At 42.5% G+C, this 72089-nt stretch overlaps 1 protein-coding gene across 1 annotated transcript; it reads left to right on the forward strand.

The window, feature by feature from the left end:
• Positions 1-10894: 10894 nt before the first annotated feature.
• LOC148453332 (cell adhesion molecule CEACAM7-like) lies at positions 10895-39307 on the forward strand (the record flags this gene model as incomplete). Its single annotated transcript, XM_088462272.1, has 3 exons — positions 10895-10976; positions 15675-16031; positions 39190-39307. Coding segments are annotated over exons 1-3 (557 nt in total), but the record flags the coding sequence as incomplete, so codon positions are not given.
• Positions 39308-72089: the final 32782 nt, after the last annotated feature.

Below are 72089 nucleotides of genomic sequence, written 5' to 3' on the forward strand. Positions count from 1 at the left end.
TTTTTCAATCTTTTATGACAACTTTGAGATCACTGAGATGTGTGTTTATTTGTTTCAATGATTATAGTAGCTCCATGTATTACTATGAATCTGAGAAAGTGTAACATATTTTTGAAACTAAGATAAAAATACAGCAAGTTTTATTACCATCTGTATCAAAACAAAGACAGAATAATCTGACAAAAATACTTAAATGTTATTTTTTTGGATTGCAAACTGAAGGTTATTGAATGTCATTTAATACTTATATATGTTAACATCTTAAAACCTTCTCCTTCTATCTCTCTATTAACAGCTGATTATCTCAGGTTTAGTAATTCTCTCATTGTGGATCCAATGCTAAATTAGTAAGACCTTCAACAGCAGAAATGAACAGCTGAGCAACATCACTGTTACACTGTTGTTTCTAGGGGCAACCTGCTCTTTAGTGATCACTCCCTCCTCATAGATGAGCTTATGCCCAGGTGAGGAGTAGCAGCATCAGTAATAGCAGATTCTTTATCCTGACCATCCTTATACTTTCTTTTCTTAAAAAGGATAATATCATGGAGACAAATTGAAGTCTAGGGATACTAGCAATTTTATTATGATATTCATTTACTATACAACATTTGTGATTTTTCGCCATTAATATATAGGCCAGGGGAATTTATATCTCCTTTATGCACTTTTACAGTTTTTCTATATTATTTAAAATAACCTTTATTTGTGTGTGCAAAATTTTCATTGTGAACAACATCAGAGATTTAAATATTAGCTTGGTAGCATTATGTATACTATCTCTACCTAGTGTCAGGTGTATGATCACTGACATATAGAGTGTATGTATCTACAAGGAATAGTATGTTAACATTTGCATATTAAAAGTTCATTCTTAATATTATCCAATCACATTTTTTCAGAGTGCTCACCAGAGTTCTTTTCTTTCTGTCCTTTTACTGATATCTCTGTACCCCAACTCTAGTGAGCACCACCGTGACCTCGATAACTTACTATTGGTAGTGTGACAATAAAGGAACCACAGTTCTTCCATCCATATATATCTTATTATTATTATTAAATGTTCTGTATTGCTATTCAGCCAGTGTGACGATCTCTCCCTTTTCCCTCACTACATGCAATTTGCATTGAATTATGTCATTCTAGCCCCACTGACTGTAAAATGCAGGGAGCAGGGCCACAATTACAGGAATGTGGTGCCACATCCCCAACCATCAAAGAGGTCACCAATTCTAGGGTTGGGGCTATAACAGACAGTCATACACGTATACAGATATAGATATATAGCGGGAGAGAGAGAGAGGTGCGTAGACTTACCTACAGTATACATAGATACACACACACACAAATACACTCATATATATATATATATATATATATATATATATACACTGCATTTTGTTTATTTATGCTGTACATGCATTATTACATAGGTACACATATACTCATATAAACTCATATACATGAATAAACACACACATACAGACCCTAACATGCAAAGGGATGAAAGTATACACAGATACATGGGGGCCTATTTATCATCACTTATTTTTCACAAAAGCATGTGAAAATTAACATTTTCACATACTTTTGTGAAAAGTAAGTGTCGGGGCTATTCATCAAGTTCCGAAAAAGCATTGTTTTCGGAACATGATGATATTACTGAACGCCACTTTCAGGTGGAGTTCAGCTCAACCCGATAACCTCCACAGGCTGCTGTTTACACGGTATACAATTGGGAAGCCAGCTGCCGATATTAATAATATCGGCAGCCGGCTTCCCGACTGTCATATCCCGGCGAGGGTGAAATGCCGGGCGTCTGGATGTAGACGCCTGACATTTCCCCAATGCTGGGAGACAGGTGCCTGGTATCCCGATTGAAGGGATGCGGGCGCTGCGAGCGGACAGCTGGGGGGGGGAGGGTTAGGTTTAGTGCACCTGGGGGGGACTTAGGGTTAGGCACCCCCCGGGAGGGTTAGGGGTAGGCTAGGGGGAGGGAGGGTTAGGCACCCCGGGGGGGACTTAAGGTTAGGCACCCCCCTGAGGGACTTAGGTTTAGGCATCGGGAAAGGGGGGGTTAGGGTTAGGCACTTAGAGGGGGGTTTAGGGTTAGGCACTTGGGGGGGAGGTTAGGGTTAGGCACCCCTAAGGAGGGTTAGGGGGTTAGGTTAGGTTAGTCAGTACTTACCTATCGACGATCGTGATTTCCAGCGCTGTCGGGCTTCCGCTGCCGGGAACTCTGCTGTCGAAGCTGGATAATTGGCTGAGACAAGATCAGTTTAAAATTGAAGCATGCGTGATGCCATCTTGCGAATGGCAGCTAGACTCCATTTTAGAAATAAGAATCTGCAAGACGCCATTTTGCGACCAGCGCCATTTTCAGTTACAACTCACGAGCTAAGTACATATGGCAATGTTTTTGATAATCTACCAAGGGCAACTGGAAGAACTGCCTCCTGAGAAGAAAATAGAATAGACAATGCACCAGAATACTGTGAGTGTTTTACATACAAATTGGGAATCCCTGTATGTAGACAAGTATAGTTGTGGCAATTGCAATATAACCCAGGCATTGATCTACACAATTGAATTTGTCTGAATCCTAAACAGGTTTTAGTCCCGCGCCCAGACAGAATGGCCCCGGCTTCACAGCTGGGGGTAACACATTTGCATTGCAGTCTGAAACTGTGAGTGAGGAATGTATGTATGTATGTGTGTATATATATATATATATGTGTGTATGTACATGTATATATGTATATATATGTATATGTTAAGTCCATCATAGATGGAATCTCATGCATAAGCACCACACATTATGCACAGCTGAGCTGCTAACATGACGCTCAGTAGCGAATGCACAATATCCTGCATGCAAATGCTGTTTATTAGCCTCATGTGCATGCATCTGCCCCAAGTTAACTAGCGTCTTTTCCCATATCCCTAATACTTACATAATGCACACTTACACAAAAGGTTCCATAGCTATAAAGTAAAAGATTCAAGTTTTATTCATTTATTACAAATGCTGTGAAATAAAGACTATTTTGGTATCTAAGGTTTAATACATGATAAGTAAGCCATTTTTGATATTATACTGATCCGCACTTTATCCACAGCTTCCCGGTATCAACGGTGTGAAGATCAGAACATGCATTCGCAACTTATGGACCGTAAAGACATAAAGAACCAAAATGTATTTTTGTGCATGCAGGGGAAATAGAGGAGGCAACAAGCTGTTAGAGGCTGTTCTGTGTCCATTTGAACCAACCTGTTAAATGCTTTGTAACAGATGCGCCCCCCTTGGGAACCAATGGCATCAGCAACAAGCCTTTCTATTGTGTTGTCTATTTCTGGGGGGTATAAATATGTGTGCTCTAACCCTGGGTTGTTAGTCTTCTTGCTGAATGCTGGTTGACGGGGGTTTCTTGCTGATGCCTACATCTGGTCCAGAAGCGCTGCGTATGTATACTGTACTTGGGTCTGTATAATTCCTTTGCGCTAAATTGTACACAGATCATAGCGTGTAACTGACTGTACTTTTTCTTGAATAATACTTTGTGCTTTGGAACCACATGTTCTAGGTCTGGAGTCTTTATTTACTGTATGATTGTGTACGCAAAATAGTGTCATCCTTAGAAGGTATAGGCAGGACATTAGAAGGTATAGGCAGGAGTGTATAGAGGTTCAAATATAGATTCCTTAGTTGGGGGCTCATAGTGAAGTCACTTACCTACTCACACGGCACATACAGTTATCGATATCTCACCAAAGGGTGGAGTGGCCACATGCAGGGTTTGCCTGCAACCGCTCGGTGCTGAGAAATTGCTACCCGTTTTCGTATGAGCCGAGGACGCTGACTAGAATCCAGGGACAAGAGAGGAAAAAGTTTGTTTTCGTTTGTTGATAGAACAATAATGTTTAAAGGGGTGCCGAAGTATTGAACACGCAGCTGAGTCACAGTTTTGCGCACCGTAAAGACACACTTTTGTGCACGCAGCTAAAGGTTGTTATATGGTTGTGTGGTAGTCGCATTATTGTGTATGCGACTGGTTGCACAATAACGTATATGTACTTCCGGTTGTGCTGCCACGTGTTTAAACAAAGCCATTGAGGTTTACAATAATTGGGTTAACATGTAGTTTTCTGCGCAGGAAAAGAGTGTGTGATTGTGAGTATTTGTTTAGGGTGTAACACGGGACCTAAAGGTTAAGGTTATTGTATGACCCTTAAGTACTAGGCGCAGGGGTTGGCCTAGTAGCTCGGTAAGTAGCTTACCATTCTATACACATTGGCAGGTGTACATGTTGTCTTTGTTGTAGGGACCAACTCTCAGTGTGATTGCAGTGTTCAGTAATTAGGTTGGGTTACTAGAGCATTGTAATTAAGCCGCATTGGAAACTTGTGATTGTAAACTGAGAGATAATAGGTGAGCTGGGGCATCTAGAAATTTCTTCTGTAGGTGAGCGGGGGCATCTAGTAATTTCTTCCATAGGTGAGCGGGGGCATCTAGAAATTTCTTCCGTAGGTGAGCGGGGGCATCAAGAAATTTCTTCCGTAGGTAAGTGAGAGTATCTAGACTGTCTTTCACCAAATTAAATCTTTATTGAAAAACTTAGGGTTCTCCCAGGATGAGGACCAAGCGATTGGTAGAGATGTTAAATGATTTGCTGCTGTTGGAAGTGCCTCTTGGGTCGGCGCGGCATATTATGCATATCAAGTACGGTGCCAATGAAACTAGGTATTGTGATTTATGGTTTAATATGACTAGGAAGAGTGTTAAACTGTTTCCTAGAATTGGTAGTTTTGATAAGGATGTATTAGATAATGTCCGGGTACACATCAATCTGATACACTCCCGAGAGAAAAAGGTAAAATATTATGAATGTTTAAAGTTGTGGCAGCATGAAGGGTATGCATGGCTTAAAAATGCGCAAGCGACGCAAACTAGCGTTGCAAGTGCATTGCCAGAAAATACATCCGCGACGCTAAATTGCAATACGGGCGAGCCTCAAAATGGCGCGCACGTGCGGCAAGGTAGCGTTGTGGAAGGTATTGCCAGCAGTTCACACACACCACCTCCACCTTATGTGGATGGAGGTGCAAGTGCAGTTATCAAAAATACCCATAAAAATGTAACAAGCAATTTTTACCCTCTCTTAAGCAACCATAAAGAAAATGTTCATGATGTGGATGATGAGCCTATTGTAATGTCTGCCATTTCCCATGCTGTACAGACGATAGATGCTGCATCACCACAATCATGAGTGGTGCCGTCATCTCCATCAGTAACAGTAAGGGAAGTGTTAACACCCTCTGCACCCGTAGTGGAAGTTGTTCATACCATACGTAGCAGCAGCAGATTAAACCCCACAGCCAGGTAACAAGGTCAAAGGTAGCAGCGCTGCTGGTCTGCATCCCATTCGGACAATAACTGTTCCAAACGGAAATGCAGATGCGAACGGTGTAGTGCCCATGAGGGAAGTGGTGATGCATTGTCCTTGGACAAGAGCAGAACTAAATTCCATCATAAATGATTTCCCCAATCCCAAAAAGGAACTAGCCAAATGTCAAAGATTTTTGAGGAATTTGGGTAGTTCTCATGAGCCAACTAATAAAGATTGGCGTGTGGTGTTAAGGGCCTGTCTACCACGTAATACCGACGTGACAAAATTTGTCACGGATTGTGTATTGGATGGTGACGTTCCCTTAACAGACCAAGTAAACCAAGATAATATTTCCCGCATCATAACTCAATTGGGTACATATTTTCCAGTAGTAGTTAACTGGAACTAAATTTTCATTATAAAGCAAAAGGAGAGTGAATCTGCAGAAGATTATTGCGACCGGGCTCTGCAGGCTATCACCCAGTACACTGGGTTAGAGGATATTAAAGATAGCACTCACCATAGGGGAATGATTGTCACTATACTCATGGATGGTCTTAAAGAAAATCTAAAGACCCGGGTTCAGACCTCACAACCTGGGTGGAGGGGAGTCACAATAGATACCCTCATAGAATCTGCCATAGAACATGATAAAAACATCCCAAAGAAGAGAGAGACCCAGAGCGAAAAACTAATGGCTGTCAGTATCCAAGCTCTGGAAGGAATGAAGGTAACATCACAGCCAGCAGACACACCTGCACCCACACACACCTACACCTGAACAGTTACACGTCCTCACCAATCCCACACCACTGCACGCACAGCCTTATCCCACTTATCACGCACTACCACAAGTCCCATACTACCCACAAACTCCATACCCCCCACAAAATCCTTTCCCTCAATATCCTTACCCATACCCACCACCTTTCCCTCTTGCTCAAATCCCACAACAATATTTTCATCCACCCCACTCAAAAACATGTTTTAACTGCAACCAAGTGGGACACATAAGTAAGTACTGCAAAGTAAAGAACACCACACATGAACACAGGTTTCCCATGGGTTCATAGGCAACCCCAGTATCTTCTCCCAGGCCTTATATGACTGTTTTCAATCTTTTCAATCTGCCAATGGATCTGTTCTAATGTAAAATGTGGATGATTTATTGTTGTATTTAGGTCATGTTTAAATGATATTAAACTGTTGTGCTTTATCTCCCACCCACAGGACACAAGGTTGCTAAGGATAAACGGCAGCCATGCCAGGCTAAGGTCAAATACTCGGAATACTGTCCAACCCAGGGGTCCAGGCATTATTTAGAGCAGTAGCTATTAATAACAAGATTTAATTGCAGGAACCTGTATGCAGATACTATATCCCTACAATTATTAAAAGTGATAGGGGGACTCATTTTACAGGTGACGTTTCCCAGAACACGTGTAAGGTGATGGTAATAACACCAAGATCATTCCAGATTGTCATTTCTTTTATCTGTCCCCCCTTTGAGATACTGTTTAAACAGGCAGCCTCATGTGAAAAAAAAATGATAATGATAATGAGGTTATTGTACAGGGTCTGACTAAGATGACACAGTACAGATTCCAGTGCATGCACAGGGAAGTGTATGGGCAGTATGGGGCATTCCTGGACAGAGATCGGGAGGTAACAGAGGGGTGCCAAATCCGGCGCATGCAGAGGTAGCATGCTATGCGAGTGTTGCAGGTGAAAGCGGCTATACTCAGACATACAGCTGCTTAAATGGGAGGCCGTACACCAATGGAAAAATTACCCTGACAAAGGGCTGGTGCAAGTTTCAAGGTGAGACCGATGATGTGTCTAAAGATGCACCAGCCGGTAATGCAGCATTGTACGATACTGCGAGTGGGCGTCTCAGTCCTTACGTCTGCATCAGTGTCCACCTCTGAATCAGGCCATAATCTTATCATCACTGAAATAAAGTGCTAGTTTTTCTGGCACTAATTAAGAAATTATTAGCACATAAGCCCTTGGAGTAATTCAAAATTAACTCCTTGTGTTAAGTGACACTTTCAAACTGGTGGTGAAATGACAGATGTTGTCAATGGTCCTAGTCATTACTCACATTGGGGCATATCCAATTGCAACCGTAATTTTGAAAAACACAGCAGCGATGGGTTTTACCTGCAGCCATAAGGTTTTCGCTATCCAATAGGGTGCGTGATTTTTATCAAATTCTATTTGAACACCTCCAAACCAAATCTTATTTCTAAAATCTTTATTTTTAGGAAATATTGTCAGGACGTGCCTCTAAGACACTCCCCCATGACTAATTGTGGAAAGTTTCCAATTAGCTTAATTAGTCCAACAATTCCATGTAATTACTGTTTGTCAAAACTAAAAATGGCTTAAAAATAAATTACCCAAAAATCATCATTTTTTATATATATATATATATATATATATATATATATATACATACATACATATATACAATCGAATCCTGCACTCACATCAAGAATAATTCGTCGGTGGGTTGCTATCCAAGATCAAATTTTAAACTGATCCAATTAATATCCACACAATATCCAGTCTCCAAGAAGTCATTCAATATGTAATCCAAAAATGACACAATTTATTCAGCATAATTTGTCCAAACGATTGCCATATAAATAATTTGTCGACGTTTCGGTTCGAATATGAACCTTTTTCAAGACCGGCAACAAATTGCAAAAATGCACCATGTGTGCATATTTCATATTACATCTAAAAATGAAACAACAAAGATATAATCAATATAAATTGAAAACTCAAATTACCAATAGAAAAATAGAAAATACAAGACACAGTGACACAGTCTATCAGGCTCCATACAAAATCTGCACAAAAGACCAACCACATTACACATACACGACTGGACAAGAAGATTATGTGTATATATATATGTACACATATTAGCATTCCAAAAGAAAAAGCTAGGAGTATCACAGAACTCCAAATGCTGCAACCCAAAACCCAATCAGGGCTATGTTACACAATTGTCCCAGCGAGTGTGCATCATGGATACCTATACAGTTGAATATCAATGAAGTGTGCACAATCACATAAAGAAATATATCACAAACATAAGTGCTAACGATGACATTGCCACACAATCATTGATAGCCTAGAAATATTAAATAGTCAACCTTAGATACAACATCCAACTAAACACAGAGCATATGACAAAAAGACGTGCGCTTACCAGGTTCAAATGAACACCACACTCCGCTATCTCCACTCACGGGCAATGTGGGACTCCGGTACACTAACACACACACACGTGTGTGTCCCCAACTGCTTGCAATCCCCCAGGTTGCTCAACTATGCATCCCGGCAGAAGTGGTCACAGACCAACCCCTGGTCACATGTTCCCTGTCAGGCCTGAAGTTCCCTACGCTAGAGTCTGTCACCATCAGTCTGGTTGCGTTCCATAGGTTGCCATGTATACATGGTAAACGATCGGGGCATAGCGCACTCTATACTGACTAAAGTAACTCAAAGTTAATCTGCATATCTACTCACAGGGAGGGACATGGTTAACCATTCATTCTTTGGATAAAAACGAACATTTAATAGACTTAATCGCTATAGTACATTAATGTAGAGGAAGACAGATTATTGGAGCCTGAATAGACACAGTGTTAGATTCCATCCATGCTGTCAATACCAAGAAGAAGAGATAAATGGAAACTCTACACATACGTCTACAATGGAAAAATATTAAAGCCTGAGTAAACACATTGGTATATTCCATCCTATAGTAACAATATCACAAAAACAGAGAGAAAAAAATATAAACACCACACACATCTCCTATGTGCAAAAAGAAAAAATAAAAAAAAAATGAAAAAAAAAACAAGATCAACAATAAGAAAATCAACAATAAAAAAATATATAAAAATATATACAAAAATTAAAAATACACACTAATAGAACTTAAACAATAAACAGATACAAATAAATTAAATATATACATGTGGGTACATGCATGCCTTGATGTACACATGCATCCTCACATGTACAAATAAATATTTAAACATAAATCAAGTATAGATGTGCACAGATGTAACCGTGGTAGTAAGATAATATATTAATTCAACGTAAAATATAGAGTATATTTTAAACCAATGCAATCTACCACTGTATCAAGACAAAAGTCCAAGGGAGGACTGAAACGTTGACTACTTATGATGGCTTTCTGATAATAAAATCCTTTTTCTACAACTACAAGTCTGGTGAGTGCGCTCAATATGTTTCTATGCTTTTGGAGCTACTATGCCCGTTCGAGTCTGCGACCCCAGCAATGGTGATACAAAAACGTGAAAGTGGACCTTTTTGCTTATATATATACATATATATATATATATATATATATATATACACACACACAAGAAATAACTGTCACTCCCAGCCCAAATACTCAGAGCAAAAACAGTACAGTGAAGCACTGTTTTTTCTCTGAGTATTTGGACTGGGAATGCCACTTATCTCTTATATATATATGTGGAGGGGTACCACACCCCAAGGTGAGCACCCCAGCAAGCATTTGGAAGGCACTGCAACAAAGTGAGTGCCGGTATTTTTATGTTTTATATAAATTTGTGTTTTCATTTGAATCTAACCTAAATTGTTTTTTTAGATTTTTTTTACATATTAATTTTTTATTGACCTAAAATTACCCCGAAATCACTTTTTTTTATAATTTTTATTTGTTTTATGCGTACAAAATTAAACAAGAAAATGTTTGACAAGAAAAAGTTTGTTTTTTATATTTTTTTTTGTTTTTGGGGGTGACAGACTGATTTTTTCTAATTTTTGCATGGGTATATTTTCATAAAAATATTTGCACCCGATTTTTTAAAATTGAATACCGCAGGAATTGGGAGTGCACATACCCTAGGTGAAAAAATGGGCACGACATTAGATTTTTCTGTCTCAAAAATTGCACTCTCAAATCGATATTACCAATTCAGTGATCAAGTATGAAAATTTTAAGGCACTTACAAACCTGACAACATTCCAGGGCTGTAGCTGTGTTACAATGTTGGAGTAGCTATCTCCACTCTTCTGAAATCAGCATTTCTTTGCCATTTTTAATTTAAAACCCCCATCCACCTCTGATTACTCACTGTAGTGATCTGTACCTTCCATTTCTTCACATAAACTTTTACAGAAAAAAGTGGAGAAGGGTGGCTTCTGGAGAGTGAATACTGAAGACTCAGGAAACATCTCCAGTGTTAAACTGTATGAGGGAACTCAACCTTCTCCATCTAATGAGATTGAAATTATATTTGCACTGCCCTGTATATACTATTCATTGATCTGGAAAGCTATCTCAGCAGGGTAGGAGTGGAGGAAGAGTAGAACTATAGATCACAGTACACAATGGGATCAGAGATCTTGGGCCAGAGTGCATGGGAAAGTTGGAATTGGAATAGTAAAATAAAATATAAAGCCTCTCTCTTAGGAGAGGCAGGAAATTCAGCATGAAAGTTCACACAGCAGTGGTTCAAGTAAAGATTGAACTTAAATTAAGTGTCATTACCAGAATTAAGATATTAGATGGAGGCAAGTGAGATTAGAGTGGTGATGGGACAGTTGACAGTTGGTGAATGATTATTGGACGTATCGGGGGTTGGCTAGTGAAACCCATGCTCTCGCAAGCACTTTGTGGGCCTCTTTTGGTCAGGGACTGTTTGTGGGCATCTCTGTACAAATCCCAGGCACATCTGCATGGTGGATTGGTGGTCCATAAGTACAATTAGTTCTCCATCTTTGGTATTAATATAGTTGTCATAACCCCTATTCCAGTTATTGTGATACATCACTGAAATGGTTTCCCAGCGCATATACAGTCAGGTGCATAAATATTGGGACATTGACAGAATTTTCATATTTTGGCCTCTATTCACCACCACAATGGCTTTGAAATGAAACAAACAAGATGTGCTTTAACTGCAGACTTTCAGATTTAATTTGAGGGTAATTACATCCAAATCAGGTGAACGGTGTAGGAATGACAACGGTTTCTATATGTGCCTCCCACTTTTTAAGGGGCCAAAAGTAATGGGACTATCAACTCAAAAGCTATTTCATGGACAGGTGTGGGCTATTCCCTCGTTATTTCATTATCAATTAAGCAGGTAAAAGGTCTGGAGTTGATTCTAGGTGTGACATTTGCATTTGGAATCAGTTGCGGTCGACTCTCAATATGAGATCCAAAGAGCTGTCATCATCAGTGAAGCAAGCCATCATTAGGCTGAAAAATCAAAACAAACCCATCAGAGAGATAGCAAAAACATTAGGTGTGGCCAAATCAACTGTTTGGAACATTCTTAAAAAGAAAGAACGCACCGGGAAATAATTCTTCTGTCATCCACCACAGTTGTTTTCCATGGTCTTCCGGGTCTTTTGGTGTTGCTGAGCTCTCCGGTGCTAAGGGGTATGCAGGTGCACAACCTATATGCATGCCAACAGTTAAAGACACATATGTACACAGTTACACAAAAAGTTTCACAAACACACACACATATATATATATATATTTTTTTTTTACACCGACACTATTGTACAGACACATATATACAGCTGCACAGACATATCTGCACACACACACATTTATATATATCAGCCATAACCTTACAGGTGAATAACATTAAATATCTTGTTACAATGGCACCTGTCAATGGGTGGAGTATATTATGCAACAAGTGAGCCGTCAGTTCTTGAAGTTGATGGGGTTTATTTACAAAGTGTCTGGTTGTAAATCCGGGTGTTTCTGATCATATTTATGACTATGCCCAATATTTAAAAGGACAGTGCTTTTACTAGCCGTGTCTTGCTAGGAAAAGCATCACCCTTTTACATATCGGGCATAAAAATGATCAGAATAGACCCCGAACTTTGAAGTAGGAGAAATGGACAAGCGTTAGAATCTGAGTAACTTTGACAAGCGTCAAATTGTGATGTTTAGACGACTAGGTCAGAGCATTTCTAAAACGGCAGCTCTTCCAGTATGCAGTGCTTAGAACTTACCAGAAGTGGTCCAAGGAAGGACAGACAGTAAACCAGCAACATGGTCATATGCGCCAAGGCTTATTAATGTGCATGTGGGATGAAGGCTAGCCTGTCTGGTCCTATCACACAGAAAAGCTACTGTAGCACAAATTGAGCAGGGGACCAGAATCAGAAGTTGTGCTGGCTTTTTCACAGAACACATGAAATTGCCATTGAGGCCAAAAGCAAGGAAGAAATGAGGAGATAGTGTCGGTCCCAGCTAATAAGACCTGTGGCAGTCGTAGGCATCATCGAAAAAAGGAGTCTGTTTCAGAGAAATCCCTCATTTGCTTGATAGGCGGCCTCAACAGTGGCCTCCTTAGGTGACGACACCTGTGGTAGCTCTCTACAGTTGCCTAGTGGTAGCGCCGCTGCTGCATCCAAGGATGCTAACAGCATCCATCTCTGAATCAGGACCAGAGTACACCCCTGCAACATGCCCGCAAAACTCCCATACAGGGGCCTGTGTGCAGCTGTATGGGCCCTCTCCTCTTCAGCAGAGCAGTAGACTGTGGCTTTGTGCCTGAGTCTACGGCACATGCGCAGGTCTCCGGGAACATGGCGTCCGTGACTTATGTCTGGGGACATCTTTACTGAATATGTGCAAATCACTGGGAAAATGTCCACAGCGTCATTTTCCTGGTGATTAAATTCTATAGAACTGGTCAACGTGGTACTCCTCTGGAGAGGTAAATATAATTTTTATATGAGTGCAAGATGTTCAGTGTGGGCCCCCCTGCACCCAGGGGCCTGTGTGCTGCGCACACCCTGCATCCATTATAAATACGCCAATGCTCCCATAACATGCCTATCAGATGGAAGATCTTTGTGCATCTGCATAGCCACCTCCCAGTCACTGCCCAGGAACACCCAGCATATTGCAGAGTCTATGCATCTCAATTTATCCTCCATCTCTGTGCACACTACACAGAGGGCCTGATTCAGACCCGCTTACGAGCGCAGGACGCTCGCAAGCGGGTCGATTGTGCCCTACTGCGCATGCACGCGACGGAGGGAGCTCCATCGTGTGCATGCGCGAGACCCGTCGAGAGATGGGCTTCCCATGGGAACGCCTACCGTCATTAGTGATGTCAGTGGGAGTGATTTTGGCTCTGATAGAACCAAAATCACCCCAGGGCTTGCGGCAGCGAGACCCTACCGCAGGGTCTCCGTCGCAAGCCCGATGGTCGCGATGGTCAAGACCATCGCGACCATCATCATGGACGCTTGCATATGCTGTGGGTGGTCACCCACAGCTACGCGAGCGGCCTGGAGGCCGCTCCAAGTTGAGGGAGGAGGGCCCTGATTGAGAGCGAGCGCTCTGGTCAGAGCATTCAGCTCTGAATCAGGCCCAGAGACCAAGTGACGCATACGCGGTGCAACTTTAGAGATTTAGACGGATGCACAGTCGCAAAAAAACATCAGCATTGTACCCAACTCAGCCCCTACATGTGGTTATATAGCATCAAAAATATATCACTAAAAGCAGTAGACAGTCAATTACTTCTAGCCAGTCACTAGGAATTCCCTTCCCTGTATTAAACCTTTGGCATTATACAATGACACAAGGCTAATAACAACATAACTGTATAAATCACTCTGAAATGTCCTTATTTATCAATAAATGTAATCATGCAGTATTATATTATATTGTATTTGTACAAGCCTTGGTAACATCTGTCTTTGTCCTATTACCCATATTTGCCTACTTTTGAAAAGTAGTTTCAGGGAGATTACACACTATAGTAAAAAGTGCGGCGCTAGATGTCTGACACCACCCAAAAGGCGTGTCTAGATCCACCTATGGGCGTATCTGTTGCCAATTGGGTGTGTTCTGGACCAAATTAAATTACAATTACTTTAAGTAAATACTTGGCATGTGATACCAAAATATTCTGTATTGCTGACATGGAGGCAAATTATGTCAGTACATTCCCATAGACACGGGCATAAGAGGGCCTTGCAAAAGGAAATGTGGACAAAATAAGAATCTGCTCCCCCACAATGATTCTAATTAAAATTCTTCAATAGATGACCACACAAATATAATAACACATCTTACTATATGCTGACACCCTAGCCCCCCCACTGACATTAATATGTCTCTTCTCTGCCACACTGACATTACTAGATCTCCCCCTACCACATTAACATTACCAGATCCCCCACACACACATAAACATTCACATTAATAGATTCCACCACCCACAAACACGCACACACACACACATTCCCCTCACCTCACCTCTCCTGCAGCACTGACACTGACCACAACAGATATAAAGGAGATTTTTTTGGCTCAGCCTCTGAATTGTGAAACACTCACACACAACTCCTCGGGCTCAGACAGCTCAGCATCAGCTCCTCCTCCATGTGTCCTCCTCGGGCTCAGACAGCTCAGCATCAGCTCCTCCTCCATGTGTTCTCCTCAGGCTCAGACAGCTCAGCATCAGCTCCTCCTCCATGTGTTCTCCTCGGGCTCAGACAGCTCAGCATCAGCTCCTCCTCCATGTGTCCTCCTCGGGCTCAGACAGCTCAGCATCAGCTCCTCCTCCATGTGTTCTCCTCGGGCTCAGACAGCTCAGTATCAGCTCCTCCTCCATGTGTCCTCCTCGGGCTCAGACAGCTCAGCATCAGCTCCTCCTCCATGTGTCCTCCTCGGGCTCAGACAGCTCAGCATCAGCTCCTCCTCCATGTGTACTCCTCGGGCTCAGACAGCTCAGCATCAGCTCCTCCTCCATGTGTCCTCCTCGGGCTCAGACAGCTCAGCATCAGCTCCTCCTCCATGTGTCCTCCTCGGGCTCAGACAGCTCAGCATCAGCTCCTCCTCCATGTGTCCTCCTCGGGCTCAGACAGCTCAGCATCAGCTCCTCCTCCATGTGTCCTCCTCGGGAATGGCTGGGCAGAGAATGCTGGGAGCATCAGTCTCTCCAAGCAGTCTGTGTGAACTTTGGCTGGTTAGTCAGCTGCTCTGTGCAGGGGTGGACCCAGGAGGGATCTCTCTGTAATAAACGGACTCCCTGACCCTGCGTCTACATCTGGACTTGCGCATGCGCAGTCCGGACTTTCTGCAGCGCTGTGAGGAATGCGGGGGATTACATCTAGTTTGCGGGGTAGCGGGAGCTCCCACCTCAATTCGGGAAGCTCCCGCGGAATTTGGGAGGGTAGGCAAGCATTCTATTACCTGATATATGTTTGTTTCTCTTTTAGCTCTCCTCAGTCTGTGGATGGATTTGACTAGTGGGATGATTAATATTCAGCTGATCCCTCAGTATCCAGTGATCCAGGAATCTGTCACCCTGAGTGTTACTGAGATCACTGGGAGTATTGTGTCTGTCACTTGGTATAAAGGACTAAACACCAGTGCTGGGGATCAAATCCTCACATATATTCCTGGTGTTACTCCCTCACTAATTCCTTGGCCTCAGTACTTCCCTCGGGCCAGGCCTTTACCTAATGGCTCATTACTGATCTCAGATCTCCATATAACAGACAGCGGTGATTACACAGTGCAGATACAGACAGAGAAACCACAAGAACAAGCCTCTGTGACCCTGACTGTCTATGGTGAGTAACGTGTAGTCACTGTGCCAGGCAGATGTGTGATGAATAATCAGAGCCGTAACTAGACTTTTTGGTGCCCTGTGCCAGAAAGAGCATTGGTGCCCCCCTCATTTTTCAAAGGGACATAATGCACCCAAAAAAGGGCCATGGCTTCATGGGGAAGGGCAAGGGAAGAGATAGGAAAGGCCAGGAGATGCTGGGGATGAAATAAGAGGAAGCTACAAGGAAGAATGATAATAAACAGAAATTTGACAGGCCCAAACAGCGCCCCTTGACCTGTGGTGCCCTGTGCGATGGCACCGGCCACACTACCCTAGCTACGGCCCTGTGAATAATGATTGGTACCTTCTATGTGTGCGGCTGCTGGGTACAGTGGTAGCTCCAGCTCTGGATATGTTTATATTACATCAGCCCTTACTACTAGGCTGGAAATCATAGAGTGGGACAAGCAGGCCCAGATTAACAATTCGGCAGATGGGGCTACAGCCCCAGGCTTCCACATAAAACTAGGCCAATCATAATGACAGCATGATGATCAGTCACCCAGCTGGCCACATGGTCATCCATAAATCAGAAGTAATAAAATTGTGTTTGTATTTTCCTCACAAAATTATGCAATTTTTCTGCTTACATGTATTTAGGGAGAAATTGGGGCTGATAGTGAAGGAATGTACACTCCTACATGTTACTGGCCACACCCACAAAGCACTGGCCACACCTCCTCCACTTTATGGGGTCTATTTACTAAGCTTTGGAGAGAGATAAAGTGGATGGAGATAAAGTACCAGCCAATCAGCTCCTAACTGCCATTTTTCAAACACAGCCTGTGACATGGCAATTAGGAGCTGATTGCCTGGTACTTTATCTCCATCCAAGGCTTAGTAAATAGACCCCCTAAGACTCAACTGCCACTCTTTGACCATCTGAAAGGTTGGGATGCAATCTCGGTCTGACAATGATGGGTCTTTCTCCTCATTGGTGAGAGACACTCTCGGCCTCATACAAAATTTTACTTACATCTGTTCTGTTAGTGTAAAATATGCTTTCTGTATTGTAAATGCACTCCAAAAAATACATACATATACAACTATATCACCTCTAAAGTCCGTATGACTGGAGAGGTGAAACAGGTTCAGGGGTAAATGCAGAAATATGATAGTGGGGATATTTATATTTATATATATATATATATATATATATAAACACACAAAGAAATGCCCTTAACCTGCGCTCAGCTTTATTAGTATATAATAAATGGCTACAAAACGTCTAAAACAATCCCCCTGTTAGTAGGGGCTAGAACACAATATTTTATAGAGTAGTATAGAAGATGTGCCCCAAAGAAAACAAATAACGAATTGTTCACTTCAATTAAATATATAAAAAAAGTCCAATATAAAATAAGCTCGTAATCCAATTTGCAGTATTATAAATTCTAAGAAGAGATGGATCCTACGGCCGACTTGTGCACTTTATGTATACTAAAAACTTCAGTGTGGCTTTTCTCCCATACAATTGGATTTTCTTAATATGAAGAAAAACTCCTTATCTTCTTAAGGAGATAAATATCTAAAAATAAACCCTTGCACCAAGAATACACCCAAAGAAGGCCCAAAGGCCACCATTAATATAAAAATATTTATTATACATAAAATCTTTTTCAATCAACAGTATACAGCCAGATAGAATTCAGAGTTGTATTGATATAAAATAATATCACACCTCAATATGTATAACGCCCTTATATAGGGTAGATAGCACACACCCTTATATATACATAAATATATATATGGAGATGGAAAATTGCAGCACCAAAAGAGGTAGAAACTCTTACACTGATTTATAAAAAAAAAGGTTTTTTTCCATAATTGTATAATTGTATACACAAATTAATGTATAGAGGCCCTGATTCAGAGCCGGACGCTCTGAAAGAGCACTCGCTCTAAATCAGGGCGTTTTTTTTTGTGTGACCACCCACAGCTATAGCGAGCGGCCAGGATGATGGTCACGATGGTCAAGACCATCGTGACCATCGGGCTTGCGATGAGACCCTTGTGGTAGGGTGTCGTGGCCGCAAGCCCCAGAGAGATTTCGGCTCTAACAGAGCCGGAATCTATCCACTAACATCACTCGTGATGTCAGTGGGGCCGCCCCCAAATGGCAGGCGTTCACATGGGAACGCCTCCGTTTGGGCAGCCACCCCCCCGGTCCGCCCACCAAAGGGGGCGAGCTGTCACTTAACATCGACAGCTCGCCCCCTTTGTTGCGAGACCCTGATTGACGGATTTCCCGTCGCTAGCCGGGTCTCGCACATGCGGACAACGGAGCCGGCCACCATCGACCCGGTTGCGAGTGCTCAGTGCTTGCGACCGGATCTGAATCAGGCCCAGAGACCAATGGGAAAGAAAACCTGTATAGATGGTGAGCTACCTGTATACAGCACTCCCCAGCAATATAGGTGTCGGCTCAATCAGAAGTGCAACACTGGAGATCTGTTGCTGACGGAAACATACAATAATTAAATCTGCATTTGAGCACCCAATGTCTTGTATATCTTATGTGTATACAAAAAGGAATATTCAATTCCATGTAATAAGGTAATTATTTCAAAGTGCAATATGTGCTAATGTGCAAAAAATTTGATAAAACTCTAATAATCTTTGGTATTTTGTGTATTCGAAAATTATAGTACATTCATACCATAGAGTGCATCATGCAAAAAAAGTAGTACATAATAGACTTTTCTTAATGCTTTTAAAGTGCACCATGTTTATGTATACATCAGTAAATGCAACAATATACCCTTAAACAATGATCTAAAACAATATCTAAACAATAAACAATATCTAAAACTGATAAAAATAATTGTTTATATCAGTGCATTGTGCAAAAAAGGTGCATACTAGAATTCCACAGCACCTATCATTTTGTGCAGCAATACTATCACCTATTAATATATATAAATATGCAAAAAATGGATACACAATTACTTTGAGCTAAAAGAGCAATTTAATAAGACAATATCTAGACATAAGAGGTGGAGTAGACAATAAGTCAACATGCATTGCACATTTTTTTTAACCACTTGCCTGGCACGGTCGTATCAGATACGACCATACCAGACTGGGCTTTCCCTGACTTGGTCGTATCTGATCTGATACAACCAGTCAGAAATGCCCTGTGGGTGGGTGGCTGTTGGAGGAGAATGTTCCTGCAGCCACCAGCCCCAGAGGGACCTCCACGGTCCCTCTGCAACTACATTTTCTAATCGTTTCTGCTGATCACTGCTGGGCACAGTGATCAGCCAGCCCGGCGCCTGCCCCCCTCTATGCACACACCCGGTGCTGCTCCTGGCAGATGCCGGGTTAGTGAACTAAATGGAGCCTCTGCTCCTATGTAAGCCCCGTGCAGCCTCTGCCTGCTCCCTCCCAGCCACTCGCTCCCCTCTTCACTGATCAGCTCGGCGCTGCTCCTTGCAGATGCTGGGCGGTTGCTATGAAAGGAGCCTGTGCTCCTGTGGTAATGAATATATAGCCGCTGGCCCCCTGATTAGACCTGGCGCTGCTCCACGCAGACGCCGGGTTATAAGACTGAATGGAGCCTGTGCTCCTGTGTAACCCCAGCGTGGCTACTCGCAGATGCTGGGGTAATGAACACATACACAGCTGCTGCCCCCCCTGGTTTAGACCTGGCGCTGCTCCTCACAGATGCCAGGTTATTACAATGAATGAAGCCTGTGCTCCTGTGTAACCATGATGCTGCACTGCCGGGGAAATTCAGTGACTGGAAACTCTGGGCCTGATTCAGACCCGCTCGCGAGTGCTGAGCGCTCGCAAGCGGGTCAATGTTGGCCCAGTGCGCAGGCGCACGAGGGAGCCGGGTCAGTCGTGCGCATGCGCGAGACCCGGATAGCGACGGCCAAGCCATCGCTCTGGGTCTCGCTACAAAGGGGGCGTGCTGTCGATGGTGAGAGACAGCACGCCCCCTTTGGTGGGCGTGGCTGCCCAGACGGAGGCGTTCCCATGGGAACGCCTACCATCTGGGGCCGGCCTCACTGACATCACAAGTGATGTCAGTGGGAGTGCTCTCGGCTCTGATAGAGCCAAAAGCACTCCAGGGCTTACGGCAATGAGACCCTACCACAAGGGTCTCATCGCAAGCCCGATGGTCGCAATGGTCTTGACCATCGCGACCATCCTTTTGGCCACTCGCATAAGCTGTGGGTGGTCACCCACAGCTATGCGAGCAGCCAGGAGGCCACTCTAAAAAAGAGAAGGACGGCCATTGGCAGGTTACAGTGATTTGGAACTCATACTTTATCCCCGATCCATCCCTTCTGCCCTGCTTACAGAATATTTGGTGCTCTTGAAGTGTGCTGCTCATTCCTGACCGACACAGATCATATGCTGGCCCCTGAAGTGTGTACTGCTCATCCTTGACCCACACAGATCATACTGTATGATGGCCCCTGAAGTATGCCCAATTCATACCTACACACACTTCTCCTCCTTCTTCTCTTCCAAACAACAGGGGTAGGCAATCCTAAGGATTGTTCACTCCTACCTCTCCATCTCTTCCCAGCAAAAGGGGTGGACAAACCTATGAGGATCATTCACCTCATGATATTGGAGACATATTGTTGTGAGTCCTGTGATAGTGTAGCTGAGGAGAGAGAGAGATAGACATCAGTGATTGAGATAAGGATACAATTGTTAGATATTACAGTGACTGACACAATTATAAAAAAGTTATAAAAACTGTGATCATCAAAGTACGGTGAAAACCATTATCCATGTATCATCTACAATAAGAGTGCAGCGATGTCCACCAGTGATATAGATTCTGATTCTGGAAGTGACATGTATTCCAGTGATGAAGAATAACTACTTTTTGATGCCACTCATGAAGAGCAAGATCAAGAGGAGGGGCGCCAATTTTGCGCTCTATACGCGCAAAACTGTGGTCCAGCGCCACCACAATTTCCCTTCATGGGTGAACACCAAGTGACAATAGAAAGTGGAATTCTGGGATATTTCAAATTGTTTTTTGACCTACACTTGGTCGAATTGATTACTGTGGAAACAAATCGGTATGCTGAACGGTGCAACACCACGCCAGTTTTCAAGAAGCAATGATTGGGTCCCAACAAGGGCTGCAGAAATACTGGTATTCTTATCTCTGCTAGTGCTGCAAGGCTTGATACAAAAACCTCTGCTGGAGTGGTACTGGTCTAAAAGGAATGCCCTGGCGACACCATTTTTTGCATCAATAATGTCCCACAGATGGTTTATCTTACTGAAAAAATTCCTACATTTTGTAGATAATCAGGCTGAAGAAAAAGCCCATCCCAACCCCAAACACCAGAAAATATGGCTTGTTTAGTCCTACTTGTCCAAGAGGTTTTCTGAACTACTGACCCCAGAACGAGACTGTCAGGACTTTAACTATTTCAGTACATAAAGACAAACTACACTTGCCGAAAGTTCCACTGTGGTCGTTGGAGGATCTATCCTTGTTACTGGCATTCATCACATCCAGTGCACAGAGTGTTAAAGTGATCATCTGTTTCTTAGGTGTGGTCAGGTTGTTGGATTCCTTGATTGCTTATTATTCCAAACCTGATTCTATTTGGGTCACATGTTCTGAACTTCCTATGGATCACAGACCTCTAGTATAAACCCCTGTTACTAACTATGCCTCATATGCCTCAACTATGTCTGTGCAACGTTACTTTCAGGTCTTCATTGGACTCTGCCAGATCCCCGCTGTGCCTGGTGTATGCTGTGGACCTCGCTACATTCCTGCTTGTGTTCCGGTTCAAGTTCTGATACATGTTATCAGCTGCACTACAGAGCTCAGCATTGCCATTGTTTTTCCGTTGTTATCCTGCTCTATTACTGCTATTCCATTCTACGCTACACTATTTGGTTTACTTGTTATTATTGACTCATACGGACACTGGGGTTACTTCTTCTACAGTTGTCAACTGCACTGTTACAGTCTATCCTACCAGGACTGCATTATGCCTCAGGGCTCAACCCCACTCCGGACCTTCATTACGCCGCAGGGCTCAACCCTGCTCCGGACCTTCATCCTACCGCAGGGCTCAACCCTGCTCCAGGCCTTCATCACATCGCAGGACTCAACCATGTTCCGGACCCTCATCACATCTCAGGGCTCAACCCTGTTCCGGACCCTCATCACATCTCAGCGCTCAACCAAGTTCCGGACCCTCATCACGTCTCAGGGCTCAACCGCATTCCGGACCCTCATCACATCTCAGGGCTCAACCCTGTTCCGGATCCTCATTACGTCTCAGGGCTTAACCTCATTCCGGATCTATTTACATCTCAGGGATCAACATTGTTCCGGACCTCCGTCACGCTACAGGGCTCAACCCTGTTATTGACCTCCATTCTATCCTGAGGCCCTAGCCTTGTGTTGAACTCGGGGTTCCACCCCACACCAGTTCAATGTGTACTTTGAACTTTGTTTCTCACAGGGGCATTCCCCTGCACCTGTTAGTGCATGTCATGAACTTTGTGTTATTTAGATTTAATGTGGAACTTTGCCATACAGTTTTTGTTCTTGAATTCTTGTTCTTCTATTTACTTTTATTTCGTGTCAGTGATATTTCATGAAAAAGTCATTCCTAAAACCACCTCAGTTTATATTTCCTAGTAAGCCTGACTCTTCCCAGGAGCCTCAAGTGTCTGTAGCTGTGACAGAGACATCTCCATTGATGAAAGTCTACTGCTGTACAAAGGCAGACTGGGGTGGAAGCAGTATATTCCAAGTTAAATATCCAGATTTGGAATAAAAATGTACATGCTGTGTGAAGCAAAATCAGGATACATTTGGCACCAGCATTATATATACAGGCAAAGGGACTATAGTGGACACATAATACCAAGGTTTACCATTATCTGTGCAAATAGTAATGAGTCTATTGAAACCCTTACTCAATAAGGGATATTGCTTCACAACAGACAATTTTTATACATCCCCTCTATTGTCCGATATATTGCTGACCTATCGGACTGACACCTATGGGACCCTGAGAATGACCTGAAAAGATGCCCCTGAAGCACTGAAGAAAAAACTGCAAAAAGGAGATATTGTAGGCATTCAACGGGGAAAAGTGTGTGTGATGAGGTGGAGAGATAAAAAAAAGATGTCTGTATCTTATCTACAGTCCACAACATAGAACTTGTAGAAACTGAAAAATCCTACACAACCAAAATCAAACCACAGGCTGTTATTGATTATAATTTGACAATGGGTGGGGTAGACCGTGCAGACCAGCACATTACTAATTATCCCATAAGCCGTAAAAGGGGTAAGACATTTTATATCAAAATATTTACCCACCTATTAGACCAAGCAATTTGGAATGCTTACATCCTGTTTAAAAAAAATGGAGGTGGTAAAACCCACCTACAATTTAGACTGGAGCTAATAGAGAATCACCACACAGCAGAGACCTGCACAACAAAACGTGGCCGGCCACCACCTAGCCCAAACCGCTTACAGCTAACAGAGAGGCACTTCCCAGAGTATGTCCCTACTACAGAAAAAGACAATGCAGCCAGAAAATGTGCTGTTTGCTGCTCTAAGAGAGATGAAAGTGGCAAAGAAAATATGCAAAGAGACACGGTTCTACTGCATAGAGTGCGACGTTGGACTTTGTGCTGTGCCTTGTTTCAAAGACTTTCATACTGAAAAAAATGTCTAAATGTTCCATTACACTGAAAATTACTGTTAAATGAGTTTTATATAAGTCTTAAATAGTTTAAAAGTGTTTAAAGTTCAAGTTCATGAATTTAAAAAAAATAGCTATTTTATGGTATACTATGTTTCAAAATAGAAAAAAAAACAGAAAAAAAAAAGATTTTCTTTAATAAAATTGTGTTGAATAAGTTTTAACTAGATGTTCTTGACCTAATTCAATCATAAAAAACCCGACAATTTCGGAGCTGTTTTTGGGAAAAGAATTTGCCCGTTAAGTGGTTAAAAAAATAAATTAATTAATAATATACTGTACATAACACATCACATGAAGTATATAAAAATGAGTTATCAGGTAAAACAATGGTAAGTTCATGAAAGGTGAGAGAAGTCTCCAACGCGTTTTATCCGGGTAACAGACTTCTTGAAGAAGGAAGCACAGGTACATACAGAAAATAATCAAATGAACATAAAAGATCCCAGCACTCCTCTTGCTTGTCAGTCCACTGCAGTGGCTTGCAGCAACAATCAGCCATGCTCTCGCAGCATAGCTCTTTGTCCCTGGCACTACAGCCACTTAGGCCTACTAATTGGCTGCTTGCCGGCATCAGTGCAAGGAAGACTAGGTGAATGGGGGGTTTAGACTCCTCCTCTGCTGCTGATTTCATGCTGACTCGGTGACATAGAAAACCCGGAATTCCATATTTCCACTTTGAGCTGTGCAGCCCAGAAAACCCGAAGTTCCAAACTGCTGCTGTAGCTGCAGAATATGCTGGTCTTGTTTTCTTCTCCCTTAGGGGTATATTTACTAAAGTGCGGGTTTTTAGAAGTGGAGATATTGCCCATATCAACCAGTCAGATTCTAGCTATTATCTTCTAGAAGCTGCTAGATAAATAGTAAGTAGAATCTGATTGGTTGCTATGGGCAACATCTCCAATTCAAAAAACCCGCACTTTAGTATATATTTCCCTGCTGATCCCACCAGAATGTGGGCAACTCAGGTGAGAGACCACCCCTCTCACCACAATGTAATATAAAAAAAAAATATATACACTGTATATATATATATATATATATATATATATATATATATATATATTAGGGATGTGCAGGCTCGGATAGGTTCGAGTTTGCACGCCGAGTTCGGATTTTTCCCTCCAAAAAAACGGAACTCAGAACGAGGCAAAACGTCATCTTGCATGCACAAACATCATCATTCCCAGACAAAGTCCAGGAATGATGATGTTTGTCAAAACTTCTCACCCTTTTCAACCAGACACACCAGGGTTATTGCATAGGGCGCATTAGTAGTTGGCGCAAATTGGGACCACGGCGGTATGCCATCAAGGCTGGTTGTTTGTTAATACTTTTAAGAGCTGGATCAGTGGTGATAATGGACCAATGACGTCTGATGGCCTTATTTGTAGTCTTATCAGCCAAATCGTAGGTAGCAGGGTATATCATTCTTGACAGGTTAATATTTGACAAACATCTATTTACTACTGTCGGTGAGTACCCTCGTGCGAGGAATCTGTCACGCATCTCCAACAATTGTATTTCAGACACATCCTGAGATGTATTATTTCTTAGAACACGTAGAAATTGTGATATGGGGAGTGACTCCTACAGGTTGCTTATGTGATGGCAAGATGCATGCAGCAATGTATTACGGTCTGTAGATTTGCGATATAGGGTTGAGCTCACACCTGTACCATGATGTGAAATGGTCACGTCAAGGAAATTTATAGTATATTTATCTAAATTAGTGGTGAAGCGTATGGGGCCATCGATTGCATTGAGGGCAGAAACCATGTTGAAAAATTCAACATCGGTACCCCTCCAAATCAAAAACAGATTGTCAATATACCTTTCATAACAAACAATCTTTGGGCCAAAATGGCCCAAAATATATTTCTTTTCATACTGCTGCATGTACAGATTGGCATACGATGGGGCCAGATTCTACCCCATCGCCATGCCCAACAATTGAATATAATAATCACCACAGTAGAAAAAATTATTAGAACCAAGTACAAGATCACTTAGCTCACATAGGAACTCAATTGGAGGTCCCACATGCGTACCACTACCAAGACTGGTTCTGACCGCCTCAATACCATCCTGGTGTGGTATCACGATATAAAGGGATGATACATCCAAGGTGGCCAACCACATCACATCAGTAAGATAATTCAGTAACAAAATTTTGTCAAGGAAATCAGTTGTATCACGTAAATAACTCTCCTTTGCAACTACACGCGGTTGGAGAAACCCATCAACAAAAATCACTAGGGGCTGAAGCGCAGAGCCCCTAGCAGATATAATTGGACGCCCTGGTGGGTCGACCAATGTCTTGTGTATTTTGGGTAGTAGGTAGATAATCGGGCATATAGGATGTGGAACTGTTAAATAGGCTGCCACACTTTCATCAATCCACCCATTTTGCACTGCCCTACTAACTACCTGATCAACCCTACCTTTGATCTTATACATTGGATTGGTAGCCACCTTGGTCTAAGTATGTGTATCACTCAACTGGCGAAGCACTTCCCGGTCATAGTCGTACCAGTCTTGTTCCACAACGGCCCCACCCTTATCTGCCTGACGTATCACCAGTGACTCATCATGTATCAATCTATGTAATGCTTGTCTCTGTACATAAGTCAAGTTGTCATATCTTTTGGAAACATCGGAGACGGACATATCATGTTCCACTAGTCGTAAAAAAGTCTTGATACTGGCGTTACTTGACTGAGGATCAAACGAGCTGGGATTTTTAAATTTGCTAACGGTGTTCATTTCACTAGAGTTTGAGAAATATTCACGAAGATGTAATTTACGTCCAAATTTATAATGTTCTACAGACCAATTAAATTTATCGTGTTGTACCGTAGGTACAAAAGAAAGACCAAGTGAGAGGACCTCTGTTTCAGCCTGAGTAAGTGATCTACTAGAGAGATTATAAATAGGCTCTAGTTCTTCTGTCGCCCCCTTCCCCATTTTCTTGTATTTACCCCTGAGCCTGCTTGGGTATCGGGGGCCCGTCTGGAACCTAGGCCTTGGCCTCTGCCTAAAAAAACTCCACTAGGAGGACGTTGGTTACTTGATTCACTTTCAGAATTTGATTGGGAAGATGACATATCAAATCTAGCAGGAACCGTATATTTTGGGGTACCACCTGGGCATCTAGAAAAATTATCGCCCCTAAGCCACCGAAAGACTTGGTGGTTAGTATAGTCAGAATTAACAGTAGCTATTTTTTTATGTTTAAACATAATAAGGTCCCTCTGATAACTGTTAGTCTGTTCTTGCAATTTCACCAACCAACTCTCAGTATTATCAGTGGTCAAGGTATCAAGATGGCTGCTATTTAACAGTCTTATTTCATCTCTGACTTTGGGCAATTCATTCCCCACCTCCTCAATTACATATTCACACACACATGCTTATATATATATATATACAGATAAATATAGCACACATATATACACATACATACATATTTGCACATACACACACACACACACAAAGGTCACTTGTTGAGCATGCAATTACAACAATGGGTACAGATGCAGAACAAGCAGGCCTTTGTGTAGAGTAGTAAAGAAATGTCTGTGCTGCACTGGCTGTAACACTGAAGAAATATCTTTACACTCTGCCCCGATTACTGGACCACAAATGTATATGGAGAACATACCCACTTCTCCCCCTTTTCAACCAGACACACCAGGGTAAGGGAGAGGAATATTTAAATCTCACTGAGGATCTATATAGAAGGAGTGGGATAGCACTGCAATGGGGGTGGTGATAGGCCTTTTTTTTATATATTTTTCTCTCTCTACACACATTAAACACCACCAGTATTTCAATCAACCCCCCTCCCCCCCCCCCCCCGCATTACAGTGCTGATTCACTCCTTCTATCTATGACAATTAGAGAGGCTGGACACCTCCAAACACAGCTGCACACAACTCCCTCCCCGTGTGTCCCAAACCCACCCCCATGTTTCACTTTGAGCGCACTGTCACAGAACTTCACTTAGGATCTAGTTGGCATTTATTTTCTTATCCTACTGACTCCTGCTTTTAACACCTACACAGCTCCAGTTCTGCGCTCCTCACTGGTCTGTGCGTGAGGCTGCGATGGTACTCGATGTTATAAATGGTTTTGCGGTCTTGCTAAGGATTACGAATGTGTGTAAGGTAAAGTGGCTGTACTTATCACAGCCGTAGGGAGGGTGGTGCGGCTGGTACCTCCGCACAGGGCGGTAGCATCCAAGGTCACAGGCCCGCAACCTGTCCGGCTCCGGAGGTCTGTAGAGAGACCTCCTGCAGTGCTACTTGGCACCCGCAGAGCGACGCCGAAGAAGTTACCCGCCCTCCACCCACCCCCAGGTGGAAATAGGTAAGCACTCAGAAGGAGGAGGGGGTGGAGGGGAATACGAGGGGTGGCAGTGCATCACAGGGCACACTGCCACCCAGATACGGCACTGGTACTTATGTTGTGCTGCGTCGGCATAGCGATCGCAGTGGATTAGCATACTATCGCGTAATCGCTATTGCAATCCGTAATGAAGCAGGCCATTTATCCCTTGCTTTGGAAGGTCCTCTTATAGCAGCATCTGACTCAGACTGCAAAATCCACTCAGATCTTATACTAAGGGGGAAATATACTAAGATTCATATTGGTGTGTGATCTCTAATCACAGCTCTTCATCTGAACATTTTCCACTGTAAATCACAAATTTACTAAAGAGTGTATTTGGCTGGCATTTGATGGTGATACTCACCATGTTCTGGTGTGTGCGACTTCACTTGTATTGACCCATAATCACACATGAATTCACAAATTCCAGTAGCGTGTTTATCAGAAGCAAATATAGATTAGTGAGATCCGTGCATGCTTCTCTGTGTAAAAAAAGCCTTTAAAGTGTTAATTAAAAAAATAATGATGTTGGGTCCCCTCTCCCAAGCATAACAAGTCTAAGGCTCTTTTAAGCCAGCCTTGGTTAAAAAAAAAACAGGGAAAAAAATGTGCAGGGGTCCCCCGTATTTATTGACCCAGCACCGGGCTCTTGGATCTGCCCTCGTCCTAAAAATATGCAGAAAACTTTGAGTAGGGGTCCCGTATTTTTAGAACCAACACCAGGCTCCACTAGTGGGTGGGTAATGCCACAGCCTCCCCTGCATGCCGGTACTTCATAGAACCACAAGTGCACAACATGAGGGGCATTAAGGGCCCGCTGGTACCTGTAGTCTCCATGTAAAAGAAATATAAAAATATTGACAGTATACTGTACACACACTAAATGTTTTATTCTTTTATTATACATGCAGTCACTCATTCACTCACTCGCACTCACACTACATACTGAACTTGTCTCTTGTGTTGGTTCGTCCCCTTGTCCAGTAGCATCCTAGGTGAAGATTAGTCCTCTTAAGTAGCATCCTTAGGTAAGAAAATAACAAACCTAACAGACGGACATAGCAGAGCTATAAATGTACATACTATACATACAGTACTGATGCCGAATGTCACACGAGTGTGTTCCTGCACTTGGAGCCCCGCCAGCCAATGAACGGCTGCTGCTGAAGGAAACAGACCTTTGATTGGCTTTGAATTACTATCTCTGAGCCAATCAGCAGGCTGGCCATTGATAGACGTAGACAGTCACTCACAGTGGGTTGGGTACGGGATCCCGACGGACAGAATGCCAAAGTTCAGAATACTCACAGTGGCACCCCGATAGTCAGAATGCCAACAGACTTTGATAAGTATTCTAACCCTAACCTTCCCCCTAACCCACCTTTCCCGCAGCCTAACCCTAACCCTCCCCCTCTCGCAGCTTAACCTTAACCCTTCCCTCCCACAGCCTAACCCTAACGATGCCCTAAATGCCTAACTTTAAACCTAACTCTAATCCTAACCCTAACCTTAATACTCACTGTTGGGATGTCATCGGTCAAGATCTTGGAGCCGGGATTCAGACTGCTGTCGTGATTTCAGTGCCGGGATTCTGATCACCAGTATCCTGAATGCCTGGATGCTGACTACATCCCCTCACAGCCATTCAGCTGCTTACCAGTAAGGAAATGGTTATGGTAACTGAAGCACATTCAAGTGACTGACTGTAAGTGCCAGATCATGGCCAGATTTAGGGTATGCTAATAGGCTGCAGTCTCGGGGCACCACCACCAGGAAAAAGGATCATATTTTGTTATTACATTACTCCTCGCCGACACCTGGCGGCATCGAATGAAAAATCTCTCTTTGCAATATCCAGTGGCAACTCAGGGCCAGATTCAGACCCGGACGCTAAGCCGCGAGCAAATGCAGCCAAAAGGGACCGGGTATGCAAATGCCGCGATCACACTGTCTGTTGGAAGGACGCCCTCTATGCCTTAGAGAGCGACGGCAGAGTGAACGCAAGCCAGTATAAAGATGCCCACCTTTCTCTCTTAGCACACGTCATCTACAGGAAGTGTGTGACTAATCGGGGACATTGAGAGCCATCGGAGCTGCACGCAGCGCTTGAGGTAGACCCTACCCCACCGCAAGCACAGCGATCAGTGCTGTCTAAAATACAACCAAGTGACTTGTACAATGACGCATCTTTGATAATTATGCACAACCCTAAAACACCGTTTAGACGCCCAGACACGCCGGCGTTCGCAGCACCACTCCCCCGTTCACAAGAACCTTCCCCTGTTACCACCCACAAACGGCGCTGTCACTCAAAGTAGCATCCCGTCTGTGTAATAAGAGTGCACAATTCCTGAGCGCAGTGAGTGACTTGCGCATGCGCATATTGATGCATACGCATGCGCGAACATGCAATTATTGGCCATAGCGTGCGTTCACGGCTTAGCGTCCGGGTCTGAATCAGATCCTCAGTCCCACATGAATCCGGTGCTGCTGCCTCACATTGACACTGAATGGTGCTCAGCTCTCTGCTTTTATCCCTGATGAACATCATCACGCAGCAACACAGCAATACTGCCAGAAAGGAGCCGTGTAATAGCACCGCAGTTCATGCAAAAAATAAAGAGGAGAGAGAAAAAGGAAGGAAAAGAGAAATAGAGAACCAGAGATAAAATAGTTATTGCAAGAGAGAAGGAGTCACTTAATGGCATATGACAGTCGTTACCAAAATGAGTGCTGTGGCACTCTAATGTTGCCATGGGGCACTTGCAGGAGTGCTATGGGTATGATAGGCAAAACCAATATAGGTGGCTGCCAATCATAAAATATGTGTACAAACAGGAACGCAATCCTGTCTACCATCACATAACTGAACCTCAGGATGACATATAAGTACAATTTACTTCATATAATAATATTTGTTGAATTTCTCATTAAAAATTTTGGCCTAGGGATACCATGAAAACAATGCTGATACTGTACTCTAGGGCACCAAGTTTGGGAACCAATGGCATAAGGTAAGAAAATGGTGGGGTAGAGGAGGCTTAATGATGTGTATGACATTTGTAAAAAGGCCCACATGAACAACTATATACGGGATGGTGTCAGATAGGACCAGGCATGAATAAATAAAAAAATATAGTATGGGGCAAAGAGAATCAGACCCTCTAAAAATAGAAGGAATGTGCAGAAAGAAACAAGCCCAAATGATAAATATAAAGGGGGGGCAGATATATGTAATGGCACTTCACTAACCATTAATATGTGTATTGGCACTAACAAAGCAGCATACTGCATACTAAGCACATGAGAAGAAATGGTCACTGCACTATTATAAAATCCTTCCAGCCCTCATTCTAACCAGCTGCTCCATTCTCCATTCTCTCTGTCTATCTACTCCATCTGTGTCACCCGTCTGTATGCCCAGAGCCGTAACTAAACTTTTTGGTGCCCTGTGCCAGAGAGAGCACCCCATTTTTTAAATATGGACATAAGATAGTGCACTTGAAAAAGGGCCATAGCCTCCTGGGGAAGGGCCAGAGAAGAGATAGGAGAGGCCAGGAGATGCTGGGGATAAAAGAAGAGGAAGCTACAAGTGAGAATGATAATAAACAGGAAAATTGACAGGCCCAAACATCGCACCCTGCCCTGCGGTGCCCTGTGCCATGGCACTGGTCAGACTTCCCTAGCTATGGCCCTTTGTATGCCTCTCCCCATTAGAATGTAAGCTCTTACAAGCAGGGCCCTCTTCCCTTATGTGCCTCTCCTTTCCTTACTTATACTATCATCTACTCCAAACTCCCCACAAGGGCACCTAACACTTGGTTGCTGCTGCTGCTTATTTTGAGTGTTATGATCGCTAATGGTGCAATGTGTATAACCATGTCCTTGTCCTGCATTGTTATGTACTGTAAGTCACTGGTTTCTTGTTCGCTCATTTGTTTATGTACTTTGTTAGGTGCTGCAGAACCCTTGTAGTGCCATATAAATAAATGAATAATAATAATAATAATTATAAATATGTATCTATCAAATTAGCAGTTATGACATGCACATGCTTGCCATAATTATAGTATATAAAAGGTATAAAATCAGCATTTTATATACTCACAGGCAGATCAGTTACCATGAACTAACAAATGTGGTCAATAGATTAGTAAGCCATTAAGTGATGCCATTATGTTGCATATTCAAAGAAAAAGATGTGTAGTGTGGCTAAGTCGCAAGGTCCGTGGCATGATTTGAGCACAGGTGTATGAGGATGAGGACACATCTGTACATAAATCAGGGAAGCAAAAAAAACCCAATACAATAAACAGGGGTAAGGGATGATGGGGAAAAGGGGAACGCAGCACAAGTAAATACAGACAATGTGTTCTCTAAATTATAGAAAATATAATCACATGATGCAATGGCTATGTCTGACAGAGGTGCTCTCAAGAAGTAATAAACTGAGTACAAGGGAAAAAAGAGAAAAGTAACTCCTTTGATTGAGGCACACTGTGTCACATATATTAAAATGTAACTTTTAATTGAATAAATTAAACATTCTTTGTACAAAAAAACACATCATATGGTCATCATGTTTAAACCAAAGAAACTAGAGTGTGATCACACCTAGTATGAGAAATAGGAAGGTATGCAATCATATATCATTTATGTATTTAAGAGATACCATACCCATTCGAATTAGCAGCAAACAAATCAAAGTGTTAGTGCAATCAAGAATGTCCTAGAAATAGCAGCAAAAATTAATACACATATATCTGAAAGATACCATTGATATATAGATTAACAATAAATGAAATGTCAAAGTGCTAAGTGCAAAAATATCCTAAAAATAGCAGCAAAAAAATCCTAAGTGTTGATACACATGAGAATAACAATGAAAGAATACAAGTTTGGTATAAAACAATTCATCCAATCAATATCTTCATTGTGTATATGATCACTAATTATTCCCATGCTATAACTTTGTGGTACCACTATGATTGATGTACAGTGCAAAAATACAAACCTACACAAGTCAAGTAGATGTTGTAGATAAAACTTAAACACAACAATGTCATTTAAATTAATATAAATATGAAAAGAATATGAAACAAATTTGTCAAACAGTTATTAAATCAGAATATTCATTGCATGCATGAACAATGACCATTTCTCATATCATGCATCGTTAATACTATAGGTGCATCAATACAAAGTGCAAAAGTGCATACGTGTGTGAATCACAAGGACATGATGAGACAACCCTCTATATTAGTTAAAAATAGTGTAGAAGGCGAAAATAAAAATAAATTTAAATATAAATGTCAATAATTAATACATAAATCATTGCCTATTTCAATGAATGCAGTGATAACACGGACCTGACAGTTTGGTAATTGACAGAAAATCTGAGATATCCCTCATTATTCAAAAATCATCCCCATGGCAGATCGCAGGAAATTGAAAAGAAAGTATCTGTGCATTTACAGGGAATTGTGGATCTGCTATTGCCAGTCTTACATAAGCATAGGACTGGGAATGAGAGTCCCCGTCCCAAAGCACAGTGAAATATAGAAAGCACTCTCTCTGCTGTCAGTGCAGGCAGTGGGATCCCCCTGTTGCCGCAGTATTGCAGGGTGGGAACAACATAGCTGGCAACTGATGAGAGTCTGGTGAAAGGAGGATAGTACAGAAAATACCTGGTAGCGCAATCAGCGGGGAGAGGAAGAGAAAAATAATGCCTGAGCTGCCGTCCGTGTGATCCAGAGTGCCTGTGTGCACAGGGACTCCCGTCCCCCGACGTGTGTTTCGCCTGAGAGACTTTGTCAAGAGGGCTCACGTGTTGATGTTGTGGCCGGAAATAAATCCCACCGGCTATCTCATGATTGGATAGGATGCTCTGATAGACAGAGTAATCCTCCAATGCCAACTGCGGAAATAATGTTCCAATAGCGCCATAAATCACACATCTGAGGGCTGATTTAGTGTCTATAAAGAAAACATAGCAACACAAACCGTCCCTACTATAATCAATTAATTTACTTAATGTTGACTCATGGAAACAGTACTACACAGCATTATTAAATTTAAGAAAAATATATAAATGAATATTGGTCAGGATTTGATGTTAACAACGAAACCAGATAAGTATGGTATAACTTATGATAAGAGATACTTATTCTAGTAACAAATCAAGGTAAGTATAGTATAACTTATAATCAGAGATAAATGGAAATTACTTAAAAAAGGGGGGGGTTCAGAAAAAGTAATCTCCTCTCATTACAAAAACAGTCCATTTGCATACAATATGCACTGTACAATATGTGAGAAAGATGATAACATTAAAAATTAAAGATTAAATACTGCACTATAGAAACTAATAGATATTATCAGTGTAGATACATAAAAAAAGCCCACATTATTTGATAAAATTAAATTTATACTTAATGTACAAAAATTATTGATGTGTGAAATGAAGAAAATAAAAAATGATCAAGATTAAAAATATGCTAAAAAAATGAATCATTCTGCATGGTGTAAAAATGTGATATGCATAAGTGATAATTTGTAATGGGAAAAGTGAAAATAAATAAATGATGATAAAAGAAGGGAGGTGATAAGAAGTGTGAAGGAGTAGTGTACAGAATTGAAAAACAATAACTCGTGCTCTAATAATAAAATAGTGACAAAAGTGTAAGAAAGTTATCCCAACCTGTTCTTGCTGATTTATATTATTTTACTAAGAGAAAGTGTAGGATGTATGTTGTACTGTACATACATAGCTTCACCATCACTAGGACAAATAATTTAAGGGGCATACACACTAGACGGTTCGCTCCATGAGCGACATCGTTTAGTGTGTCCCCGGCAGGGGTGTGATCAATGTCTTTTTTAAGGTGTCACTGCCAGGGCCATGGAGCAGACTTAAATACCCCCAAACCGGAAATCCCTTTAAATAGGGGGTGTGGTCATCTTTATAAACAATATAACCAAAAAGGTATCTATACTGTATAATATACATTATACATACCTTATATTCTATTACCAGGATTTTCGTGTCCATTATTCTCATGGTCCTTATAAGGATCAAGGAGGTCTTCCTTACTTACTTCCGGGACCACGGCTTGTGTGTTCCATAGTCTGGAAAGCACAGTGTGTCCACCGGAAGTGGTATTACATCTATCACCATCAAGCGTGATGGGACTAGCTCGTCTCATGGTGACGCGACATAACGCTGCGCTCGCTCTGAATCAGGGCCATCCTACCTATCATTGGAGCAGCCTCCTGGCCGCTCGCATAGCTGTGGGTGACCACCCACAGCTTATGCGAGCGGCCAAAAAGATGGTCGTGATGGTCAAGACCATCCATATGAACGCCTCCGTCTGGGCAGCCACGCCCCCGGCACGCCCACCAAAGGGGGCGTGCTGTCACTCACCATCGACAGCACGCCCCCTTTGGTGCGAGACCCATAACGACGGCTTTGCCGTCGTTATTCGGGTCTGCGCATGCGCACGACGGAGCCGCCTCCATCGTGCGCATGCGCACTTGGGCACCATCGACCCGCTTGCGAGTGCTCAGCGCTCGCGAGCGGGCCAGAATCAAGCCCAAAATGATTAAACAATGTGATAAATTACATAATAAATAATTACATGTTCCATAAAAACAGATACAAAAATGTTACATCAACATAAAATGAGAATGTTCACTAGTACACTAAAATTCATACAGGAGATGTCAAACGGACAGTATGGGATTTAAATATCTTATAGAAACCATTTTGTTTTGAACTCTAAGGTTAAACCTTTAGGTGTAAAAGTGCCTAAACTGAAGATAGTACTCATCTCTGTCCTGGCTAAGCGTTCTTCCATATTGTTTTCCTCCAATAATTGGGCACCAATTGTATACCACAGAAAGAAATGAACTTAGATGGATTGCATTCATGTTGATCTTTAAAATGTGCTGAAACTCCATGTGTTATAAGGCCCTTTTTAATGTTTCGGAGAAGTTCAGCCATTCTCTCTTTTAGTTTATGCGTAGTCCGCCCTACATATTGTTTGTCACAATCACACCTTAATAAATAAACTACACTTTTGCTGTGACAAGTTATAATGCTATAATTTCAAATTCTTTTTTATTATAACTCGAAATGTATTTTGTAATAACTGAATACGTGCTTTTACAATTTTTGCACATGGGGCACTGGCCACATCGATAAAAACCTTTAGGGGTCTATTTACTAAGCAGTGTTAGGAGACAGAGTGATCAGTGATAAGGTGCCAGCCAATCAGCTCCTAACTGCCATCTCACAGGCTGTGTTTGAAAAATGACAGTTGGGAGCTGATTGGCTGGCACCTTCTCAGTTTTCACTCTGTCTCCTAACACTGCTTAGTAAATTGACCCCTTAGACTTAATAGGCTTAATCATCGGTTGTGTGTCCAGAGAACTCCTCACTATGGGGTAAATTTGCTAAGATGGGAGTTCTATTTAAGAAGTGGAAATGTTGCCCATAGCAACCAATCAGATTCTACTTCTCATTTATCTAACACCTTCTAGTAGATAATACCTAGAATCTGATTGGTTGCTATTGGCAACATCACTTCTTAATAGAACTCCCATCTTAGTAAATTTACCCCTATGTGTTTTCATATATTGTCCGCCTTACGGTAGACAAATTTAGGTTTCTCTTGAAGATACTTAACAATAATGGGATCCTTAAGTAATAGTCCCCAATGTTTCTTTATTATTCTTTCTAGTTCCTGATGTTGGCTACTATACTTAGTATTGAAAGGTATTCTTAAATTATCATCTTTCTTCCATTCTTTTGATCCTATTAGTTCCTGCTGACTGGAAGCTGCATATAATATTTAATATATGGTTTCTCTATTTTCTCCTGTTATGTGATTCAGGGGTCTATGTACTAAAGGGAGAAAAGGGGTAAAAATGCTAAAGGCAGAGAAAATCCCTGTACATACCGCTTCTCTGTATGTACTAAAGGGATTTTCTCTGCCTATAGCCTGCCAGCGCTAAGTGCAGGCTACAATATCACACTGGACCTAGGGCACTTAGCGCTGCCATAAACACCTATGTCCCAGGTATTACTAAGAGGAGATGTCACTTACCGTCATCTGACTTCCCCAGCGCTGATATCACCTCCTGTAGCTGCTGATATCTGCTACTCCTCACTGGAGAAGCAGGACTTCAGCTGTGTCAGGTTGGCCATTTTTAAATAAAGTGTGTTGAAAAAAAAAAAAGTCACTGCTGTTGCTGCTGCTGGCGGCCGGAGCCTGGAGATGGTGAGTCACACACAGGGCTGTCAGGGGAAGGGAGTGTCAGCTGTTACCACTGAGGGGGTGACTAAACGTTCACCCTCCACGGCTGGTCTATTTTTAGTAAGTGCTGCGTTAGCCATCTCCTGCTTCACAGCGGTAGCAGGCGAAGCAGGATTGGCATTAACGCAGCGTATTAGTAAATAGACTCCTTAATGATTAATATCATGCAATTGGAAATCTCCTGTAGAGTAATGGTGCATACACACGATCAGATTTTTCCTTCAGATATGAACGATAACGATTTAAAAATCGTTCAGTCGTTCATATCTGAAGGAAAATCGTTCATATCTGACATGCCTGAACGATGGTACGATCAACGATGCGCGTTCCCGTTTGTCAGATAACGATATCTGACATCTGATGTGTTTGCAGTCAGACTTGGACGATTCCATTCATTTTAATGCAGTCAAAAATCGTTCAATCATTCAAATCGTTCAAATTGTTCAAAACTTTGGTAAAATCGTTCAAATCGTTCAGTCGTTCATCTGACAAATCTGACAAGTCTGACAAATCTGACCGTGTGTACGCTCCATAACACGTATTTTAACCTAGAAGGAAATTCTAGACACCTGGGGGTATATTTACTAAAGTACGGGTTTTTAGAAGTGGAGATGTTGCCCATAGCAGCCAATCAGATTTTAGCTATTATCTTCTAGAAGGTGTTAGATTAATGTTAAGTAGAATCTGATTGGTTGCTATGGGCAATCAACACTTAAATTACTTTCACAATTCATTTGTTTATTGATGAAATTATGTAAAAATGTTTCCGTGGAAGGTAATTTGTGTTTAAGCACTGTACATCAGAGACTCAATACAAACCAGGAAACTAAAGGCTGTTTTTAAGCCTGATGGCCGTTAAATACAGAAGTTGGGGTTCTGAGCCTAACAGAGTCCCAGCTTAGATCACTTTGGGGGTTCCGAGTCCTGACTCGGGTCTTCTCGCAAGTTTGAAACTCGGATCTAAAAAAACTGGATCTTGCGTATTTTGGATTGCATATAAATCGTGATTTCAGGTGCTGTGTGGTGGTCAAAACATGAATGGAAAAGAATGTTAATGAAGTTAATAGTACTATAGGAACAAAAGCAGGTCCAAATTACAAGAGATTAGCTGTTTTTATAATTTTTTAAAGGAATGCAAAACCAAAACCATAACACTTGAGGTTGGTTTTACCAAAACACGACTATGATTTAGAACCAAAATAAGGGCGTCTGCATACATCTGTAGTTGCTATGGGCAACTACTCCCCTGGTCCACTTCTCCACTCTTCACACTGCTTGATACTACAACCCCCTTGAAGGTCTTTAACTGGGGGCTGGGTGATTGACAATTGTAAGGGAATCTATGATTGTTGGAGGAGGTTTGTTGCATGGTGGGTTTTAGAAATGGATATAAGGCAGACTCATTCACTAGACAGGCCTCTTTGTCCCTGACACTCACCCCTTCCTGCCCCCAAAATCTGTGCATGAGATGTTGTATTGTAGTTGCACTTGCCACTAGAACCCCTTTAATATTTACTATACTAGCACCCTATTTCTTGTACTCACCTTCAGTATACAAAGTTTTATACAGTAACACAGATGAAAGGTTTCTACTTGCAGAGCTGTCACCTTATAGCCTAAGATGTTAATTTTATTTGCTCTCAGCTTTTCCTACAAATCTAATTTGTACTGTACTACATTTTCTTTACAGAATTCCCACCTGGCACAAATGTAGGACTTATCATAGGAATTCTGGTTGCAGTTCTGTTAGTGGTGGCTCTTGTTGCTGCGTTATATTATCTGTTCATTGTACGTAAACGGCGCAAAAAGTAAGTAACTAACATAAAACAACATCTCAATTCCTAATAGTCAGCTGGAGTAGATAACCTAGGTCCTTGTAGCTCTTGCAGAATTATTGTTGTTTGTTCCTCCTCTATGTTGTTCTTCATTGTACTGTATCTCATTGTTCACTCTATCACAGAAGTTCCCAAATGCGGTCCTCAAGGCTTCTCAACAGTTCAGGTTTTTAGAGCTATCCATGGCTGAGCACAGGTGACTTTATTAGTACCTCAGTCAATTTGATTTAACCACCTGTGCTCAACCATGGATATCTCTAAAACCTGAACTGTTGGGGAGCCTTGAGCACTGCATTTGGGAACCTCTGGTCTATCACCTTTGTCATAGTTACCAAATAGGTCTTTTTTTTTCAAGGTTCAGGGCTGGATTAAGGCTTGTGGTGCCACGGGGTAACTAAGTTGTAGGAGCCCCATCAATAAAATTTACACCCCACTGCTACTATGCCCCTAACCCTGCCCCACAGTGCCCCATTTTTGCTACACAGTGCCACCCCACACCTCCCCAGTGCCCCTGAGTACTCACTTCCCATGGCATGGCCAGGCTCCACTTGAATATTTCCAGCTCTGTGCTCTGCATGCACAATGCATACAGCTCAAAGCATCTCCCGAGTCCCATCATCAGTTTCACAGATGTGATGTGTCACATGAGGCTGATGAGGAGACTCAGGAGCCACTCTCCTCTGTATGTACTGTGCATGCAGAACACATTTGCCCCTGTCCAGGAACCAGGGACGTTCAGTGAGGGTAGGCAGGGGAGGCAGAGAGTTGGTATAAAAATTATTAGAATAATAGAAAGAAGATCTTTATAACATAAACATATTCTTTGTTTACTGTAATAATTTTTTTAGTTAATACTCACCATCTCTGTAAAGCACCCTGGTACTGCAGGGTGACAAGAGATGAAGCAGCAACAGCTCAGCCTCGCTTCTGTATAGTCAGACACTGCTTCAAGAGCTGGGGACAGGGCCAAACCATGGACAGTAAGCTGCACAGAAAGAGAGCTAATAGTGGCATGCCTCTGAATATGTGTCATGTGACCAGGAAGTGCACTGCAGTGTTTAGAGAATGGAGCTCACTCAGCTCAGTCAGCAGAAACAAGAGAAGACACAGTGACGCAGGTAGGAGAATCAATGGATACTGAAACTTAGTGTAGTTAGAGGAGAGTTACAGTGAGGAGGGGGTGAGACAGGCTCCCAGCACCCAGACCCATCTCCATGTGTGCCTCCCCAGCCATTGACCTCACCACACGTGCCAAGAACAGGTGCTGGGCACATGCTCTTGACAATTTTAGGGTCAGACCAACCATGCTCGGTGGCCCCCCTGTGTGTGGGAGACCCAGGGCGACCGCCCTATGTTGCCCCCTCCCTCCCCTCTAGGCCCCTTAATCCAGCCCTACCAAGGATAGTCCCAGGATTTAGATATTCTACCTGGCAAGTCTCTCTTTTTAGTATTGTCACACTGAGGAGTGCATCTATAGTCTTTGATGAAATCACTGCTATTTTTCAGGCCTTCAAGTAACATGAATTCAGTGATGGAAATGCCAACTAGCAATGGTAAGTTGCATCAACCATATCTGTCTTTAGTGTATAAAGTGTAAGACGCCCACAAATGCAGCAATAGCTCAGCCGATATCAGGCAATTCTGCCAATATCATGAATTAGAACATAAAAGGCCTGATTCTGGGTCAGAGGCAATGTCGATGATGGACGCAGCTGAGCATTCTTTTTTATACTGCACATGTGTCTACAGTAAGTGGCAGGGCGCATCCCTCCAGAGCACTTGCGCACAGGCTTGCAGCTGTGATTAAGATGCACAGCCTCAGAAATGTCTATGAAATGTATTTTGCATTCTTGGGCAGTGACTGGAAGGTGACAGGAAGCTGGCTCTGCAGAAGCATGGAGATTGTCAGTCTTCTGGGCGTGTTATGGAAGTGTCGTGAGCATGTTGCAGAAGTTGTTATGTACACAGATGCTTAATCCTTCACACAGGAGACAATACTCTGACAGACAATCTGCTCCTATAGTAGCATGGGGCTGGTACAAGTAACAATGGAGCGACTGACGGTTACATCTACAGACACACCAAGTGGCAGCTCTAAGTGGGCGTATCTGTCCTCACACATGCAGACTCCTGACTGTACACTGGGGAAGGGCTTGTAGCAGTATTTGCATAAAGTCACAGAAGCAATATCGGCAAAAGACGCACAGACGCACACCTGACTTAGAATTAAGCCAGTATATTCAGTGATGATTTACCTTCATATAAAATCTTCTTTATCTTATATATTCTTATATATGTATATATGTATATATTTATTACCAGTTATTTATATGGCACACACATATTCCGCAGCGCTTTACAGAGAATAGTTGGCCATTCACATCAGTCCCTGCCCCAGTGGAGCTTACAATCTATGTTCCCTATCACATGCACACACACATACTAGGGTTAATTTTTGTTTTGAGCTAATTAACCTACCGGTATATTTTTGGAGTGTGGGAGGAAACCAGAGTACCCGGAGGAAACCCACGCAAGCACAGGGAGAATATATAAGCTCCGCACAGTTAGGGCCATGGTGGGAATTGAACCCACGACCTCAGTGCTGTGAGGCAGTAATGCTAACCATTACACCGTCTGTGCTGCCCCACATATATATATATATATATATATCTCCAGAATATAGTGTGTATTATTCCAACAGTGTTCTTGTCTTCTGCTATATTCTATCATGAGAATGTAAACAAAAAATTAAATAAAAATATATATCTATGTATATATATAGGAAAGCACAATAGTGTATGCTGTTTCAGAATGGGTCCTGCGTAATCGGACCCTGCATGGCATTTAAGGGGTGGTGCAGGGGCAAAGTTGGCCGGCATTTCTGGAAACAGGGGTCGTGTCCACCCCATTTTCCGAGAGTGGCTAGGCCAGGTACTGCATTGACGGATGCAGCTTCCTGGCCTCGCAAGCCTGCCAGCCTGAGTAAGCTGAGGTTTACTCAGCTAGCCAACAGCATGGTGCCGATGGTCACAATGGTGATCCCAGCTTGCAACCTCAGTTGCAGGACTGTGATCACAAATGCCGCAGGGGGTGTCATACACCTCCTGCTTCATTTCCATATTAGCAAGAACGGAATTGCAAAGCCTGCCTGCGTGCAGCTTTGCAATGCCATCCGATGCTGAATCACAACCTATGTTATATACAATTGCACTGCTTTGACTCAGTCCAAATATAAGTTGCAAACCCAGTATAGACTCTAGAGCACTTAACACCATTTAAACACCAGAGATGAACATCAGGAGTAAATACCAGAGGCCACCTTTTTGATAAGGTGCTGATAGTGGTGAAATGCGTTAGCCCTACTAACCAATGGACATTTTGTTACAAGCCCACATAGCTATCTTATTGCTCAAACATTTCTGAGAACTGCACCTGCTAACTTGGGGTCATGGAAGAGTCACACGATTTACATCACACTATTACCCATTCCAGTTTACATGGAGGGACTGCTACCACACCAGGAAACTCTTCTTGAGTCCCAACATCCCGCAAGTGAGAGTCAAGTTATCTTCACCTTTGGTAATCTATTCCAAGTACACTCTGCTGTGACTATAGAATAAGGGCTTTTAATATTATAACTATACTAGGATTGATTCAGTCTGGACGTTAGAACCTTTTAATAAATATAAAGAAGTTTCCAAAGATTCAAGGATGTTCTAGCTTATAGACATTTTATTACTTCATGCTGTGTGATTATATACTTATTAAAGATTGTTGCATACATGTATTTATGATTAAATACATTGTTACATTGTGCTGCGACATACTGTAGCAAAAAGTGAAATGCTTCTATCTCCTTCCCACAACATAAGCAGTTACCTAAAGACTTCTGGTAATGCCTCAAACCCCCCACCCCACCCCCACAGCCAGCCACATACTGTATGCCTGACTTCACAATTGTGTGTTTTAATAAGCATCTGCAGAACATATTATGCAAACACCATTTATATGCATCTATATTATTATATTCCAAATATATGTAATTATCCTGTATTTCATGGGAAGACAAAACTACTGCATATTAGGGGTGAGCGGGTTCGGATTTCTGAAATCCGAACCCCCCCGAGCCCCCCCGATCCGAGTCCGATCCGAGTCAGGCTCGACTTTTCCCGCCTGACTCGGATCTGAAATCGAGGCAAAACGTCATCATCCCGCCTTCCGAGTCTCGCGGGTTTTGGATCCTATATAAGGTACAAGCGTCGGCGCCATTTTCTCACTCGGCTGTGGACAGTGAAGAGGGAGGGTGGGAGTTAGGGCTGTGTAGTGTAGTGTAGTGTAGTGCTGCTGTTGTCCACTACTTCAAAGTCCATAGGGGCTGGCTGTGTTGTGCTGTGCTGCTGTTGTTAATAGGGGCTGTGTCCACTACTTCAAAGTCCATAGGGGCTGGCTGGACTGTGTTGTGCAGTCAGTTCTCCATAGGGGCTGTGTCCACTCCAAAGTCCTGTGCAGTGTCCCAGTCCTAAAGGAGTGCTGTAGTGTTGTCCAGGGGGTGCTCTGTCCATCAGGGGTGCTCCCCCCAAGTGCTAAAAAATAATATATTTTCTGTGTTTGTGAATTGTGTGCGCAGTAGCCGCACGTGCATCAACAAAGTAGTGCCAAGCGTGCGCCTGTGTCATAAGTAAAGGGCCGGCTGGCTTGACCGTTAAAGGGTGCTGTAACCCCCGAAAGTACACTCCAGTCCAAACCAAAAAAAAATTATTTTCTGTGTTTGTGAATTGTGTGCGCAGTAGCCGCACGTGCATCAACAAAGTAGTGCCAAGCGTGCGCCTGTGTCATAAGTAAAGGGCCGGCTGGCTTGACCGTTAAGGGTGCTGTAACCCCCGAAAGTACACTCCAGTCCAAACCAAAAAAAAATTTATTTTCTGTGTTTGTGAATTGTGTGCGCAGTAGCCGCACGTGCATCAACAAAGTAGTGCCAAGCGTGCGCCTGTGTCATAAGTAAAGGGCCGGCTGGCTTGACCGTTAAGGGTGCTGTAACCCCCGAAATTACACTCCAGTCCAAACCAAAAAAAAAATTATTTTCTGTGTTTGTGAATTGTGTGCGCAGTAGCCGCACGTGCATCAACAAAGTAGTGCCAAGCGTGCGCCTGTGTCATAAGTAAAGGGCCGGCTGGCTTGACCGTTAAGGGTGCTGTAACCCCCGAAAGTACACTCCAGTCCAAACCAAAAAAAAATTATTTTCTGTGTTTGTGAATTGTGTGCGCAGTAACCGCACGTGCATCAACAAAGTAGTGCCAAGCGTGCGACTGTGTCATAAGTAAAGGGCCGGCTGGCTTGACCGTTAAAGGGTGCTGTAACCCCCAAAGTACACTCCAGTCCAAACCAAAAAAAAAATTATTTTCTGTGTTTGTGAATTGTGTGCGCAGTAGCCGCACGTGCATCAACAAAGTAGTGCCAAACGTGCGCCTGTGTCATAAGTAAAGGGCCGGCTGGCTTGATCGTTAAGGGTGCTGTAACCCCCGAAAGTACACTCCAGTCCAAACCAAAAAAAAATTATTTTCTGTGTTTGTGAATTGTGTGCGCAGTAGCCGCACGTGCATCAACAAAGTAGTGCCAAGCGTGCGCCTGTGTCATAAGTAAAGGGCCGGCTGGCTTGACCATTAAAGGGTGCTGTAACCCCCAAAGTACACTCCAGTCCAAACCAAAAAAAAAATTATTTTCTGTGTTTGTGAATTGTGTGCGCAGTAGCCGCACGTGCATCAACAAAGTAGTGCCAAGCGTGCGCCTGTGTCATAAGTAAAGGGCCGGCTGGCTTGACTGTTAAAGGGTGCTGTAACCCCTGAAAGTACACTCCAGTCCAAACCAAAAAAAAAATTATTTTCTGTGTTTGTGAATTGTGTGCGCAGTAGCCGCACGTGCATCAACAAAGTAGTGCCAAGCATGCGCCTGTGTCATAAGTAAAGGGCCGGCTGGCTTGACCGTTAAAGGGTGCTGTAACCCCCAAAGTACACTCCAGTCCAAACCAAAAAAAAAATTATTTTCTTTGTTTGTGAATTGTGTGCGCAGTAGCCGCACGTGCATCAACAAAGTAGTGCCAAGAGTGCGCCTGTGTCATAAGTAAAGGGCCGGCTGGCTTGACCGTTAAGGGTGCTGTAACCCCCGAAAGTACACTCCAGTCCAAACCAAAAAAAAAATTATTTTCTGTGTTTGTGAATTGTGTGCGCAGTAGCCGCACGTGCATCAACAAAGTAGTGCCAAGCGTGCGCCTGTGTCATAAGTAAAGGGCCGGCTGGCTTGACCGTTAAAGGGTGCTGTAACCCCCAAAGTACACTCCAGTCCAAACCAAAAAAAAAATTATTTTCTGTGTTTAGCCGCACGTATATATCAAATCGATATAACATAAATGGAGGACCAAACTTTCTCCGATAAAAATAAAATAGAGAAAGATCAAGAACCACTTCCTCCTAGTGCTGAAGCTGCTGCCACTAGTCATGACATAGACGATAACATGCCATCAACGTCGTCTGCCAAGGCCGATGCCCAATGTCATAGTAGAGGGCACATACAATCCCAAATGGCAAAGTTCAGGAAAATGACCTTGAAAAAGATATTTAAATCAGCTGAAGAGAAATGTAAACTTGCCAATATGCCATTTACGACACGGAGTGGCAAGGAACGGCTAAGGTCGATCCCTAGTATGTTCATGACTAGTGGTTCAGCTTCACATGACGATGGAAGCCCTCCTCCCACTAAAAAAATCAAAAGAGTTAAGCTGGCAAAAGCACAGCGAAGAACTGTGCTTTCTAAGAAGATATCACAAATCCCCAAGGAGAGTCCAAGTGTGGTGGTGGTTGCGATGCCTGACCTTCCCAGCACTGGACGGGAAGAGGTGGCTCTTTCCACCATTTGCACGCCCCCTGCAAGTGCTGAAAGGAGCACCCACAGTCCACTTGCTGATATGCAAATTGAAGATGTCACTGTTGAAGTACAACAGGATGAGGATACTGGTGTAGCTGGCGCTGAGGAGGAAGTTGGCGAGGAGGATTCTGATGGTGATGTGGTTTGTTTAAATCAGGCTCCGGGGGAGACAGTTGTTGTCCGTGGGATGAAAAAGCCCATCACGGTCATGCCTGGGCAGAAGACCAAACATTCCACCTCTTTGGTCTGGCAATATTTCTATCCAAATCCGGACAACAACTGTCTTGCCATATGTACCATATGTAAAGGTGAAATAAGTAGGGGTAGGGACGTCAACCACCTAGGAACATCCTCCCTTATACGGCACCTGCAGCGCGTTCATAAAAAGTTACTGTCAAGTTCAGAAACTTTAGCTAAGACCGTAAGCAGTCCAGGGACACCTAAATCCCGTTGTCCTGTTGTATCCAAGCGCCTGCAAACCACACCGTCAACTCCCTCCTCGTCAATTTCCTCCTTAGTCAGGATCGGAAGTAGTCCTGCAGGCCATGTCACTGGCATGACTGACTCTCCTATCCGGGATTCCTCTGGAGGATCCTGCATTGCTACGCCTACTGCTGCCGCTGCTGCTGTTGCTGCTGCTGGGAGTCGTTCATCATCCCAGAGAGGAAGTAGGAACACCACTACTTTTACTAAACAATTGACCCTCCAACAGTCCTTAGCGAGGAGGATGAAGTACGACAGCAGTCATCCTGAAGCAAAACGTATAACTGAGGCCTTGACTGCTATGTTGGTGTTAGACGTGCGTCCGGTATCCGCCATTAGTGCAGTGGGATTTAGACAATTGATGGAGGTAGTGTGTCCCCGGTTCCAAATCCCGTCTAGATTCCACTTCACTAGGCAGGCGATACCGAGACTGTACAGAAACGTCAGAAAAAGTGTCCTCAGTGTCCTGAAAAATGCCGTTGTACACAATGTCCACTTAACCACGGACTTGTGGACAAGTGGAACAGGGCAGACTAAGGACTATATGACTGTGACAGCCCACTGGGTAGATGTATCACCTTACGCAGCAACAGCAGCAGCGTCACCAGTAGCAGCATCTCAGAAACGCCAGCTCGTTACAAGGCAGGCTACGCTGTGTATCACCGGTTTCAGTAAGAGGCACACCGCCGACAACCTCTTAGAGAAACTGAGGGAAATCATCGCCCAGTGGCTTACCCCACTTAGACTCTCCTGGGGATTTGTGATATCTGACAACGCCACCAATATTGTGCGGGCATTACATCTGGGCAAATTCCAGCACGTCCCATGTTTTGCTCACACAATAAACTTGGTGGTGCAGAATTTTCTGAAAAGCGACAGGGGCGTGCAGGAGACGCTTTGGGTGGCCCGAAAAATTTCTGGCCACTTTCGCCATTCAGCGACTGCGCGCCGAAGACTGGAGCGCCAGCAAACACTCTTGAACCTGCCCCGCCATCACCTGAAGCAAGAGGTTGTGACGCGGTGGAACTCAACCCTCTATATGCTTCAGAGGATGGAGGAGCAGCAAAAGGCCATACAAGCCTATACATCCACCTATGACATAGGCAAAGGAGGGGGTATGCACCTGACTCAAGCGCAGTGGAGAATGATTTCCGTGTTGTGCAAGGTTCTCCAGCCCTTCGAACTTGCCACACGTGAAGTCAGTTCAGACACAGCCAGCTTGAGTCAGGTCATTCCCCTCATCAGGCTTTTGCAGAAGCAGCTGGAGAAAGTGAAGGAGGAGCTAAGATGGAGCGATTCCGCTCGGCATGTGGGACTTGTGGATGAAGCCCTTCATTCGCTTTGCCAGGATTCCAGGGTGGTCAATCTGTTGAAATCAGACCACTACATTTTGGCCACCGTGCTTGATCCTAGGTTTAAAGCCTATGTGGTGTCTCTCTTTCCGGCCGACACAAGCCTGCAGAGGTGCAAAGACCTGCTGGTGAACACACTGTCAGCTGAAGCGGAACGTGACACGTCAACGGCTCCTTCTTCATTTTCTCCCGCAACTGGGGCTGCCAGGAAAAAACTTAGGTATCCTAAGCAACCCGCTGGTGGTGATGCAGGGCAGGCAGGACCAAGTTTGGACATCTGGTCCGGACTGAAGGACCTGGCAACAATTTCTGACATGTCTACTGTCACTGCATATGATACTGTCACCATTGACAGAATGGTGGAGGATTACATCGGTGACAGCATCCAAGTAGGCATGTCAGACAGTCCATACCTGTACTGGCAGGAAAAAGAGGCAATTTGGAGGCCCCTGTACAAGCTGGCTCTATTTTACCTGAGTTGCCCCCCCTCCAGTGTGTACTCCGAAAGAGTGTTTAGTGCAGCCGGGAACCTTGTCAGCGAAAGGCGTAGGAGGTTGCTTCCACAGAATGTGGAGAAGATGATATTCATCAAAATGAATTATCAGCTCTTCCAGGGAGACCAGCCTCCAGAAGGTACAGAGGGACCTGTGGTGGTGGATTCAAGTGGGGACGAGTTAATACTTTGTGAGGATGAGGATGTACACACTGAAGAGGGTGAGGAATTGGTGGATGAGGAGGATGAGGATGACATCTTGCCTCCGTAGAGCCAGTTTGTGCAGGGACACATTAATTGCCAGCTTGTTTTGTGGGGGCCCAAACGAACCAATCATTTCAGCCACAGTTGTGTGGCAGACCCTGGCGCTGAAATTATTGATTTGTTAAAGTGTGCATGTCCTGTTTATACAACATAAGGGTGGGTGGGAGGGCCCAAGGACAATTCCATCTTGCACTTCTTTTTTTTCTTTGCATTATGTACAGTTTGGGGCCTAGTTTTTCTAACTGCCATCCTGTCTGCCACTGCAGTGTCACTCCTAGATGGGTCACGTGTTTGTGTCGCCCACTCGTGTCGCTTAGCATAGTCATCCAGCTACCTCGGTGCAACCTTTTGGACATGAAAACACTATTGTGAGGTGTGAGGTGTTTAGAATAGACTGGAAATGAGTGGAAATTAAGGTTATTGAGGTTAATAATAGCATAGGAGCAGAGAAACCAACAAATTCTGTGATTTTAGCTGTTTTTATGCTTTTAAAAAAAAAAATACAGATCCAAAACACAAAACCCAGAACCCAAAACACGGAAGGGTGGTTTTGGCAAAACCAATCCAGATCCAAAACACAAAGAAAGATCCAGATCCAAAACCAAAACACGAAAAGTGGCCGGTGCACACCCCTACTGCATATCATTAACAAACAGTAAGAATAAGAAAGCAGCCTCTGAGTTCTGCTTCTCAAAAATAGGAACATGTGGTATTGTGTAACCTTGTCTGTGATCACAGTGCCGTCCTGTGGAGAAGACAGGTTTGTGTGTCTAACCTATAGGGGAAGAGGATTCATGTTCACTCAGTGTGTTATGATAATGTTTTTTTGGAAGTGCAGACCATGAGATGAGGAAGTGGAATGTAGATGTAAATGATGAAAGTTCAATAGAAATTAGTTTGAGGTGATTCCTTCCTGATTTACATCTAGTTTCTGTCATCCGCTTTCTAGAAAAGTGTTTTCTTTAGGTAAGCGAAATGCTAAAAGCAAAGCCCAAAAGTGAATGCCCTAATCATGTACAGTACAGCACATAGCTTTTCTTGGGCAAACAGACGTCACCCAAATCCAGCCACCAATCACAATGCACCCTCCCAGATATACCCCTATATTAATAGACTCACCAGTCCAGCTCAGACCTTCCTGATCTGCAAGACAGATAAGCTATTGTTGTTCCCAAGCCCCACTCCCAGCTCCTCCTTCCCTAATCCTTATTCACAATCCCTGCTCTGTGTCCTTACCTACCCTACTTACCCAGCTCTTACCCCATTCATCAAATGTGTTCCATCTCACTGATCTATCCCGTACCCATCCCCTACCACCACCTATACCAGGGGTGGACAATAAGTGGCAAATCCCAGCATGCCTTGCAAGTTTTAGCATGGCTAAATAGCAAAAATGTGGCAGGGCATGCTGTGATTTGATTCTACAATACCTGGAGGACCGCTTATTGCCCACCCCTAACCTACACCATCACCTACACCACCACCTACACCACCACCTATGCCATTTAACTTACTGTAGATTTCCGTGGTGCTAGCTCCCACTGCATCTCTATACAATCAATTAAAATAGATCAGCTGTAATGGAGTCTGTATAACTTAAGCTATACAAATTAAGGCTCCAATAATGCTATGCAAAGTAGAATGCCAGCCCTGTACCTCTGCCATCTCATGCCCAACCTGTGTAGCTTACATAGTGCCCTGCCCCTCATCTCTGTACTCCTGCCTATAAGCCTGTTCCCATTCTGCAACTTCCCATTCTGCAAACATGACATCATTATTACACGCTCAGCTCTTAATATTTGCATTAGGCTTACAAAGCCAAAATAAAAATAAACCGGCTGAGTGCCTTTGTGTGGCTAGGCTGGCAAATAATGATTTAGGTTTTTACGTACTGTACTCTACAAGTTCTTACGCAAACTCAGAACAGGGAAGTTACAGGTATACAAAAGAGTGAAGCAACGCTCATAGCGTTTAAAGCAAATGGTGTGAGCTTTCTCACTCCCTGCTGTATTGCTTCATACATATTATTAGTGATTAGGAGTAGTCTCAATCTACAGATCACACATTTGTACGGTTTCCCTAGTGTTTAACCCTTACTCCGATAATCTAATTCCAACCTCTCCCTAGTGCCTAACTCTAACCCCCATAATTTAACCCTTACACTCCTCCTAGTGCCTAACCCTAATCCTCCCATAATCTAACTATAACCTTCCCCTAGAGCCTAACCCTAACCTCCCTACATCTGTAGCCTAACCCTAACTCTCCTCCTTGTATCTAACCCTAGCCCCCTAATCTAACTCTAACCTTACCCTAGAGCCTAACCCTAAACCCCAATAATTTAACTCTAACCTCTCCATAGTGCCTAACCCTAACACCCTATAATCTAACTGTAACCTCTCCCTAGTACCTAACCCTAACCTCCCTGCATCTGTAGCCTAATCCTAACTCTCCTCCTAGTGCATAACCCTAACTCCCCATAATCTAACGCTAACCTTCCCCTAGAGTCTAACCTTTACCCCTCATAATTTAACTCTAACCTCTCCTTAGTGCCCAACCCTAACCCCCCATAAACTAACTCCTTGCGCAAGGTAGTACACAGCACCCTGGCTAAATCAATTTGTGACTCCTCATTTTCCTTAGATCCCCAAGCACGCAAGCCCGTATATAATGGAGGCCTCGTTTATTGATCATCTGTTTTTTGGGACACTGGCACAGCTGAATCAGACTGTGAGGTGTGCCAATTTTTTTTATTTCGACAGGTATCCATTAAGGGACATATATATTGAAATCTTGTGAGATTTTTTTATTTTTTTTTATCTTTACTTTTTAATTATTATTATCTTTCTCCTCTTTTTAAGCCTAATGTGATGTTTGCTACATATTGATACATTGTATTGTATTGTCTGGATGAAACATTTTTTATAAGTAAAATAAACATGGTTTATACTGTGACAATTTAGTAACTGTTTCCATTGCGCAGTTCTTTGTATCATATTGGCTATATTATCTTTTTAACCCTCACAGAAGGTTAATTGGACTACAGCATTAGATCCAGTGTGTTTTAATAACTTGGTAGCGCCTATTTTCCAAGGGACGTCCCAGCTTTTCAATATTTGTGCCTGGAATTTTTCCATAACTGAGTGAGTGTACATTTCATTTCCCCTTATGCTGCTGACCTGATGCAATTTTCACCAGGGCCGAAACTAGGATTTTTGTCACCAGGGGCAAGACAGTAATTTGGCGCCCCCCCTGGTAATTCCCTCTGCAGTAGTACCCCTATAGTAATGCCCCCTGAGGTAATGCCCCTGTAGTAGTGCCCATATAGTAATGCCCCTGTAGTAGTGCCCATATGATAATGCCCCCCATAGTAATGCCCCCATAGCAATGCCCCTGTAGTAGTGCCCATATTGTAATGCCCATATGTTAATACCCCCATAGTAATGCCCCTGTAGTGCCCATGTTCCCATATTAATGCCCTTGTTGTAATGCCCCTGTAGTGTCCATGCTATCATAGTAATGCCCCTGTAGTGCCCATGCCCCCATAGTAATATCCCTGTAGTGCCTTTACAGTAATGCCCTGTAGTGCTCATGCCCCCACAGCAATGCCCCTGTGGTAATGCCTCTGTAGTGCCCATGCCCCAATAGTAAAGCCCCTGTAGTGCTCATGCCCCATTAGTAATGCCCATTATTGCCCATGCCCCCATAGTAATGCCCCTGCCCCCATAATAATGCCCCTGTAGTGCAGCTTATTAAAAAAAAAAATACTTACCTTGAACCCTGCTCCTGCATCCAGCATCGCGTCCGGTCCGCCGGCTGCTCCTCGGAACTATGGGGGAAACATCATGACGTCTCCCCCATAGTGCCCATGGGGAGAGCCGGAAGCTGGAGTTCGGGAGAGAACTCCAGCCTCCGGCTCCGGCTACACCGCGCCGCTGCAGAGAAGGAGCCGGGCGCCTGCTGGTAATAAATATTACCAGTGGGCGCCGAGCTTGGAGCCTCTCTGCAGAGCCGGGCTGGAGGTCACTGGCACCGGGTACAGCGGCGCACCCAGTGCACATGCACCTCCAGCCCCCCCCCCCCCTAGTTGCGGCCCTGCTTTCACTGCCTGTTTTGATTCTATGGGTTTCATACCTCCCAACTACCCAATTTAGGTGGAACAGTTCTAATTTGAGGGTTTATTGCTGAGAACAAATGCAGACTCACAAACTCCATTACTGTTGTTTATGGTCTCATTTATGTGAAGAGAGGTCCATTTAGGTCATAGTGGCTCTCCATCTATGGTTAGTAATCACATTACTGTAATTTACTATTATTATTATTATTATTATTATTATTATTATTATTATTATTATATCAGTGGTGTAGATTATTATTATTATTACCAGTTATTTATATTGCGCACACATATTCCGCAGTGCTTTACAGACAATTTTTGGCCATTCACATCAGTCCTTATCACATATTATATCCCCTATCACATATTATCACATATTATATTCCTTATCACATATTATATCCCCTATCACATATTATCACATATTATATTCCCTATCACACTTACACACTAGGGTTATTTTTTTTGTCAAGAGCCAGTGAACCTATCAGTATATATTTGGATTGTGGAAGGAAACCAGAGCACCCAGAAGAAACCCACGCCATCATAGGGAGAATATACAAACTCCACATAGTAAGGCCATTATCATCTAAAGATACCTAGAAATTGAGAAAATGATTTTAAGCATTGCTAAGTAGAGCAGCTTTAACTCAAATAGTTTGAATCATCGCTTTGGGATGACCGTGGCTACATCAGAGCAGTTGATCAGCTTACAGGACATGTACAGTAACCAGCACCATATTGGCAGGGTAGGAGCATGTATTAGTGCTACTGCTATACAAAAGGAGAAGCACAGCTAGACGTATAGAAGGGCAGACTGCCACCATTATATGTTAGCAAATGACAACCTGGAAAAATCAGACTTTTTCTAACCCGTATTAATATTTTATTACAGGAACAGCCAGAGCTACAATATGCCGATATTGCATTCAAGAACAAAGATCCAGGAAAACAACAGGTGAAGCCCCCTCCCTAACACTTACTTGCCATTGTAATAGTATATAATGGTAATGTTATATTATGTAATGTTACGGTAGCTATCGTTATATTATTATTATTATCATCATAGTCAGCTTTTAACAGAGTAGCACAAATAGTAATTTTCACTGTTCAGGTTTAACTGCATGAATACAGTATATATGTTTTTTTTACATTGTGAGAGGGGCGGCTGTAGGCAGAGGGCTCAGGGCCTGATTCAGAGTTGGGAATAGAGAGAGATATCGCTCAACTGATCATCTTGGTGAAACCATGCTGCACTGCAGGTGGGGCAGATTTAAAATGTGCAGAGAGATTTAGATCTGGGAGGGAGGTGTCAAAACTGATTTCTAAACTGTAGAGTAATAAAGCTGTGCAGTATTTGTGGGCTACATGCAAAATCAGCCAGTATTTATCCCACATGTTAAAAATGTATGTATTTACACCCCTTGCATTGCAATATGGTTTGTCCAGGTTCACAGTTAAGTGCTATATCTCTCTCTATTCCCAACTCTGAATCAGGCCCTCAGTACAGCTTTACTACAGCCCATGGCAGGAGATGCAGGATAGGCAAGAGCTATGGGCTTGATCCAGAGATAGACACAAATGCCATTGCAGCTGGAATCTCTCACGGATCACAATTGCAAAATTATACTAATGAGCCTCTAACCGCCCAGCGCTTGACGCCCACTGACAGCATCTCACATCCACCTCTCATGCACAAAACCAGATACATGGGATACAGATCAGGCGGCCATCAGCCTTCTGAGTAGGTCTAAGCTGTCGCAGACACAGTGGGTCTCCAGACACACAGAGGGCTCTCCTGCTGCCAGCAAGGACGCAGAGCCTAATTTATGCATGCCCAGAAAACACTGTTTAAATGGTCCCGACATGCCTATGTGCAATCGCTCAATCTGCATTAAATATCAGTATTGCGTCCACATCTGAATCAAGCTCTATATATACTCTACTAGAGAGGATCGGATAGGGATTATATATGTGACACCATATGGTAATGTGGTCATGGGACAGCCTGTTGTGATGCCCCCATTTACCCTCCCTGTGCCTACATCCTCCGGTCCCTCTGCTCTTTGAGCAACGTTTCAATATATACATAACAGCTTATTTATTACATATGGCAGCAGAGAACTGAGGCTTCAAGTACATTAGTTACAGTACTTAGAGCCCAGTAGATTGTATTAAGACTATAGTGGGAGATGTATCAAGCCTTGGAGAGAGGAGACGGTCTATTTACTAAGCTTTGGATGGAGATAAAGTGGACGGAGATAAAGTACCAACCAACCAGCTCCTACCTGTCATTTTTCAAACACAGTCTGTAACATGACAGTTAAGTCAGGTACACAAGGAACGATATGCTCTATGAGCGATATCATTCAGTGTTGTCCCCTCATCTACCGGGCTCAATGTCGTTCCCAACATTGAGCATACACGCTGAATGATATCGTTAACAATATCAGTCAGTGACGTCACCGGCCACAGTCCCCGAACATGCAGGGCCTGACGATATCATCAGGTTGGCCTGCATTTTCGGGCGACAGCAGACATCGTTAACAATCCGCGGGAGAACTCATAGTTAGCGATGTCATGCTTACACACAGAATGTTATTGAACGATAATGATATCGTTACTAATCCTAACTGTCATGTATTTAAAAAATGACAGTTAGGAGCTGATTGGTTGGAGCACTATTTAAGATTAGAATCAAATGATAACAAAAATTTTACTCGTTGATAAATTTGGGTGTTGGTTGCTCATAGTTACCTGTTTTAAGAGTACTAGGGAATCAGTGAGTTTTCCCAGATTGCATTGCAAGTGAACCTATCTTCCTAAATTTTTCATATTAAAACATTCACTGGATAATAAGTAAAAGCATTTCAGTTTCAATCTTTACATCACAAGTATTTGTGACTTTCACAACTAGTAAGTGTGCGTGCTACGTCTTTGTACCCCTATGTCCAATATCTACCTGAGCTCCTCCATTATTTAACGTGATTGCAATCAAGTAGCAAAAGGGAAAATTAGAAAAAAATAATTAAATGTAATTAACAAAAAATATTTATATGATGCTCATTAGATTAATTATACTTGTAACCGAATAAAAAATATACAATATCATATAAGCATATAATGTAACTACACAGAACAGTGCTACCTTTAGGCAACTGCCTAATTTGCCTATGTGGTGAATGCAGTTGCTGCTATCTCTATGTATGTACATTGGCGGTCAGTACATCCTGCCTGTACATTATATACAGTGAATAATATTTTAAAAACAATTTACTCATTTAATAACCTGTCCATGTATTTTTTTCTTTTAGCCTCCATCAGGAGCATTGTATGAAAATGGGAGTTCACAGGGGCAGCCTCCAGCTGAGAACATTGTATACTCCGAAATAAGATTACAGTGACCTCTTCCCCGAACGGGAAACAGTATTCCATTATTTCTACAATTCATTCATTTTATCACACGTCAGCTCTGCATCAGGATTTTAGGAGTGATCATCTTCTTGTGACGCTGTCTGAAGGATAAGATGTTGGTCTGGCAATGTCAGGAAGTAGCTAAGTCTGTGATAGCGGAACATGAGCTGTCTATGGCTGGTCAGTGTCACAATATATTGTTCTCACCTTGAAGAGATCGCTGTGATGTTGGAAAGACTGATAACATACTATATAATTCATGTCTCAAAATAAATGCAGATTATGGACTTGCTGGAGAACGTCTGTGTCAGTTTATGTTGCTGACTATATTGTGTCTGTTATGTATCCATAGATTAAACTGTATTGTATCCATGGACTTAGCTTTACACTGTTCTAAGGGGTAAATTTACTAAAGTGAGAGTTTTTAGAATTGGAGATGTTGCCCATAGCAACCAATCAGATTCTAGCTATTATCTTCCAGAAGGTGCTAGTTAAATGTTAAGTAGAATCTGATTTTTTGCTATGGGCAATATCTCCACATCTAAAAAGTTTCACCTTAGTAAATACCCCTTAGATGCAACTACTTAAGGCCTCAATTTCAGTAAGAAATAAATATTTTGCCTTATGCCTTTATATGGTCATGGAACTGTTGATGACTTATAATATCCTTATAAATTACCTCATGAGTTACTACTCTTGTGCCCTTAGTTCAAATGTGGATCTGTAATATCTTGATAACAGCAGGATAAATAGTACATTAAATTAAATATGAGATTGGGGATGCAGTTTATAGACCGGCGAACTAAATGCCGCCGGTCTATATCCCAACAGGAGAAGCCCAACGGAGGACTATCTTAATACCGATGTCGGAACGCCGAAGGATGACAGCCTGAATGAGGTAAGTCCGAGGCATCCTTAGTGTTAGCTGTGTGGGGGGGAGGAGAGAGTTAGGTTTAGGGAGTGTAGCGGGGTTAAGGTTAGATTTTTTTGGGGGAAGGTTAGGATTAGGCACCTCTAGAGGAGAGGGTTAGGGTTAGGCACCCCCGGGGGTAGGTTAGGATTAGGCACCCCCCGGGAGGGTTAGGTTTAGGGTGCAGGAAGGGGGCATTAGGTTTAGGCACCCACGAGGGGGACTTAGGGTTAGGCACTACCCTGGGAGTTTTAGGGTTAAGCACTCCTAGGGGAGGGTTAGGGTTATGGGGGGAGAGGGGTTGGTTAGGGTACTTACCGGCCGGCTTCGGGATCTCCTTCTGTCAGGCTTCTCCAGGCTAAACAGCCGCCGGTATTTCTTACTGATACCTAAGATTGTTAGGATTAGAAATTTGCAGGTATTTGAAGGCTCCATAGCAAACGTTTGTAAGGGCCCCTATGTACCACCAAATGATTAAATGTATATAACACATGTAGCCCTGACAAGGAAGATGGGTCCCCCTCAGCTCTGGGCCACATACCAGCTACACCCCTTGCACCTATGGTAGTTATGCCCATGCCTGTGTTACAAGGGTTCAAGAATTTGTTTTTGTGAAATCTGATTGAGTTTAAAATTGACTAAGCTAACAAACATAATCATAAACACAATAGGTAATTTGTTTTGTATTTTGTTAAAAACTTTGTTCCAGCGTGTAATATACCCGGCATGAGAAAAACTATTGTACATTAATGATAATTTTTACCTGAAAGTACAGAGTAAACTCGCAGTTTTTCATTCGCACCTCCCTGGGGGTAAGAGATGTATACGAAGGTACATCTGCTTCTGGTCGGGCAGCTGAGGTCCTTCATAGCTCACCTGAAAAAATGGCGGACAGACCCAGCAATATATTTCATGTATTTGTGTAGCAGCACAAAAGAATTGTTATAAATTGTCCTGAAAACTTGTCTTCATGCCACATACATAGCAGTTTATGTACAGTTCATCTTACTGAGAGATACTTCCTGTGCAAATAATATTCATTATGGGACCAGGATATCATGTATTATCTGAAGTTTTAGTAAGTATGTAAATGCTGATCATTGTACATAATATGGGTGTGAATATGTTCATAGGTACAAATAAAATGACTTTGTACTGTATTTCATAATATTCTTCTATATCTTATTCTTATGTATGAACACTTGCAAAATTAAAATGTTAAAAAATGTAGAAAAGAAGAACAATAAATCAATCAAACAGGACAACATGACCGAATGTCCCTCCTACTGAAGACTCTGCACTATACAACCAGAAATATTCACTTACCACAAGTGCATAGATTTTTTCTATAGTGTCACCCTCTGTCAGCGTTGGACTGATGTATGAAGAATTCCCTGTAAATCCAGTTGTAAAACATACAGATTTTATACACAATCCATATTAATACACAATAAGCTATACTCTATAGCTATATAAGAATAAAGTCTTGTTTTATGTTTGTTATTGTTCTGTATTGTTTTGGCAATATCTGGGGCAAATAAAGCCCCTTTTCTAGTTTTTTTGTTGAAAAAAAAAAAAATGATGTGCTACTTCAGGGTTGGGTTTTTTATCTATGAATAGGGATGCCCAGAGCCGTAAGTAATAATTTTGATGCCCTGTGCCAGAAATAGCATTGGTGAACCCCCCCCCCTCTTTGTCTAAACAGGCACAGTGCACACGGCAGGCATGCGGCCCAAAAAAGGTTGTGGTCTTGTAGGGAAAGGTCGTGGCCACTCTATAATACCCCCAATTCACATTACCAGACACAGTAGTGCCCCTTATTCACATTACACTAGATAGCAGTGTCCCTTATAGACGTTACGCTACACAACAACAATAGTAATGCCCCTTACACATTATGACCACACAGTAGTAGGTGCCATTACACATTAAGTAACACAGTTTTAATGCCCCTTATACATTATGACCACACAGTTGTTATGCCCATTTCACATTATCCACAAATTAGTAGTGCCCCTTACACATTATAACCACACAGTAGTAATGCCCCATACACATTATGACCACACAGTAGTAATGCCCCTTACACATTATAACCACACAGTAGTAATGCTCCTTACACATTATGACCACACAGTAGTAATGCCCTTACACATTATAACCACACAGTAGTAATGCTCCTTACACATTATGACCACACAGTAGTAATGACCCTTACACATTATGACCACACAGTAGTAATGCCCCTTACACATTATAACCACACAGTAGTAATGCTCCTTACACATTATGACCACACAGTAGTAATGCCCCTTACACATTATAACCACACAGTAGTAATGCTCCTTACACATTATGAACACATAGTAGTAATGCCCCTTAGACATTATGACCACACAGTAGTAATGCCCCTTACACATTATGACCACACAGTAGTAATACTCCTTACACATAATGAACACACAGTAGCAATGCCCCTTACACATTATAACCACACAGTAGTAATGCCCCTTACACATTATCCACAAAGTAGTAATGCTCCTTACACATTATGCCCAAAGTAGTAATGCCCCTTACACATTATCAACAAAATAGTAATGCCCCTTACACATTATCCACAAAGTAGTAATGTCCCTTACACATTATAACCACACAGTAGTAATGCCCCTTACACATTATCCACAAAGTAGTAATGCCCTTTACACATTATGCCAAAAATAGTAATGCCCCTTACACATTATGCCCAAAGTAGTAATGCCCTTTACACATTATGCCCAAAGTAGTAATGCCCCTTATGCATTATGCCCAAAGTAGTAATGCCCCTTACGCATTATGCCCAAAGTAGTAATGCCCCTTACACATTATGCCCAAAGTAGTAATGCCCCTTACTCATTATGCCCAAAGTAGTAATGCCCCTTACACATTATGCCCAAAGTAGTAATGCCCCTTACACATTATAAATAATAATAATGACAGCGCAAAACCATGTAATGCAGCCCCTAAGGGGAATGGAAGACTCTTCACAAATCCTCAAGTGGTTAAATTGTAGAGAAATAGCCTCATCTCAGATGGTGCAGAAACACATGCAATAAAATAAATCAGCCCTTACATCTAAAAGTTTCATTGTATCTGGATGAGGTAGTTTCAATGGTTTTTAAGGACATAAGTTTTCTCCATATACACAGGAAAACTTCACTTCTCCAAATAATTCCTCAATGGCTCAGATATAAAAGAGAAAAACACAAAACATAGTGCAATATAGCCAAAAAAATGTAAAAACTTTTATTCTGACATCACACTCACATTTAAAAGAACTTTACAAAGCATATAACCACAATGGGTATACATACTGTATGGTGCACACTCGCTCATCTCATCAATTAATTACCCTCCCAGATTGAATAGGATTTTGAAGCTCAGAATCCTAGGATCCTCCCTCCTCCTTAGGGCAGCAGTCAGAGACGATGGCAGCGGTTCCCCATAAACAGTCTGTTATCATGTATAGTACTTTACAGTACATACTTTAGTACAGTAAAGTCCACAGGTAGGAGCAAAAATAAGAAAAAGGAGCAAAAGAAGTAGCAATTTGCACTATGGCCTTGCTTAAAAGACTTCAGCACACATAACATGTGGCACTGGTCACATCACAGCAGTCCTGGGTGCACAACAATACCCATCTTATAAAATGTATGAAACAAGCGCTAATTCTTATGTGTAAGCAATCTTCATTTTAAAACAATAACAACATAAAAATCAATATATAAAAAACAAAAACATCTTGAATAAATGTTTACAGCTCTTGTTAGAGTGGGTTGAAGGGTGGATCAATGTGATGATAGTGGTTATCTGCAATAACTAGAATAAATCTGTCCCTGCCTTACCCTATACTGGTGATCTTCCTCCTCCTGGATGCAGCCCAGTTATAAGCCAGCTCATCTTCCTGTGCGGTCCGTTCTTCTGCTTCTCCAGAAGCTTGCTGAAACGATGACAGATTCATGACATTCGCCACATCGCAGTTGTATGACATCACTGGCAGCCCAATATGAGACGGGAATGTTACTGCTCGAACTATGTCCCTTTCCCACTACACCAACGCGTTTCACACTTCACAAGTTTTTTTTCAAGGATGGGACTACACTTCTAATGCTCTTTATTTATACTAAAAAAAGCTTTATTGTCCAATTTAGGGTTGAAGACAGGAAGTCATTTTCAAATAAGCGTCTAGCTCATGGTAAAAATTGTAAAGAAAAACATACAAAATAAAAAGTTTTTTATTCTTTTATGTTTCATTGTTTTTTTCAGGATTGCTATTTCATATGTAGTTAGGTTGTAAATGATAAGTATGTTAAACATGATAAGTGTGCATGTTAGAAAACACAAGGTTAGTGATTATAAAAGGGGGTTTATAAAATCATAAAAAATCCATAGAAAATTCATAAAAGGAACAAAATTAAGATTTTTTTCGAAAAGTTTAAGAATTTATTAAAAATATGCTAATTCTATATCAGTATGTAGCCAATATGGCTTTGTTTTCTCCTGTTTTAATGTGGTGGTCAGATCGCCACCTCTCCGCAGGGTTTGAACTTGTTGGATACCTACAAAAAAAAATAAGAACATCTTAAATGAGCAGACACACTGAGTTTATAGTCCTTTAAGTATATTGTAAATGTGTTCTGCTATTCGTGTTTTAAGTTTTCTTTTGGTTTGCCCTATGTATTGGGTTTTTACAAAGACATTCCAAAAAGTATATTGCTCCCTCAGTTTCATAGCTGATACTATTTTTTATTTTATACTCCTTTTTTGTTTGATTGCACTGGAATCTTTTTATTGGTTTGGTACTGCATTTCTGATTTTTACATCCTTTGCATTTCAAACAGTGGAAGAATCCTTTTTTATTTTCATCTTTTTCTTGGTCAGTTTTTAAGCAACTTTTGGTGAGCTACTGTTTGAATTTTTTTGCTTTTCTATATATTATTCTGGGCTTTGGAGGTATGATTGATCTGATTTCATTATCCAGGTGGAGTACAGATATGCCCAGCAATAGTGTTGCAGATGGCCTCGCAAATTGCAGGCCTGTGATTGGGTACGCGTACTGCGTATGCAACCGTGCCTTCATAGAAATTAATGGTACGATCGCAGTGTGCACCATAGCTAACTGTAGCATATGGATGATTGGGGAATTGGATGGTGCGATGCACACACATGTTTTTGGTGCGATCAGCCACAATGTAACTGGGTGCATCTGTATATGCCAGAATTTTGCCACAATTTTTTCTATTTCTTTATAAATTACTGTTGTATTGGGTTATGAATGTGACTTGTGGATCTTCTTTCTTTGTTTTTGTTTGGTACTTAAGGTCTTTTTTTTACATTGCTGTGGTTTTCAATTTGTTGTAGTAATAATGGCTCTTTGTAACCTTTATTTTCAAATTGTTTTTTTCATAATTCCACATTGATTTTGAAATATAATTGGTTATAATTCCTTCTTATCCTTTGGAATTGACCTCCCACTATGTTTTTAATCCAGTTGACATGGTGGTTGCTGTTAATAAGTAGCATATAATTGTCGCTGAATTCTTTGATGTGTGTTCTGGTATTAATTTTTTCTTCTTTTATATAGATTTCTAGATCTAAAAAGACAACCATCTCAGTGCTATATAATTTATGGTGGTAAATTCTAAGTTAATAAGTTGTTTTTGATATGTTAAATAACGTTTTATAGTTGATCTTCTGGTCCGTCCCATATAAAGAACACATCATTGATGTATTATTTCCAATTTATGATGTGTTTGTTGTTATTCTAGATTTGTCATTCTTCCCACCAAGCCACAGATATGTTGGCATAGCTGGGTGCAAATAATGTACCCATCACTGTACCTTTTTTCTGTAAAAAGAAATTGTTGTCATACAAAAAATAATTATGTCACAAAATTAAATCTATGCTCTCCATTATGAAATTAATATGTATTGGGTATTTCTGTTTGTTCAGAGAGGAACTGGCATGCAGCTTCGCATTCTTTGTCATGATGTATGCATGTAGAGAGTGACTTGACGTAACTAGTGCATATAATATAGGTGTTTTTCCACTGTGTTTTCTCTATCACGAAGAATATACATTAAGTCCCTATGGTACTTTTTTTTCTAGTTCTACTAGATCTTGCAGATAAACACCAATATATTTTGAAAGGTGGGACGTAAGAGAATTGATACCCAAAATTATTGTCTGGCTTTTGTGGATCTTTGGTAGATGGTAAAAAGTGGGAAATTTTTGGAATAGATTTGTTATATAATCATATTCTTTCTTTGTTAATATTCCCATCTTGAGGGCTTCATTGAGATGTTCAATTAGCTTTTTTGGAAATTCTTTGTTGGATCTTTTTTGAGTTTTTCATGTTTCCTCATCTGAAAAGAGTTTCAAGTTCTCTAAGTGCTTTCCTTTCTTATGATAAGTTCAGAATTATTTTCATTCTTTCTGAAAGGCTTTCAATTTCTACTTCCATCAACTTCTTAAACATATGGGAACCTTTTACATGAGTCAGATGAAATGTCGATGCCGGTTTCAGTGATGTGTATATATATTGTTGGGTAATGTTGGTGGTTTGTCTTATCAAAGGGCTTTTCATATACCATTTCATCAGGCATAGTTTTCTGATATTTTTTTTAGAATCAATGTATTGATCAAACGTATTGATTGTAGAATGAGGTGTGAATTTTAAACCTTTTTTAAGTACATTTTCTTGTTCCAGAGTGAATTCTTTTCAACTGAGATTGTTTATTAATTTCTTTTCGTCTGTAGGTAAGGTATTGAGGTTTGGTTTATTTTTTTCTACTTTCACCTCTTGTTCCTCTCTGTCTTCATTTTGTCATTTACTCCATTTTTTCTGTGATGATTTCTTGTGCTCTGGTGGTTCTTCTGTGTTCCAGGTTGCTTCTAAAAATCAATCTCATCTTCTTCGTCTGATAATAAGATAATTTCTCTTTGGAATTTCTTTCTCACAATTGACTCTTTTTCATTTTATCTTCTTTCAGTATTGGTCATGAGGGTTTGGTAATTTGATGTTTCTTCTCTTTGAGCTTATTGAATTCCTTGATGGAATGACTGCCTTACTAATTTATATGGATTATTTCCTGAATATGAAAAATTATTTCGATTGTATGGTAGATATTTTTTTGGGGCTCCTGTTGTTCTTGGATGTTACTTAAGTAGAGACTGTCTTCAGAAGAATCCCATATGTGTTATGAACCTCTGGGTGATTCACTGTGAAAAAATTTTCAGGAAAAGGAAGCTCAATAAGATGTGGTGAGCTGATTGATCAAGAGTCAATTGATAAAAGAGTTGATTATGAGGACAACATGGCTCCTAATTGAAATGCACTTGGCTAGTAGCAGTCTTGATGACTGGTATGCACTTGGCTAGTTGCAGCCTGAATAGCTGGTATGCGCTTGGCTAGTTGCAGTCTTGAGGACTGGTATGCACGTGGCTAGTTGCAGCCTGAATAGCTTGTATGCACTTGGCTAGTTGCAGTCTGAATAGCTGGTATGCACTTGGTTAGTTGCAGTCTTGAGGACTGGTATGCACTTGGATAGTAACAGCCTGAATAGCTGGTATGCACTTGGCTAGTTGCAGCCTGAATAGCTGGTATGCACTGAGGGATATCATGAATTTCTTCAAAAGTTATGTCTTGCTTGAATATACAGACATTGAATTGCAACTGAAATTGAGGAGTTGTAAATTGGAGATAGTGCACATAACACTGAATAGTAGTGCAGACAGCTAGATGTTATTAGCTGATTGACCACACAGACACAGAGAGGCTGCTGAGAGAGCTGGAATGAATAAATAAAAGATCACAATACTGAAGTGCAGCTGACACTGCTATAATGTACTTGCTGAGAATCCACACAGACACTGAGGTGTGGCAGGTACTGCTCCCGTAGTCATGTGCAAGTTAATCACACACGCGGGGAAATGGCAGCCACTGCTTAGATGTAATTTGCAGGGAGCACACAGACACTGAGGTGTGGCAGGTACTGCTCTGATGTCACTTGCAGATAATTACACACATGATGAGAAGCGTCAGCCACTGCTTAGATGTAACTTGCAGGGAGATCATAGACACTGAACATGAGGAGCTGGAACACACAGAAGGATAACCTCTCACTGGAATCGGAAGCCACAACAAACGCTATAGCTGGCATCAGAGTAGAGCACCAGCAGAGGTAAAGAAGAAAGGTGGTCCAATCAGTGCAGGGAGGTGGAGAAAGAACAGTCAGGTAGAAAGATCTTGTGGAGCAGCAGCATGGCAATCTTGTCTGCTAGCAATGGGCCTGAGAAAATAACCCAGAGCACCATTGTCAGACAAGGTGCAGGGGCGGCTTGTGACAATGCGGGAAGAAACACGTTAGGTATTGGAAATTACCCCTATAGCACAGTTTTTACAAGCACAGCTTCTCCACAAAGACCAGCACCTGTATTGTATGCCTGTTTTTACTCGTCAATTTATACGGGCAGACCGCTGGTTGTACCCCACTGTAAGCGTGACACATTGATTGACGGCGTGCTGCTGACCACACCAGGAGACAGAGAATGGGCAGACTGTTGATTGTGCCCCACTGTGAGTGAGATACGTTGATTGGCGGCGGAGACAGCAGGAGACAGAGGACTATATTCAATTAGAGGCGAAAAGCCATTTTTGCCTGTTTTTTTGAGAACATTTTGCCTAAAAAAAATTTGCCAAATTAAATTCCAGGACAATTTCGCCTAAGCGGAAACAATTCTCCAAAAAAGATTCTCCAATCAATAGCAGGTGAAAAGAAATGCAAAATCTGTATTTTGGGGTGCAAACATGGGGAAATGACTCAGAACCCTTGGGATAGCCCCCCAAAGGACAAGTGTACAAAAAACCAAAAACCTAAGAACACCCCAAAAAAGACATGTAATTTTTGGGGTGAAAATTTAAAAAGTGGGGGGATAAACATAAAAAGTAGTGAAATAGACTTCTTGGGGGTCCCCAAGTATGGGTCAGGTGTTTTTGGGATTGCAGGTGCATGCAGCAGGTGGATTTTTCATGTTTTTAAAAAGTTCACTTTAGAGACGAATAAAAACATGCTAGCACCCGTTTTCAAGTACCCCAAATTTGACAGGAATACTTATTTTCACCAAAAATACAGCTTTATGCCATTCTTCACCACTTTTACAAAGACGCTAATAGCAAGCAATTTACACAACTTAAGTACCCAAAATAGTTTTATTAGGGCTATTAGTACACATCTATATTGATTCTCTATGTTAATGTATCTTTTTCTGGGGTACAGACTGATTTCCCGAATTCTTTCAGTACTTTTCGCCTGTTCCGCACTCGCCTATTTTTGTTTTCGCATGTTTTGCAATTGAATTAGGCGAAAAGCTGGGACGAGCACGGAATGAATTTGCCTCTGAAACAGGCGAATGAGTCGGATAGCCGAAAACTTTGCCTCTAATTGAATTCCCCTCAGAGAGCGGGGGATTCATCAAGGCGCTGCATTGGGTTTGCCCTGCTGCGGCGGCCACACCACAAGCTACCTGTCGCCCCGCTCCCCTGGCTAATATTCCTATGGAGTTATACAATAGGCCGTGTTAGTTGCTACACCGAGGAGGCTGTTTCACCAGCGGCTTACTACAAGTACCGGCAAGTGACTGAGCTTATTGTCGGCTATATCGACTATTAACATTATAGGTATACCCTATGAGCGGCGTTTTGACGCTCAGACACACCTGCATTTGCACCACCATCTCCCCGGTTTTCAAGGACCTTCCCCATTTAGAGTGGAGATTTGTCATCATTTCGGTGGTTTTCTGAACATTGTGCTGACTCAATACATCTTTTATAAAGCGATTATATATTTAGCTGTTTTTCAAACATCATTTATAACTTAAAGGTGTGTGGATTTTTTATTTATTTCACACAGAGGGTCTCATTCAGACCCGCTCGTGAGCGTTGTATGCTCGCAAGCGGGTCGATGTTTCCCAAATGCGCATGCGCACGACGGAGGCTGCTCGGGGTCGCTTGGGGTCTCGCACCGAAGGGGGCGTGCTGTCGATGGTGAGTGACAGCACGCCCCCTTTGGAGGGCGTGGCTGCCCAGACGGAGGCGTTCCCATGGGAACGCCTACCATCTGGGTCCGGCCCCACTGACATCAATAGTGATGTCAGTGGGAGTGTTTTTGGCTCTGATAGAGCCAAAAGCACTCCGGCTTGCGGCAGACGAGACCCTACCGCAAGGGTCTCATCGCAAGCCCGATGGTCGCGATGGTCTTGACCATCGCGACCATCTTTTTGACCGCTCGCATAAGCTGTGGGTGGTCACCGACAGCTATGCGAGCGGCCAGGAGGCCGCTCCAATTTAAGGTAGGCTGGCCCTGCTTCAGAGCAAGCGCTCTGGTTAGAGCGTCCGGCTCTGAATCAGGTCCAGAGACTTTTATATATACTGGACGCAGCTGTGAGGATCTTTTACATTTTATGCAGTATAAATTGGAGCTGTGGGGATTTGGATACAATTTAGAAGACTACTATTGCTACTGTTGTTGCATTTCAAATATTGCTATAAGTTTCATTATGACCTTACTGTGTATATGTTTTCATATATTTATATCTTTCGCTATAAGAGTCTATAAACGTGTTTTCTGAAAATATATATTTATTTGTGGATATTTATTTCATTTTCACAGCGCTGTTTTTATAATCAACAGAAACTGTTTATCCGGTTTACTGCTGAGGGATTTCTCGCCTCTGAGAAAATATTATCAGGCTGGTCATACATTATTCCAACATAAATATCATTAACTGGAGAAAACTATTTATTAAACCAAACTTAAAGTGTTGGGGAAAAAAATCTCAAAAAGTAAAACACACAAAAACACGTAAATAAACTTCATCATGGCCACATAAGCAGACAAACCATGAGACGAGTATACTAAGTGATCAAATACACTCCTACTGTATGTGAATGGTACAAATCAATTGAGAAAGTTAAAACAGGTTACATACCTTAAAGCATAGGGCCTGATTCAGACGCGTTCGCACGCAGCCATCAGGGGGCCGAATATGCAAATCCTGCATTTGCACAGGAAGACATCAGGACGCCCACTATGTCTTAGCGTGTGGCGGCAATGCAATCGCAAGCAGGTCTAATGCCGCCCACTTTCCCTTCGCAGCACACGTCATCTCCAGGAAGTGTATATATCGGTAACATCGAGAACCATCGGAGGCATACGCAAAGCTTATGGTTAACCCTACCCTACCGCAAGCACTGCGAGTGCTTCAGTGTTTTAAACAGCCAGGTGACGTGTACAATGATGCTGCCTTTTAATTATGCACACCCTAGGAGCAGCGTTTTGACGCTCAGACACACCTGCGTTCGCACCACCATCTCCCCGGTTTTCAAGGACCTTCCCCATTTACCACCCACAGACTGCACTTTCTGTCTCTCAAACTAGAGGGCCGTCTGTGTATTCCAAGCGATCGCTTCCCGATCGCTATGACTGGCTCGCGCGTTGCAATGCATACGCGGATAGCGAAAACTGGCCAGCAGCGTGCGAACGCAGCTTAGTGAGCGGGTCTGAATAGAGCCAATAGTTCCGTACAGCAATGCTACCAGCAACACTACCCTACATAATATAACCCCTCTGCACTAACCATTAACCACAGATTATTACATTCACTCCAGCTGGAAAAAAATTGATGAAAATTACAATTTTTTTGTATGAATCTAAAATATATATATATACTGTGTGTCTGGAAACTTTCTGGATGCACTGTGTGTATATATACAGTATATATATATATATTTTCTACTCTGCTGTATAGGAGTGTCACATATCAATGTAATCAGCACAGTCTCTTGGTGGGTCCTAGTTGCATCACATTGGCAAAAAGAAAAGACAGAAAAAAGATGCCTGGCAGAGTCTCATGGGACCGGACGTGTCAAGACGTGACTGCAGCAAAGACGAGTGAGGACAGATCTGTAGGGTCACATTCTGTAATATCCTGTGAGTTGCGGCAAGCAGAGATATTTCCTTGATTTAGCTGTGAGAATTAATGTGGCAAATTTTTTGAAAGCAAAATCAACTTGGTTTTACTGTTTAAAAAGTTGCCTCTTAAAAACACAGAGATACAGTAACTTCCTAACATGTCAGTACTAGCCACAACGCACAGGCTATTACATTTGGCCCCAGGGGTGTATTAAGAGAGGAGGGGGCCCATGTGCTGTCTCCGTTCAGGGCCCCCCTCCTTTCTACCCAGTGGTTGGCAGCGCCCTGTGCCGGACAGTAGATTTTGGGCACAAATAGACTCTAGCGATGTCCCAGAGTCTTAGTGTAAAAGAGACACTGTAGTGTATAACTAATGTGTAATATATGTAATATACAAATCACACAAGTATTAGGAGTCAGACATTGGCTTTTCAAAAGTGAATGAACTATTTACTATATGTAACATGTATTTATAAGTGCATGTTATAAGCCAGCAACACACGGGCTGATCAGCGTTAGTGCTGAGTGACAGGTTGTGTCTCTGAGGCACAGTGGAGCTGAACATATGGCCCGATTCAGATGTGGACGGTATCTGGATGTTCACGCAGTTCAGCGATTATCGGTGGACTGCGCATACATCTTAGCCACAATACGCACATGTGGCGATTGAATTGTGATGAAATGCAACTACAGTTGTAGCGTGGATTTATCCGCAACTGATTGACAGACAGGGGCCATTTTGTGGGAGGTAACAGGCAGTGGCGGCAAAAACGTGGGCATGTTGTGACAGATATTGGGCGTGTAACTGCCTCCATCCGGGATCCCGTACACAGAAAATATGGCACCAGGGTCTCAGTTCCCGCAGCCATTCTGCGCAACCTTAGGTTAACTCAGATGCTCGATTATCAAAGAATCTGCGAACACCCAGTGAAGCAGCGGGGCGGGGCAGTGGATACTAATTACCCTGGCCAGAGTTTGTTGGAGGGGCCCATGGGGACCCCTCTCCCTCCCACCTGTCAGCAGCCCAGCACACACTGCTGTGTTGCAGCAGTCTCCTCTGCCTGCGGGAGAGCTATCACACCCTCTCCTGGATTTGTGCCATGCTGAGGGGCTCACAGAGCCCCCCACCCTGGCGCACAGAGAAACAGTTTTTCTTTTCCTAAGGGGACATGACAATGACTCCTGCGATTAGGCCACACCGCCTTCCCCCACCCTTCTGCGATGCTGCCGGCAGTCATCTCAGTGTATTTCAGTTGGCTGTAGCATTAGCATATTATCACATGGCAGCTGTGATAATACAAATTCATAGCTGCTAATACATTAGCCTCTACATCTGAATCAGACCCCGGCTGCTATTTCAATAACCCTCAAAAATTTCAATACATAAATCTCTGTTACCTTTTACTTTCCATCAAATGGGAATCAGTAATCTACAGTATCAAGATCCCTATTAAAGGTCAGGCTAGTAATAGGAAAAATATATACTACACATGTATTACAGCGTGGTCTAAACCCAGCATATGAGCTGGTTCTTGTACTGTATTAGTGCTTGATGAGACCCGGGGTTAACACATATATTTGTTTTACTGTAGTTTAGTTGGATTCTGTATTATATCCCGCCGGACGTAAGCCCGGCGGATATAATACAGATGCCGGAAGCTAGAGAGGACAAGACAAGACAGGAAAGTATTGGGGCTATCGCTAACCCTCTCCCCCCCTAACACTAACCCTCCCTTAGCGGTGCCCAACCCTAACCTCCCCACCTAGCGCCTAAAACAAACCTCTCCCCAGGGGTGCCTTATCCTCCCGCACCCTAAACCTAACCGTTCCGGGGGGTACCTAACCCTAAGCTCCCCCGGGGGTGCCTAACCCCCCTTCCCTTAGCCTAACCCTAATCCTCCTGGGGGGTGCCTAACCCTAAGTCCGCCCCCAGGAGCCCCTAACCTAACCCTCCCCCCTGCGCGGCTATCCGCTCCCGTTGCCCAGCTTACCTTCATTCGGTATGCTGGGCATAGGGATCCCAGCATAGGGCTAATGATAGGCATCGGGATTTTGATGCCTATCATTAGTACCTTGTCTGGATATGACAGTCGGGAAGCCGGCGGTTGGCTTCCTGACCGCATACCGTTTAGTTATATATTTCTTCCATCACTTTTTTTAATTGGGTGGAACATACCATGGTACTCACCACCACAAGAATAGCAGGAATATGTAGTCCCAGTACTATTCAGCTAATGGAGAAAGTGTAGGTGTTTTTTGCAGGCTGGATTCTCCCAGGCATTTCATCCATATGGTCACCAGGATTTGTCTCACATTGCCCTATGAGTCTCCCTCTTACAACTTGACCAGGCCAGGCCATTTGTTGACTGGGCACATTTTAACAATGAGATATAACCTCTTTAGCACTAGCTAGTAACTAAGATGACTGCTATTTGTCACCATATCGCTTACGCCATCTATCGCATTGCTGTGTCCCATCCGGGTGAAAGTGTCATGAGCATGGGCAGACTGGCCATCACACATGCACATAACACAGCAGCCCGTCACTGACAGCGGTAAGCTGCCAGCAACAGAGGGGAGGATGCCGTTGAAGAGTGGGGCATTGCTGGATCTCGCTGGAAGGGTAAATAATGTTGAATTCTAGTAACATATTTGAAATATGCTGCTGATAATAAGACTTTTTACTAAATCGGTCTCTAAATGGGGTCCTGCAATTGTAAGTTATGTATAATTTATAGTCCTCAATAGAGCGATGATGATAATGTTGAAGATGATGATGATGATGATGAAGAACACTT

The sequence above is a fragment of the Taudactylus pleione genome, unplaced genomic scaffold (genome assembly GCF_031769625.1).
Source record: "Taudactylus pleione unplaced genomic scaffold, aTauple2 ptg001179l, whole genome shotgun sequence".
NCBI lineage: Eukaryota > Metazoa > Chordata > Amphibia > Anura > Myobatrachidae > Taudactylus > Taudactylus pleione.